Below are 72,089 nucleotides of genomic sequence, written 5' to 3' on the forward strand. Positions count from 1 at the left end.
CGAATGTCGTCAACAATGCAACACTAACAATAGAATTCAACAATATTATTCATTGTTGCGTTTCATTAAATTAAAAAAAATTAAAAATTTATATAATCTTTTATATTTGGATTAAAATTATTTTTAATATTATTTTTAGATTATATTAATATGAAATGAAATTATATTTTAAGATTATAGAGTCAAATGAATGACTTCATTAACCTTGTTAGTAAGATGGGATTTGTAATGCATTTACTTTAAATATAAACATTAGGTTTAAAAAATTTAGTTTGATCTTACATTTTAAATACATTTAATGATCTTGGAAGATAATAATAAATCGAAGATAATCACAACTCGTGAAGTTTGACCATGTGCAGATCAGAATTTGTCGGAGTGTTTAATGTCCGAGCGGATTTGGAGGCAGCTACCGCTCTTGGGGGTCCGGTATTGAATCCGGACGGGTCGACGCCTACAAGAATTTATTGGGGAATTATCTGTTTGCGTATGTCGACTCTTGTGTCGTGGTGTTACTCACTTTCATGGTCTAGCCGAAACGAGGATGGACATTTAATAAAGAAGATTGTCTTACGAGTTTGTGCCATTAATGGAGACTAAGTGGATTTTATCATGCTCTTAATTAATGAATGGTTTGGCTGGGTGATGAGGGACGGGATTTGATGCAGTTTTCTTTACACTATTTGTGGCTATTAAATTTTCAAAATTGGTAATATGGTGTATGCTCTCTCTCTCGCGCTACTTTTGCCATTCAACGATCGATGTTCAGAACAATATTTCCATGGTATTCAACAGGATACATAAATCATAAGGCTTTGTAGAGTCAAGCCGTTAAGCAATCGAACGAACCAACGATCGGCTTAACAAAGCCAACGTTCTATATTGGAATTTGAACACTTCTATATTCGAATTCACATTTTATTAAAATTACTAAAAATATACGCGTCATCCGAACAAAATATGAGTGACGTCGTCATTCGCTATTTTTTACCGACCTTAGGATCAAATTTTATTAAGTTCCGTCCATTCGTTCCCGAAATATCGATATTTCTCGTTTCGTTTAAAAATTCTTTTTTCGCCTAAAAATTAACTTTCTAAAATTAACGCCTAACACGTACTGCCATGACGCTCGTGTCTATCCGCTACAACTGTCAAGAATTAACGCGATTGGCGAAGCGTAGTGACAACGGGCCAATAGAGAGCGGAGTCCTTGCCATAATGCGGTTTGCGCGCTAATTTTCGTTACGTGCGTTAATCAAGCCAAATAGTTTGGCCGAATATTTGGTATTCGGCCCGAGGCTTAATATATTATTGGTTGCATCACTAGTCTTGACTATGAGGCTGTCAATGCTATTTACGACTGTGTGTTTGTGCCGATCATTTGCTACGCTTCGGCTGTTTGGAGTTAGGCAGCGTCTCAATCTCACAATCACTTCGGCTTAGAACAGCCCAACGTCTTGCACTTCTACGACTTAGGGCTATTTCACACTATGACCGACTGGACCGACTGGCTCGACTCCAAGTCGTGTTGCCATGGCAACAGCAGTCTGCCGACCGACTAGTCGTTCCAGTCGGACAGATTTGAAAAGTTAAATATTTGTAGTCGGGTCGGAGCAGTCGGTGAGCTACAGCCAATGAGAGCTTCGAAACTATAACCAATCAGAGTTTAGATTTATCCAATCTACGTCGAAGTTAGAAAATGGCGGAAAGTATAGATTTCTCGGAACCTTTAATAAACTAAGTCAGACCATATCCGTGGCTTTATGATATTCGGCGAGCCGATTATAAAGACAACATAAAAAAAATAATTCTTGGAACGAGATTTCCAAGAAACTAAACGTTGTAGGTACGTGATTGACTAATCTAATAATGACGCGATATATCTAAATGCACGATCGCTTTCCATAACGGCCATGTTTTCTGTTTAGTTTAAAAAACTTACCATGATTGGCTAGAGTATTGATCTATATCACGCGTTCTGATTGGTCCTTATGAGTCGGCCACCGACATTTAATCGTACTTAGTATGAATGCTTTTACTACTAGTCGGTCCGATTATAAAATCGGTCGGGTCGGACCAGTCGGTCATAGTGTGAAAGAGCCCTTACTCGTTGCTACCGCACTGTTTCGAATACTGCTCTTCCTGTTATTGCAGGGAAGCCTCACCAAACCATTACTGCACTGGACGATTTCTGCTCTCTAGGAGGAAAAACATCACTATTTCTAGTAATACGTAGGAGTAGGATGCTTCTTGCTACGAGGTCAGCAAGCCTTTTGTAGACTTGCCTCATCCAACATTTAGGAAGAGCCTTGGGTCTCGTGATTGCCCGACCGACATCGAAATTTATACTCATGGGTTACTGCAAGTGCTTTTGTTGTACATTAACACTAATGAAATTAATCATGACACTTATGTTCTTCACCCTGGATGTTCAGTGTTTCAGGCCGAGATGTTTGCTGTGTTTAAAGCAATTGACTTTGCAACATAAAATTTAGCATATAAAAATTAATTTAAAACGATAGGTTTTTATAGCATTCAAGTAATTGTATTGAAAAATACATGAAAATTTAATTTTCTGTCCGTTCCGACTTATTGAGGATAACTTGCGAGCAAAAACCAACGAAAAGATGGCTTTGCTAGCGAGATATTCAGGATGGCAAGCGTGTGTCACGGACACATCTGAACATCGATGTTTGGCTGGGTATATTCGGCGCTTTCTCCTGAGGTGACTGCGCTAAACACCAAACATCTCGCTAGCAAATGCCCCAAAAATCTCGCTTCCGTTACTCTCCAGTTGGGTGGCATTTAATCCCTCGCTGCAACGCAATGACAGTAAATAATCGCGAGCGAATGTCTCCGAAACGATAGCTTTGCTAGCGAGATATTCAGGATGGCAAGCGTGTGTCACGGACACATCTGAACATCGATGTTTGGCTGGGTATATTCGGCGCTTTCTCCTGAGGTGACTGCGCTAAACACCAAACATCTCGCTAGCAAATGCCCCAAAAATCTCGCTTCCGTTACTCTCCAGTTGGGTGGCATTTAATCCCTCGCTGCAACGCAATGACAGTAAATAATCGCGAGCGAATGTCTCCGAAACGATAGCTTTGCTAGCGAGATATTCAGGATGGCAAGCGTGTGTCACGGACACATCTGAACATCGATGTTTGGCTGGGTATATTCGGCGCTTTCTCCTCAGGTGACTGCGCTAAACACCAAACATCTCGCTAGCAAATGCACCGAAATCTTACCTGGATTATTTTTCGACTTGTTAATCGAATGTCGTCAACAATGCAACACTAACAATAGAATTCAACAATATTATTCTTTGTTGTCTTTTATTAAATTAAAAAAATTAAAAATTTATATAAGTTTATATATTTGGATTAAAATTATTTTCAATATTATTTATAGACTGTACTAGTATGAAATAAAATTATATTTTAAGGTTGTAGAATCAAATGAATGACGTTATTAGTTTAATTTCGTTAGTAAGATGGCATTTGTAATGCATTCACTTATACGCCTTATAGTATAAAAAGTAGCATTTAGAAAATTTAGTTTGGTTTTAACATTTTAAATTCATTTAATGATTTTGGAAAATAATAATAAATCGAAGTTAAACATCACTCGTAAAGTTTGACAGTACGCAGACGAGAATTTATCCAACGGTTGAATTTCCAAGCGGCATTGGAAGTAGCTACCGCTCTGGGAGACCCGGGATTGAATTCGAACGGGTCGAAAAATCCCCAAGAATTTTCGGGGGGTGATCCGTTCGGATATGTCGGGCCCCGTCCCTCATTACCCGGCTACTTCATTGTCGGCTTGGCCAAATCCGTAATGGTCTGGCTAAAATGAGGTCCTGTTAATACCCACAGGGCGGAAAGAGTTAAAGAAAAAAAATGCACGAATTCTGGACTAGAGGTGGGAAAAATCCAGTTCCTCTTCTGGAACTGGAACTGTTGGAAGTGATTCGAGTCGGAAGCGGTTCCGACCGAAATTATTCACTTCTAACTCTGAATTGTTCGAAATTAGAAGGATACCACCGCGTTTTTGTTTTTTATTGGATACGTATTTGAATTTTGATAAAAATTTGATGAGATTGATTCATTATTCCAGTGTTATTAACTTATGGATCGTTTATTTATCGAACCGTCAGTGAGACAAGAACTACTACACGTAAGGAGCTGTCCATAATTAATGTCCACTCTGTAAGAGAGGGGAGGGGTTGAGCTTTAGTGGGACTTCAGTTTATTTCGTTAAACTGTATACAGTTTGTGCATTTCATTATATTTATTTCAAAATTTTTTGTATGTTTCGTTTCTACTTATGGTATTTATCATTCATAGTGTTGAAGGTTTTAACGGGGATTGCATTATGTTGGACGTCCGAAGAGGGAAGGAGATTACGGAAACTTGGCCAAACTGGGACAAGACGGCGAGAAGTAAAAATTTCAAGAAAAATGCGGACGTAATTTATGGGCAGCCCTAATAGAAAACTAGAGGATTTTCATGTAAGTTGTTTTGCTCATATTCTACAAAACTGTACTTAATATTCGATGTTACCACCAAATTATATCGAAAATCCTGCAATTATTTTTGCTGTCGGGTCCAATATCGTTCACATGCAAATTATGCATAGCAATGATAATTGGATTTGCTCGTATTACGACACAAAACGTAGGCTATTCGTATATACCACGGATGGGCAAACCATTTTGAGTCCGCGTGCCGTATAGTAATCATTCTTATCCATAAAAAGTTTATTCAAAGTCTAAATCTTCGGCACGCATTAAGATATTTAAATAAATGGAACAAATATGCTTTAAATACAGTAAATATAAAGAAGCTTATTGAAAGAAAGGATGATCGCGTGATAAACCGAAAAGATTATTGATAAAGATAGGTGATAAACCGAGATCGTGTGATACGTTACGTCTAGATGATATCTCTAACGTGCCACTTCGTCCATGCGTGCCATAGGTTCGCCACTCCTGGTATATACGATTCTACAGTGTCCCAAAAGTTTCCGTGCATACAAAGGTACTTTATTCACAAAACATTAAAATGTCAGCATTAAAATTTGTGTCAGTGAATTGACGGAGTAAGGCAATGGAACACATGGGTGATCTGCCAATGGGGTAACTTCTAGCAGAACTTCCTATGTGGAAACTGGATTCTGTTTAGGTGTTAGTCACATGAAGAAAACTCAGAACACTGTATGGTGGCCAGCCCATTGGTCAGGCACGAACCAATGACCAATTACCAGTGTCCAATGGGTTTATTTATTAGGCCACTGTATGGAGACTTTTGGAACACACTGTACAAATTACGGTAAAATATGTACGAAATTCAAAGTATTCTCACAAAGATTGTATCCTCATATTAAAAGTGACATATGTGAACTTACCGAAATACAGCAACAATAACAACTGCGGTATATGAGGAATTGCTTTTACTTTCTTATTAGATTTGGTGTCAAATCCGATACAATTCGATACGTTCATAGATAAATGCGTCATTTGTTGAAAATATTTAATTCGTCTAAATTAGACCATTTCCCAAAGACACCATTCAAAGACGATGTTGGAAAAATGAAACCCTAGTAACTTGCTTCGAATAATAATTCCAAATATATTTAAATAATTATTTTCAAACTTATCTTTCCATTTATTTCTCCACTATGAAAAATCCATATGCAGTACGTTTTTTGTATTGGATTTTATTTAAATTTATAATTCTTTCCCGTATTAGTTCCTTCATTTCTTCAATTTTAAAAAGAAAATAACAAGATGCAAGCACAATTGATGGAAAATTGTGTTTGGATCTTATACCACTTGTAGTTTTGTGAAATTATGTAATTGTTTAATGGATTTAAGAGTAAATAAGATTAACAAAAAATGAGGACTATAAAATGCTTATATATTAAAGTCATTGTTGCAACATGGCTGCTGATTCATTTAAATTGCTTAAAATAGAGCTGTGTAAAATATTCCAATAATTCAGAGAGTATACAATATTCTTTAAAAATATTTATTTACAATATATAATTTTATTTGTGAGAATAATATTTCTTTTATAGTACATAAATATCTCACTATATCATTGTTATCCGATTACTATATTGAATATTCATATAAAATTAGTTAAATTTTTCTCATAAAATGGAAATATATTATTAAAAAAACAAAAAAGGTTTTCGACTCGATCGCCAATGTGCGTTTTCTTCTATTAAAATTCTCACAATTATTCTTTATACGAAAATAGTTTTGATTTTCTGTGGTTCTATTGCTTCGTCTCTAATACTAAAGACGGTCCTAAAAAAGGAGGGAAAATCTTTGTAATTTTACAGTAAAATTAAATTAAACATTATAAAAATTGAAAATATTTACGCTATTCCGAATTCTAAATTTGTTATTTCTACTTCTTTAATGTACACTTGAGGAGCATTAAACAATCTCCACGACAAGGGATTGAACAGTGATGAAGCCGATCTCCACTCCATATCTAGTCTCAAAAGCTTACCCAAATCGTGAGCACTGACGATGAACTCTATAGTTGAACCTGGAGCATACTGAATGTGTCTATATTAAAAAATAAATCGGTTTATGCGATCATCTTAAATAAAAACACTACATTTTTATAAAATGAAATTACTCTTTGCTGGCTTCGAGAATTCGTGTCTGCCCCTTCTTGCCTGTAATTCGAATGAAAAGTCTTCCTCTCTCTTTACCGTGTTTCTTTGCTTCTTCTGAATCCGAACAGGTTATCTTCACGTGATAATGATACCCTATAAAATATTATTACGAGTTTAAATTCTAATTTTCCACCATAGATTATAATGTAAAAGTTTAAGTCACTCACTGCAGAATGGTTCGAAGTTAGCTGTTTCCAAAAACATTTTGGTAGGTTCTGGTTTGGCGTAAGGTCTCCATTCGTGGGCTCTATAACCCATATGAGCACACAATGAATTGTCTTCCCCACACCCGTGAGAACATTTTCCATTAGTGAAATTATAATAACTGTCGCAGACGTAGCCCAAAAATGGGCAGTCCGTGTTGACTGATTCGATAAAGAATTCGTACGCCCTTATGTGACTGCAACCTAGATAACGCCTTATACCTAGAATATAGTATATAATTTTATAAATTAAATGATTATCTGATATTTATTTTTTAAAAATTACATACCATATAAAAGATCACCTTCTTTTTCTATAGATCCGATAACGCCATTGTTACATCCTGGTTGACGTTTCCCACCATTTGGATAAAAATCAACATGGCCGCAGTCTTGTATCATTCCCAGTCCTAGAGTATTTAAAATTAATTAAAATTTATTTTCGAATTATCTAGAATATCGTCATTAATTAATCTGTAGTACCTCCAATAATAATACTTCCTCCATCGGTGTGAATGACATCGACGAACTGTGCATCGGTGGGGTCAAGTCTAACCTTTGGATCAGTGTATTGAAAATATGGTTCTGCAGGATCCAATCCTACAAATTTTTGTTAAAATCTGTTAAATATGTTTTATTTATTGACTTAACATAAAAGAATTCATTACCCGTAATTCTTCCAAGACCTTGTAACCTTTCACCCGCGTATCCAGCAACATGTGCGCCTAAACTATGACCTATTAAATGTACTTCTGCGGGTGATATATCGTGTTTCTCCTTAAAAATACAGTAAAGACTATTATAAAATGAATTATTAATTAATAAAAGACAGAATTAAGAAAAATATTCATATTAATTAGAAACATATTTTTGATGACGTGAAGATCGGTTGATTGATTGAATAAGGCAACGCAACACCCTCAGTCCGCCAAGGCGGGTACTCTTGTAGGAAACTGGCTCTTATTTATGTGTTAGGCATATAAAAAACCCGGAAAACCACGTGCCAGCGTGTTGGTGAGATGCGAACCCGCGATCAACTGTTCGGTGGTCTCCATTAAAGTTTTCCTTACTTCACACCTCTATTATTTCCTTATATAATTCATTAAAAGTTCATCTAATATAAACACACGAAGTAACTTACCTCTAAAAAGTGCATAAAGTTAGCAACAATAGCTCCAACTATTCTTGCATTAGAGACTGCTTGAGTGTACGGAGGAGCGGCACCATAAACCCAATCCACAGAAATGATATTATAATCATCCTTCGTTAATAATTCTCTAATTAAATCCTGAAAAATTAAATTAATTTCTGAAATGTTTCCCCACGAATGCACACACAAATAGAACCTTAAAATCCAACAATAAAGTATTACTGATAAACTTTATAGATACATTTGTGTATCTTTGAACCGTAAAATTCGTCAAGCGTTAATTCTACTTTAATAAAAAGAAAATTGCATCGTGCTTCCTCCATCCTTAATAAATTTAACTAAATTTAAGTTTCAAGTGCATCGTAACAAACTATTTCCGGATCCTTTCTACTAATTTTATAATAATCTATATTTTTATATAATAAATTCCTCGCTAACATACTTTATTGATAAATTTTATGCATATTTTTATGGGGTTAATCAAATTTTGAATGGAATAACTCACCTGAATCCACTTCTGATGTCCATGTTCTAAGTATCCATGGATGATGAATTTAAGAGGGCGAGTAGCCACGAAATCCTTTTCAGGTAAGGAAGCATTTTCTACTATTTTTAATTCTTTAAAAACATCCGGATTATCTCTAGTTTTAAGAAAAAATTTTACATCTAAGATATCTGGATGCATAGGAAATAAATTAACAGGACGATAGATGGATAAGAAAGGTTCTCCTATGGAGAAGCATCCCCATTCCCCATAACATCTCTTTAACAGAGCATCTGAAATTAAAATTTTAATATGTTATAATTAATAATTTCTTAATACAATTAATTAACTTTTTATATTATAAAATTGAAACACTAATTAATATCAGATTAGTATCTAAGTATCAACTGGTTTTAGTGACATTGAAACCAAAGCTTTTAACGAAAGAGAAACCTGCCAACCTTGGTTAAAACTGTTCACAAATAGCCAGTTTTTTTTTTTTTTATAAAATAGTACAGAAAGGAACCAGAAAAATATCAAATTTCTTAAAAATTATTACAGTATTCATCTGCCTTCATGCATTCAAGTAGAATATACTCAATCAATTTTTAATTTAAGAGCAGCAAACACTTTTATTATTGAAAACAAGCCAAACCACAATTTCTTTTACGTATTGGGAAGTTCACAAGTTCCTTCTGAGTTAATATTAAGCATAATTTAAGGATTTAAATAAAGGAATAATAAAGGATTTAAACGACAAACTGGCAAGCTAGACTAACGCCCCATAATGATTGAAGGGAATATTGAAGAAAATAACACATTATTATTTTATAAATCCATCCACCTTTTCCCAGAATGTAAGAAGAATGGGGTGAGTTCTTACTAACCTGCCTCACTCAATTTAAACTTCATGAAGCCTATTCTTCCATTTCTATTTTCCCCAGACCTCCCCTCAACTTCTGTAAAATATGTAATTGGAAATAGGGCTAAGAACACTTCCTACTCTGGGTTATTTTCACATTAAATTTATTTAAAAATATACAAACATGAAGGCAGATTAATTCAGTTATTTAATGTTTAAAAAATTATAAAAACAATTTAATTATTATTATTATTATTAAATTGAAAATTTCTAAGAGTATTTATTGATACAATTCTTGAAAAATATTTAAAAAATGGGTCAAAATCAAGGACGGACAATCTGTGTCAAAGGTAATCTATTGACAGTCTTTTTTTTTTAATTATTTTTCCTAAGTTAGGGGATGATTTCAGATTTTTTTCCTCTGAAAACTAAAAGTTTAAATAAAATTCTCCTATTTTAATTCACATTTTTATTATTAAATTCCTTAATGACATTCTTAACGTTTTCTAAATTTAATAGAATTTATCATTCGGTTTTAAGTGAACTAAATTAGGATTTATCAGCTATGAACCGTCACGCATCAGTGAAAATAGCAACGCTCATGGTCAACATCAACATTCTTCAAATAAAAAGTCTAGAAAAATCCAATTAGGAGATTAGTAAACTGTCACTCGATAAAATTATAAAAAAAATAAATTAATTAATTAGATTAAGATAAAGGATTTTTTAAAGAGAAATTTCTAAGTTTTCCTTCCCTCTTTAGCGTTTTCACATTACTTTAGACAGCTTAGAAACTTCAAATTTAGGGCGGAATTTAATTTAATTTTAAGTGTTTTACATCACAGATTATTAAATAATATATATTATATTAAATAAAATAAAATGTATAAGAATCTCATTATATTTTATTTAAAAAAAAAGCAACTTAAAGCATCCAAATAAAATAAAATATAGAATATAAACAAACAAGTTTACGCCGACCTGAGAAAAACTAAACATTTCTTACCTTGATCCGAAGTTTTTTGACCTTTTTCTTTATCCGATTCTTCTTTTTCTTCGCAATTACATAATGAGAACGATAGCAGGAAGATCAATATTTTTCCACAGCAGATAACACGCATTATCGATCTATCTAGTGTTTAATATTGTTTCCGGTATAACCGAGTTCGGAAACTGCCAATTGTTGCACTGGCAATAAGGCGTTGCGCATGCTCCAGGTCATTTCCATCCCCTACATCTCGTTCTCTCCTTTAAGGTGGACCAAGTTGTATGTCAGGGTTATTTATGCTTCTATACCTAGATTTATCTGTTCGCATTTTGAATTATTCATTTCTTTTTATATGTAATTAATCATTGCTTCGATTTCTGATTTTATTCAAATTAAAGGTGTGTTTTCTCACTTTTTAAATCACAGATAAAAATAAATAAAAATCTTTTTTGAATATTTAAAAAAAAATTCCAGAAAAAAAGCAATAATCTCTAAGTTTTCTCTATGTAAAAATCTACTTAATAAAACCAGATTTATTACTTTTTAATCTTTATTTTTCTTAAATATTAAATTACTTAAATCAAGGTTTTTTAAAAAGTCATTAATTTGATACTGATAAATGATAAACCTTCCATTGTAATTTATAACACGTTAAGGAAAATCAGATAGGAGCGTTAACGACATTGTAAAGTGGCCAAGATTCAATTAACAATAGGATACGATTTCCGCAATTTTAACGAGAAGAATTGGGGGATTTTTTAAATCTTCCGAACAATAGTATTACTAATAGAAATCATCCCCTTCGAGAAAATACTCTTTGGGGAGTGGCATTTTAGAAATTTGGAACTCTATGACCTTGCATTGGACCAGAGCGTGCCTCAAGGTTTCCATCTGTGATTCGGTGCCATACTGTTCCTTAAACCGTTCACGGCAAACTAGATACTGAGATTTCGATTATGAACGCGATCAGGAAAAGTGCTGAAGGTCATAATCTGTATATAAATCGCCTCTAGGGTTTCGGCTTTACACTTTAATACCTGAAATCTGTCCTTGGACGTGGGTTCTTACATGTTGATTTTTTTTATTTGATTAATTTATGATTTTAGGAACATTTCAGAGTTTTAAATTACTCACTTTTGATTGAAAAGTTTATTAATACCTTTATATTTTGTTATTTTTTGAACATATAACCTTATATCAAACAGTTTTATTTAGAGTATTATAAAAAATAAATTTATAGGGAAAAAATTCTACAACTAAATTTTCATTCTCTTCTACTTACTCACAAAAATAAATTAAAAATTCAAACTGTATCTTATAAATATCCTTGATGTCCAGTTTTTAGTAGGTTGGGATTTCCACAAAAATCTTAATATAATTTTTTTTTATTTTTGTTTTTAATTAATCTAAACAAGTAGAGCGAGTTGTTTTGTTTTAATGCATTACAGTAACAAAGTTATATTTCCGGATATAATTAAAAACTGTATAAAGCAAATCAAGTTTTAATTTACACATATCCAAAGTAATATGTACAAATAGATTTTCCAGCATTTTTAAAATATCTCTATAAACTTTCCAAAAAGCATTATTTTTCTATCTCGTCTAACCTATAAAAACATTTTCCTTTTAATTCAACATATTAATAAGTGATGATAAATGTTATTCCAAAAGTTATTTAAACAACAATTTTTGTTCCTATTAAAAAATGTCCTAGGCTCATTCATTTAAAATTTTCACAATTTGGTATCACAATACATTGGAAATGATCCTACATTTCTTAAGATAACAATTTCCAATTATAATATGATTGATGTTTTCTAATTTTACAATTGTAATAAATCACATATAAAAATTTTATGCATAATCATGTGATGCGTTCTAATTTGTATTGAACGCTTCTTAACTCCGAAGTTAAGTTCTGAATGGCCGGGTCAGAATCATTCATCGATTGGACGTCCACGAGATAACACGCGACCATATCCAAACATTGTGTGGTGAGTTGGCGCCTGAAATGAAAAATCCGCAAGTAATTTAAAAGATTAAATATATATACATATAGAAAAACTGCTTACCTTTCAGACTGTGATATGGATTTTGGATTATCAACATATGTATTTAACAACTGACAAAGTACATGTAATAAATGCAGAGGTCTTTTAATATGTAATGAAGAAACTTTAGACTTGTATAATCTATGATATACATCTAATAATTGTGGTAAAGGAACTCCTATTGACAACAATGTGGTAAATGTCCATTTTACATCAAACTGTTCAGAACTTAATTTCTCTTCTAAATACCTAATTAAAAATGCTAGAAAAAAATTTTTATATATAAAACAATCAAATGTTTTTTTTTTATGTTTGACTATTATGTCTACTAATACTTATTAATAATTAACCAACTAAAGCTTAGTTGTTAACTTAAATATAACAAACAGCTAGGATGTCACCATATTACATGACATATAGAAAATATAACAAATCAAGAATATAGATCAAAAGTTATTTATACTGTGATCTCATTTCACTTTACTGATTTAGAAAATGTATCTCATGAATTATCATTACTAAAATTTTTAGATATATTTAATGGAAACTGAGTTTTGGTATTCCATTTTGAATAATGCAATCAACCTGCTAATAAATTATCTAACTTTAACTTTTACATAAAGAAAGAAAAACTCACCAAGAGGAAAATATTTCTGTGAAAGAATATAGATTTTTCCCAATGATTTCAATTTATTTGCAAGAACTTCCATTCTTGTTTGAGTAGTGTTATTAGCAGTGGCATTAATCTCTGAAATGATTTTCATTTTGTAAATAAATAGGTATTATTATATTTTTAATAAGTGAAACTTACCTCTATCTATTATCCTCTGCCATAAATTTTCGACTAGAGTAGGATCATAATGACCAGCACAGTGTATGATAGCAAGTTCACATTCGGGTAAATCAAAGGGATGAGCAAATTTTTCAAATAACTGAAATAGAAAAGTATATCCAATCAAATATCATTATAACTAAATATAATTAATTTCCATAGCTTCTGACTATTACTAAATTTATTATATATATATATTATTTATTTAAAAAACAAAAATCTTCCTGAATAGAAATTAATATATCTTCAATTATGGGAAGTGGGAAAGCTTAATCCCACATAATTCTCAATCTTTTTTTCTTGTTTGATTTGCCATGACAGCACAAAACTTTCACTATTTGTATATCATTAGGAAAGACCAAAAATAAAAATATTTTTCTACATTCTGACAATTTCTTAACATTAAATTGTTTTAGACTGCTTTAAGTCATCCTTTTTGGTAACTCCACATTGCATTCTATCTTATAGTTCCTCAATAGATAGCATTTTCTAATAAGAAAACTGCTCTAACAAGTTACATTCAGTAATACAATTTTTACATATTGCAGAGAAAGAATGTGTATATTTATTTATTTATTTATTTATATACTAAATATAAGAGAGAAAATAGTAATGAATAAAAGTTACTTTTTTTTGAGAATGCTGATATATATTTTGTCTCAAAAAAATATTTTAATACAATAAACCCACGACTTCTTGAATTTTATTAGCCTGTTTTATGTTTTTTAAGTTTATATATAAGATAATAGATGAATTTGTTACAATGAAAATATTATGAGTATAATATCTTTATTGTAATTCTCATGATTAATTATAATTTGTTTTCCCTCAAAACATAAATTTCTGTAATCCTTTTCATCTCAGTTTTCATTTATCAATATTCCAAACAGTAATAACAACATATTTTTTTTATAATTAAATCATATGTAATTCTATTATTTTAGAATTACATGATTTAGAACTTACTTCTGTTATATCTAATAAATCAGCATTCAACCTTGAAAGTGCATCTGGAACACCTCGCAAATCACTCCTTTGTTGAAGCATTTCAAATATTCTTTGTTGAATGCGAGCCACCTGAAATTTAAAATTTTATGAACATTTTTCATAAAATGAGTGCAAATGCTTTGTATAATCTATCACATTACTTCCTCAAATGGAATATAACAACAAACACTTTATGTGTTTCTATCAAAATTAAATAATATTAATTTGGCATAAAAAATCTTACTTCCATTTTTTCTTCAAGTTCATGCAAAAATTCTCCTTCACCTGATGCAGTTATTCTCATTTCTGAACTTTTAATGCACATAATTGCATGTGCAAGATATTGAATCCTTTGCTGAAGATTGATTTCAGTTCTTTTAAAAAAATTAATTAAATTGATAAATAAATATATATATGCAAAGATATGAAAATACATTAACTATTTCACAACAACATACCCATGTTTATCTGCAAGTTTTGCTAAAATTCTAGCTGCAGCAGCATAACTGTGATTCTTTTCATAATATTTCCACATTAAATCAATATAGGCTATATTATTAGGCTGTACACTATTACATCTTTTCAAATATCTTTCTAAATATGGTGATTTAATCTAAAAAAAATTTAGTATTGTAATAATTCACTTCAAACTATGTTAAGGCTTATACTTTCTAAAACAAACCTCCAATAATTTTTCCATTTGATGGCATTCAATTAACCAATCATACAATGCAACATGAAATAATTCATCACCACATTTTAATGCAATTTGAAAAGTGTGCTCCACCTATTAAAAAAATCTCATAATTTAACCCTAAACAAAATTAGCAGAGTAAATTTTATTTTTTAAATTCTTACATAAGATTTTGCTTCTTCTGGAGTCAAAAGAGAATAATCTTCACTTGCAGGAGGTCCAGGTGATTTTGGAACATTTGGAGCTTGAGGATGAGATGCTGTTATTGACAGTAATTGCCCCAAAACTTCCATGACAGATTTGTAACATTCCATTCTGTCAAAAACAAAAGAATTATGCATCTTCACATTTATTGCAACCAATTTATTGCAGTGTATGATTTGCAATATACACTACATACATAATCATATATCACAAGGGAAAATTTAGCCAAGAAATGTACATATCTCAAGTACAATTTCAAGAAAATTAAGTATTAATTATAAAAAGAAAGATTTATTATTTATTTTTAAATATTAGATATATTTGTGATTTTTATTTATTTGATTTTAAGAGTAAATTCTATATTGCAAATCAAATAGTTAAAGTAAAATTTGTTATAAATATGAAGACATTTAGAAATGAATGATCAAATATTAATTTCTTTTTAATTTTAAATCAAGTTAAGTAGTAGTAATTAATAAATAGCTATTATATTTCTATAAATAACATGTAAATAATTCTACAGGTAATTTTATTTACAAAATAATATATGTAACCTATTTCATTTTGGCAATATTAATATTTCTTTGACTGATTTACTTAAACAAAAAAAATTTTTTACAATACTTTTCCTTCAAACAATACATTCTTACATAATATAATTCAGATAAACATTATATATGATAACAACTTATATGTTTATATAACAGTAAACCCCCATATAACACTGTTGATAATTCTGTTTTATATGAATTCCATGTTGTACGAGTCACTTCACTTTTACAAATACATGAGCTGTTCACAGCCCGGCACATGTATTTGTAAAATCTAAGTGACTCGTACAACATGGAATTCATATAAAACAGAATTATCAACAGTGTTATAGGGGGGTCAACTGGTATATAATAAATAATGTATTAAGACAACACACATTTTACTTTAAATTTTATTCTTATAGAACAATATAAATACCTATTTAAATATGCCTGCAATCCTTGATTATCATCTGGTGGTTCTCCATTGTTGTAGTAATGTAAAGCTATATTTTGTGGATCTCTCTTCTGTGCTGCACTTAAACACAAATCAACTATGCCATCATAGTAATGAACTGCTTGAAATAATACACAAACAGCTCTTAAATTAAGTTGTGAACTTATTTGTTTGCATAACTGTAATTCAGATAATAATACAAACACATTTATCAATTAATATTTAGCAAAATTAAATAATTCATATTATAATTAAAGATACCTGAAGTGATTCTTTTAATATATTTTCTCTTTCTTGGTTATTTTGAATTGTCTTAGCTGAGAGAAGCTTTTCATGAGCCTAAATTAATTTAATAGTTAGCTTTTCCATATAATTAAATACATTGGAATAAACAAAAAAATATGTTTACCTTTGAAAAAAGTGCATCTTCATTCCTATATATAGAAGGACATACTTCCCTTAATCTATTACTTATTGCATCAGTTGTAGCATTATCATCCAAATATAAATTTATTAAAGCATTAACTAATGCAGTTGTAACCTTAAAAAATACATTACATAAGAATGTGATATTAAAAACTTTTTATTTATGTACTTAAATTCTAACAAAATATACATACTTCTTTTCCAGATATGATCAAATCTCTAAATATCATGGATTTAATTTGAGTTTTCAGTTCCTATATAATTATTGTTAATAAAAAATATTAAATAATTTCAATTAAAACTTTATTCTGAAATTGAGAAATTGTATTTAAATTATTACATCAGAAACTTACAGGTGTTAACAAATTTGATATTACATGGAACTGATGATCACACAAGACTTTCCAAAGGCCTAATACTTCACAAGTATAATGTATTAGCTGATGAAGATTAACAAGAGATGCTCTTTCTTGAATTTCAGCTTCAGCTTTTAAATATATCAAATTAAACAGACTTCTTAAAAAAATCAATCAACATGGCTAAAACAGATTATAGAAGCTAATAATTAACATGTTACTAAGAAAAACTAATTTTAAAACTTTATTTTACACTATCCCTTAACTTCCATGATAGATTATTTCCATGTAAATTGAGAATAACATTTATGCAGAAAATGGAGAGACAGTAAAAATATCTTGAAAAAAAACTAATAAAATATTAACAAAAATAAAATTTATTCTCTTTCTTCTTTGCTCGTTGATAAAGAAACAATTTTCCTTTTCTTTTATAGCTAAAAATCATGTCACTATCATGTCACTTTCATTACTAACATCTTTATTAAATAAATAAATAAAAACTGAAATGAAGATTTGATAGTTAATTAATCTCAATAAAATTCAGTATCAAGGTTTGTTTTTTTATTTCCACTTAATTTTTTATAAATTTCCTGAAATGAAGCTATGTTTAATGCATATGATGTAAAGTTTATATATAATACAAAATGCAGAATTCCACCTCTTTGAATAGGTAGATTGAAATAAGTGACATAATTGCAAAAATCATAATACTTAACCTTTCAGCAGTGGGTTAGTCAGGTATGGTGCTATTCCTATGCAGTGGAGAATAAACATGGGAAATTTTTAAAGTATTTTCACATGCGTTTTTTTTCTCATTACCATTTCGGAAAAAGATTTTGTAAACAGTTATGTCTAGTAAAGAAAAATCATCTTTTTTTATTGTTACATAATTCCTTTTTTATGTGAATTTTTTGCAGTAGTTTTTGGCGATAACCGCAAAAGAATTTTGCAGATATATGTCGTTCACCAGTACCACACGATTGCCCTTGACAGATATATCCGTCGGTCACTGCTGAGTGGTTAACATATGCCTAAGCTTTATTTTTTTCAATGAAATGCTTAATTTAAAAAAAAAAAAAAATACTGAATATTTTAGATGATTGTGTTAAACTTTATTGTGTAAAATGAAATTGTCATATTTTTCTGATAATGCTAAACCAAAATCATAAAGCTTGCTGAATGGTCAAGATGGTTAAGGACTCAACCTATCACTCTGGAGATCTGGGATAAAGTCTGGGTAATTGAAAAATTCCAGAAATTTTTTGGAGGTGATCTCTCCTGAAGCAGTCAGATGATAAGGGCATCATCTCTCACCACCTGGCTGTTCAATTGTGAGCTTGGCTAAATCCACGATTGGTGTGAAAAACAGCCCTCTTAGTGACCATAGGGTGAAAAAAGTAAAAACAAAAACCATGCAATTCAAGTATCATGTGAAATTAAGATTAGGTGTATATTATATATACAATGCTTAGTTATTATTAGTTCTTTCATTTTTTTTACTGTCACTTAATTTCGTTATAATTGACTTGAATTAAATTTATTGCAAAAAAAATCTAAAGATATGAAAAACTGATAAGTGCAAAGTTACTGTTAAAACTAATTGCTAACTTCTATAACTATTTTCCTGATTTGACTGTTAATATAAGAACAGAATGGTTATTGAAATATATTAAATTGGTTTTATATTAAACTTACTCACCTTGTGATTTCTTTTGTAATTGTTGTTGCATTTGATTGGCTTCTGATGGATTGAAGCAATCAGGACGAATGTAATTAAGAACACGTTGTGGTAGGTTTTGAATAGGATTGATACTTGAAAATATTAAAATATATTTATATTAACATCTTAAATCGTATTACTAAGAAATATAATTAAAAGAATAAACATAGAAAATTAAATTTAAAAACCAATAGCTATATTTTCTTAAAAACAACTCACTTTGAAGCTCCCATATTAACAGAAAATTGTGAATTATCTTGAACAAAATCTCTTAGTGCTTTTAATTTTTCTAAATAAATTGAAATATCTGTAGAATTTACATTGCTGGCAAGCTGAGGAAAAATTAAATCCAATTAAAGAATGAAATATTTTCTAATTGTTCTGTATTTCAAAAATTTACACATACAAATTCTCCAACTTCATTTTGTTCATTTTTAGAAGGAACATTAGAAACAATGTTTACATTCCAAATAGGTCTATTTAAAAATAAAAAATTTTAAATTTATTATATAATATTAATCAATAAAATTAATCATCATAAAATTTAATCTTTTATCCCATACTAACATATTTATTATTATTAATTCTATCGCATAAGACTAGTACAGTAGAACCTCGATTATCCGGATTAATTGGGGATGAAGAGAGTCCGGATAAGAAAAAATCCGGATAATCGAAACATATACTTTAATTTGTCTTTTAATGATAATACAACACGTTTTCTTTTCGATGACATATCGGTAATATTAAAAATAAATACTGTATTTAAATCGTGATCAAATTTTCAAGAAACAAACGTTCGTATTGAATTTGGACTACTACTGACCAACGCTAACAGACTACCTATTGTTTAAAAGGCCCTCTGGTGGCGCAAGAAGACGGATTTTATAAAATAAAAAGCAGTTGAAACTGCATTTTTATGAATAAAAATTTGATAAACTATTTATCGTTTTATGACGAGTAAAATTTTTTCGTCGCGTTCGCGGCTTTTAAGTAATGCATAAACCTTCGAGGCGCGAGGCCCTTCGGACCGCGAGGCATAGGCGGTGGCCCACGTCGTCCATGCCTTACGCCGCCCTTGGTCATAGAAATGATGTAATTTGAATATAAATTATTTATAAATACATATGTCAAGTTATATTTTTATTACGACATAAAACATATTTAAGAGTTCACGACCACTGTGCTGGGTGAGACGTTGTTGTAACAAAAAAAGTTATGCATTTCATCACGTACATAAACAGTATCATAATTCGCGAAGTGCAAATAAGCAAATTCGTAAAATTTTTGTTTACTTTGAACAATCCGGATAATCGAAAATCCGGATAATGGAGGTTCTACTGTACTATTATTATTCGATAATGATAGTAATAAATCATTTATTCCATAAAGTACGTCATAAACTGATATTTCTTCAGCTATACAATTCTAAGAGACTTTATTAATGCATGAATACCAAAATATTGAAGATTTTCTACCATGTTATAAATAACGTCAATAAAATTAATTGCTTCAATTTAAGAAATCAAAATTTTTGGATTAGCATTTTTAATTATTTATTGAATTATCTTCAAACAAAATGTTTATATTTGGATCAATAATTTTCAAAATTTTTAAAAACTGTTTACTTAAATTAAATATAAAATTTTGGATTATATTATAAGCAGTTTATAAGTATTACCTTAATATTCGTGAAAAATATAAAAAGAGACCATTATGTTTTCCCGAATAAACAATTTCTGGACCAGTAACTGGCATAGCACTTGTCTGTAAAGTACTCTGTGGTTGAAATGGTTGTTGTGAATGATCAAATGCTCCAACTGGCATTACTGGACTAACTGGAATAGCTGAATAATTAAATATATTTAACTATTAATACAATTATATCATTAAAAATAAAAAATAATAAATTAATTAATTATTCAACTTATGTTTTATTCATCTATTCATTCTATTGATACTTAAACAATACATAACATTTTATTTTTAAATTATGTATAAGTAATTTAAAACAAAATCTTTGCCATATATACAGAGAATTTTCTTTTCTTTTTCTCACTAACTTGTAAGTTTAAAAAGAGTATTTGTTTATCTATAAATTTCTTAAATTTCATTATTTATCTATTTAGTTGTTAAATTACATATGTAACATTTAACATTAGTTTAATAATTTTTCCAATAAATAATGTTTCTTTTGAAATTTGAAAATTTTGTATGTTAATGTTTGACATGCCATAAATTTAAGGAGCATAGTCTAGCTCAATGAAATGAGATTTTTTATGAAACATACTGGGATTGAAAACAAAAATTGACAGAGCTGTAGTTTTTGACTCAATAATTTTAATTGTAAAACAGATCTAGTAACTTCTATATTTTTCTAATCAAATATTTATCATCCTGCATAATTTGAATTACAAAACGCATTATTATATTTCATCAATAACAAAATTAAAAAGCTATTATAAAGCACAAAATTTATACATGAATTTAAATTAATATATATTAATTGGTTAGAATATTTGATATATTATCAAAAAGTGCAAGTTCAGATCTCATCTGAATAAAACAAGTTTTCTGTCTTAATTTCTTCTTTGGGTGAACACGTGATTTATGCAACAGTGTTTATTCTTTGAATGTTATTTTATTTTTACTATTATTATTATTAACAATTTCAGCTACTTAGCATACAGATTTTCCATTATAGATTCAATATTATATCAATCAACTCAAAGAATAAATTTAAATAATATTGTGAAGGCCTGACTGTCGTGTGGGGGTTTTGATTGGATGCGTAACATGTTATATTGTGGAAATAATGATGAAAGACATATGGCTTGTTGCGTGTTTGGTTGGGGTTCTCATGCGATAGTCGGATTTTCATCATATTTCTCCCGTTCTCACCCCATTACCCGAGGAATAGTCCCCGGATAATGAACTGCGTAATTCGTCCGTCAAGAAGGTCATCCCTAGGACGACGTCGTCCGAGGCGACCGCGGAAGAACTCCCCTCTCCCCGGGGCGTTTGTTTGTTTTTGCTAATTGGTCACACCGCAGACACCTTGTAAAAGAGTAGTCTCCTGCGGGTGTCCGGTTGACTGAGACGGACGGGTGTTCCTGTATTGAGAGTAGACAAGAGGTCACCTACAAGGGTCACCCGTACAGCGAGAACATTACCAAAAATGGTCAGTCATCTCCCCAGGTGATGACGAATTTAACATTAATTGGTCAAGCGATGTCTGCATTGTCGTCACCCATGACAGGGGAGACTGTCATAAATCAGGAGAAGTGACAGATTGCGTCAGAAGAGTCCCCGAGATTTCCCACGCTAAAAAAGTATAAAAGGGGAATGATCGGAGGTCTCGAGGCGATCATCGAAGAAAGAAGACTACAAGCGTCTACTCTGGAAGGACTTCAAGGTTTCTGATCGCCGACCTAAAGAGGTAAATACTTAGTTTGTTTTTACTTCACTCTCTCTCGGTATACTCGGGACTTAGAAATTATTGTCTCTCAACTTACTCGAGACTTAGAAAATTGTCGTTTACCGATATGCTCGAGACTTAGAATTTATTTATCTGTTCCTTTTGATAGGACTTAGTCATATTTTGTGTCGAGGACCTTCGATGGTCCCACTTATGGGATAGACAACATCGGTTGTCCGATATTGTCGCGACTCGGAATTATCGCTTACATATTGTTTAGAATTAATGTGAAATTTTAATGTATTTGTATTATTTTTAAGTTTATATTAAATATGTTATTAATAATTTAATGACTCTTGTTAAGTACTACCGACATCTCATCATGACTTCATTACGCCTCCCACTCCTTTAGCCCTCCTATAGCCATTTCCTGACAGCCAAGCTGGTAAGTGGGGAGAAGCTCGCCGCTTCAGCCCCCTCGGTTAGCACAATATAGATATGAACACAACAGAAAAGAGATATCAGCACATCATCTATTATCTCAAAAGTATACTTAAATTTAATTAATTAGAAAATTTTTATAAAATATTTTCAAAATTATCTGCAATTAACAATCAGTTAATGATGACTTTTCTTCTTATAAATGTATTAATATTAAAAACAATTACATACTGTATTAATATAAATAGAAACAAAATGATTGTTGTAGTACATTCTAAGTAAAAGTAAAACCCACTACTTTTCAAAATGATTTTAAAATATGTTTTAAGTTCATTAAAAAATTAATTTTGTTAATTATTAAAAATTAACTTAATCAAATGTAAACTAGAAAATTATGAAAATATTTCATAAGTGTCTTTTTTTTTTACCTGGTGAAGTAACCGGATTTCCAACAGCTGGTGTACTAGACCAAACTTGGGGAAAAATAAACAATTTAATATTTAATCAGAACTTTCAACAATGTTTTAAGATAAGGAAATATACCTTGTCCTGCTGTTCTACTACCTAAGCCATATAATGGACTATGTGGAGTCATTACTGGATTCTGGGGACCCGTTGCTGCAGGAAAAGTGATGTGTGGTTCTCCTCCGTATCGAAAAAAAGCAAGTGTAGCCCAATTTGCAACCTAAAAATCAATTTACTTTTAATGTTAGAATCTAAAACTAAAAATTTTTATACAAATTAAAATTATTAATTACCTGTTTATCTTGTGGTAAATTTGAACATGCAAGAATTAAACAAGTAGCACAGGCTTGAGTTTCCTAAATATTTATTCATTTAAAGTTATATACACATATTAAATAAAATTAGAAAAAATTATATAGTTATTTTAAAGTATCAATTACCCATTCTGTAATGTAACAAAGTGTATAAATAGAAAAACAATATATCTGATAAGTTCAAAGACAACTATTCTTGATCATAAAGCAATTATGTATTTAAAGAAATAAAACTTTGAAATTAATATAAATTCAAACACAAATTTGAATTTGTGTTTGAATTTATATTAAAATTAATTAAGATAAAATTAAGATAAAATTAATGATGTGTAATGACAAACAAACCAATAATAGACAAAATTAGTAAAACAAGTACATTCTTTATTTGAAAAGGAGAAGCTAGACATGTCTTGGCCATTATTGGTACAAGGGGATAAATGCAATACCAAAAATAAAAAATGTGTACATTAACAATCATATAAACACAAGTAAATATCTGCAGAAAAAAAATTAATTCTCTGCAGATATTTACTTGTGTTTATATGATTGTTAATGTACACATTTTTTATTTTTGGTATTGCATTTATCCCCTTGTACCAATAATGGCCAAGACATGTCTAGCTTCTCCTTTTCAAATAAAGAATGTACTTGTTTTACTAATTTTGTCTATTATTGGTTTGTTTGTCATTACACATCATTAATTTTATCTGTCAATTTGACTATTACATGAGCTTAGAAATAATTTCTCAGTCATTTCAACCATCATGCAATCAATTTTGTTTTTCTATGAAATATTTGTTATTTTATATCATATAACTGCATTAATATTATACATGCTAAAAATAACATGTACAGTATATGCTTATTAATTTGGGGTTGTGTGACAAAGTTTATTTATAACATTGCTTTAGATAAAAAAATAATAATGGATCTGAAAGAATAGATGTATATAAAAGAAATACTGAAAGAAGAAATCAGTGAATCTGACAATGAAAGTGAATTAAAGGATGACTACATAGTGGAAAATGAGTATAATTCAGATAACAATGAATTCAAATAAACTTTCAGAGGCAAATAAGAAAATTTGAAAAGTCATGCAACACATAAGTAAAAATTTGACTGCTATACAAAAAATATATATTCCACAATAAAAAATGGAGTGTATAATTAGCTTTAAATAAAGGGACATATCATAAGTTATTGTGCATATAGTTCTCCAAAAACCAAACATCTGGCTACAGTTGACTGCAATATCTGCATACCCTTGCTTGTATGTAGCCAAGCCATATTCTGAACTATAGTGCTATGTCAATTATGTTTTGTTCTCAAAAGTATATATCAATCTTTCCATTCCAATAGAGTAAGGATAATCTCCCTGTAAGCATAACATTTTTAGAGATTCCATTCAAATATTTGAATGAATTTATCAGTGTGCTATTTTTTTTTACAGAATTCAAAGTTTTGAGATTCCAAACTCTGGAGGTAGCAAGCTTCATCTCAGATGCTTTGTTATATAACAGAATAAGTGACTAGTATATAAACTAATATTTATACTATCATATTAGGAATCTAGTTATGTATACTAAGCAATAAAAACCAATAGCTATTAAACAGTAAAACAATCAAAGAATTTGTCAATTCCAATTCTTTTATTGTTTATTATTTTCTTATTACTGTAAACATATTTTCTCTTCAAAAATATTTTTCAAAAATAAAATAGCAAATAAACAATCAGATAATATCAAAATTGTATACAGTATGTCGTTTTGGTTATTCCTAAAAATGTTTTACAATATAATAACACCTACTTTTGCTGTAATTTATCATTATGAAAACAAAAGTGTTTCAAGTTCAATACAATCACAAAATACAAAAAAATGTATTTCAAATCACTCAAGTTTATATTTTAATATTAATTAATGCAAATATTAAAACGTTTTAAATTATTATTTTACTTCATAATTTTTCTTTCTTATTTTCTCATTAACAAATGTCTCAAATGAATCTAATAAAAACACTTTATTAATGAAACTGTTTTAATTTTAAATGTATTTTATTAAAGGTTAACTAATGATTTTTGATAATCATTTAATTTTTCTTATTTTAAATTTAATAAACAAGATATATATAAAACATACTTTNAAATGCAGATATTTAGCCTTAAAATTCAAAAAGAATCCATGACGTCAATCGCATTCGAATTCGTTACGCGCTTTCTAATCTCCATAGAAACGGCAACAATTGCTGTTTCTATGGAAACGCGTATTGTTGCAACACGATTTTGCGTCACTTTGCACGTTTTTCGCTTGCCGAACGGACGTGTGCGCTCTTTGCTCTGGTTTTTGCTGTGTTTTTTTGTCTTTTTCAGTGTTTTCTGCTACCCGAACGTGGTTTTAAGAAGACTTGTGGACGCCGACGTTACACCAAGTAAGATTTTAATTAGAATTTTGCTAGCGTTAAGATTTTATCTTCGTTTCGTTTAGTCCAACTTTCGGAGACGACATCGGCCGACTCGAACTTTGCATACTTGCGTTTAAATCTGCCGTCGCTTGTGTTTTTCGTTTGAATTACCATCCGAAACGCACCTCTTTCGACTTTTAAACCAGACGTCACATTGGAAAGCGACCGAAGTGTCGAAAACGACGGACGCAAAGGATTAAGTATTTGCTCATTGGTTTAATTTCGTAATTAATTAATTTAAATACTAGAGCTGAAAGCAAAACAAATTGTCTAGGATATTCCATATGCTGTGTTACCAAAAGTGGTGGTTCAGTATAAACATTTATGTTATTAAAAACCATTGGACAAAATGGTTTCGGTGGCTGCAAAATAGGAACTTCAGCCATTGCCCATGTTCTGCCAGTAATGGGAAGAATAGTCTGTAAATTTCAAAAACAATAATTATTCTAGTGAAGAATTATCAAGGTATTTTTTTAAATTTTGAAAGTAAGAAATTTTACATGAATTTCCATTAAAATTGGTTGAAATGGAAATGTATCATTGCTCATTGCCCAAAGAATATCACTGTCATCATTTCTTGCTGATGCTAATAATGCTGTACCTATTTAAATTAAATTCCATCAGCAATTTTAATGCAATATCAAATTTTTAAAATACATTAATTAGAAATATTAAAATTAAAAAGATAAATTCTACCTTTTCTATAATGTGCAAGATGAACATTTGATGGTCGATCAGGAGGAGCATTGGCAGAAAATCCCGGAGGAAGCCTTACGTGAAGAAGAGAAAGTGTAACAGGTCGAATTTCTGGATGAATAAGTGATGTTGTAGTGAAATAGAGCCGAACACCTAAATTTATATCAAAGATTATTAATATATGCTTATGAAGTAAAACAAGTAAAAATTCCAATTCAATAATTAAATAAAAATAAAACCTGTTTGGGTAATGGCAACTAGATGAACTAAAAATGATTCTGGTAGCTCTACAGAACTAATATGAACAATTGGATGAAAGTGTGATCTGTCTATAGTCCTGTAAATTAATGAATGATCAAAATAATTCCCTTAAACTTTGTTATTTAAATTAATTTTTACTTTAAATTTTTAGATAATTCATTAATTGATAAATTATATATGTTCAAACAAATATATCTCAAGAAATTCAAAGTGAATTACGATAAAGCATTTCTAAGTAAAAAGTGCTTGATTTTTGTTTGATGAACATGGTCACATAATAACAAAGTATATTTTGTCTTTATTAAAAATGTTTTGATAATATCATAAGTTATCTAATTTACTAAAACACCAAATTATAAAAGTATGTCAATCAAATTTCTTGTTGAATATTGTATTCATTCAAGAAGAATTAAACATCATTCTTAAATCAGAATATATATATATATTCTGATTTAAGAATGATGTTTATATATATATATATATATAAACATCATTCTTATATAATACATCACCATATATATACATATCATATATATATATATGGTGATGTATTTACAAACTAATTTGTAAACAAATTTATTTACAACTAAAGTTTGTTTTTAAAATCAATATATTTTCAGATTATTTTAATTTATCAATATTTAATACTTTGACAATTATAAAAAGATTTTAATTAAATTAAGTGTTTTATAAAAAATGCATAGTCAATAATTTATGTTTGATAAATAAAATTATTATTCACTTTTGCCAAAACTATCTTTAACAAATCTAGTACAAATGTTTGCTTTCTACTTTCATTAAACCAATAACCAGATTATTTAGGGACTCTTTCAAAACATACAATTAATTAAATTCTCTAAAAAATGAAAATTCCATAATCCAACAATGAGAAACAGATTCAAATTTAATACTTTTCATTTATCAGAAGCATTTTCAAATAATTTTGGTCCCTCATCTGCATTCTGTTGTTTTAAAACAACAAAATATATCAACTGATTTGTTTAAATCAAAAATTTATCTACACAAAAATACTTTAACAGAACCAAATCCAAAAAGTAATTTTGTGGTTATTTGTATCCTATTAAGTGGAATCTTAAGAGCATAGTAGTAAATACAGTATTTTTTGGAAACTGTAATTCTATTTGATCCTATATTTTAATCTGTTTTTATTATAATAACTTAGCCTTATAGGTATATGGTGATATCATCTTGCAATAAATTTAATACTTATATTAAATTTAAACTTTTAAAAGATTTTATAAATAGTCCATAAATAATCCTAAGTTTAGTTTAATATATAATTATGACTATAATTTTTATTTGTTTTCTATACAATTAGACAAAAATAAATAATTTGGATACTAAACCAATGTTATATAAAATTCTATTACTATTAATGTAATTTAAGATGGAACTTATATGTAACTTTGTAATAATTCATTTTATCTTAAAAATATGAAAACCAATTTACTTTGCAATATGTACAGCTTGTTCAACTATTGCATTCTGAGAAAGGCCAGTAACTCTGCTTGTTTGTTTGCCATCATTTCCCAAGTCAAACACCTTAAAAAACATTATATATTTAAACACATGTAAACATTCATTTTACAATAATAATTATTGATGTTTCAATTTTAATGACAATATAAATTGCCAAATTTTAATTATAAATATATAATTATAATTTACCTGAATTCCTCCTTTCTCAGATCTAGTATATAAAATATATCTGCTATTATCTATTTCAATTTGTACAATGGGATCTAAAATTTAAATCTTTCATTTATTACACTATGAAATATAAATATTTTTTTTTTATTCAGTAATTTCATTTATAACAAGTAAAATTTGTTTATTTGTAATATTGAAACGGAAATCATCTTAATAGAATCCTAAGGTAATAATATTCATAAAAATATTTTAAATTACATAAATTTTTATTTTATCATTTTATTTTTAACATTGCATTTACATAAATATTTATATACAGACCAGATTGTATCAAGATTTTAATACAGACCGTACCAAAGGCATATATTTTGTATGCTAATTTTATAATTTTTTGCTTAGTAATAACAATATAAAAAAATATATATTTTTTTTACATGTTTTGAATGTGGTTATTAATATTGTTACACACATATATATATATATATATATATATTAGATTAGCTTAATCTTGAAATTTGTCTTTCGTTATAAATTGTACTAATAAGTAATAAACATGGATACGAATATACAAGAGAATATCTGCATGAGTTGTTTCTTAAGACCTTGCTGGATGATGTCGCGCATCTTCGGATTAGAGCCATTCTACATATGTAACTGTAAAACAGATATTGCCATTTTGTATAACGAACAATTGAAAAATACTTATATTAAGTGTATAAAAGTTATTTTATGGATATATTCTTATTTCCTGTTGTTGCATTCAATACCGGGTTTCAGAGATTATACGATTTGTAAAGGCTGGTTTGATGATGTCGGTACTGAAAATACAACAATGAATGCTGCCTTCGGGTTACTATTTGCAGGTTATTCAATGTGTTTTAGTTTTCTCCGAAACAATAAATTCAGATTACTACAAAATGGATTAAAAACGAATATTTCCGACAAAAAATGATAGACGAAGATAATTCCACAATGAGAAAAATATCCCTAATCATTGCTTTCATTGTGATGACGACTGTATCTGGTTTTCAATTGCTTAATGTATTTCTGTATTATCCCGCTATGTAGAGAAGACAGTATTTCGAAGGAGAAGCTATTCTGTGTTGCGTTGAAATTGCTTTGAGTGTAATATTTTGCATCGGAGGATTTGGATATGGAATGCTGTCAGGTGTATCAGTATTGTTCGTCGCTCAGAAAGAATTCGAACGTCTTCAGAATGAACTATTTGAAATAAAGAATAATAAATTTCTGCCAAATAAATTAAATAAATTTATGTAACATCACGAAGAACTGTGGATATTTGTTAACCAGTTAAATACAAAGTTCGATTACGTGTTATGCTTCGTTTATTTTGGTTGTCTCTTCTTCACAAGCTTTTGCTTTTATGAATATTTATTTATAGAAATGAAGGAATCAATGCAATATATATTTTTAGCAATGTCCTTAGTTTGTACATTAATCTGTGCATATTGTGGATGTTTAATGTGCTGTATTGCATTCACGGTAAATGTTATTCATGCTTTATCCTTTCTAGTGATTTAATTATAATTTATACTACTTTTTTGGTTTTCCGCCATTCTGGCACTTAGAGGGCTTCATGTTAGTAAACCCTTTATGGATTCGGCCCGAGCTCACAATGGGGTTTCTCCCTAACCGCTCGGCCATTTGGCCGTCATAATTCCTACTGCTGTCGTTAGATGCTTTTGATTATAAATATTATGTATTATGTACTGTTAGAATGATATTGCATTGTATTCATTTTGTTACTCTTATTGTCTAGATGGAGAATGATTTTCAAGATATTCGTCAATTTGCTGTAAGCAAGTTAAAACTGGAGCAGAAACTAAAGGTACAGTTTATGTTATTTATGAATTTTTTTCAAATAAATTGAACTTTTGCGATATTTCTTAAGTTTGAAAAATAATACTCATTTATTTATGATATCTGGAAAAATATATTATGTTCAGTTGAATAATTACTTTGTTTCCAAAATTTTATCCATGTTATAGCATGGCACCTGTTAGTTTACGTAACGAACTGACAAATATGCCATGTATAGAGATGATTTTACTTTTCCACGGATATGTGCATGATGATTGAATTTAAAGACAAAGATGGATTTTCCTACTATGTTTCTATTAAGTTAATTCTTACTAAGTGCTAATTAAAATACAATCAGTGCCTAAAACATTCTTTGCTTTTCTATGTCTTTAAAGTACAAACATTTCAATGGACAGAAAATTAGAGAAGACAAATTACGCCATTTACTGGTTCATCCGTGTCTCGTTTAAAACTGGTTTTACCGAATATTTTTTACTTTACATATTTATTTATAGAACTAAATTGTGTTAGTATTTCTTTTATAATATTTTCTTCAATTTGATTTTTTGTTATCTTCTGTTCTTTCTCGTGTTTTTCCAGATTCTTAACTTCATGAAAAGATTCGGAAATGTTTCGTTGTGTATTACGATGGGTGGATTCTTCGTCGTCATCAAAAAATTCCTTCTAAAGGTTGTCATTCTTGTGGTTTTGTAAATAATCTTTAAATTTCATTCAATAAAGATAAAAATTTTGCATATAATTACATATAATTGCATATAATTATATTATTTTTCAGATGTCGAAAACCATGCAATCTATTTTTCCTGGTCTTTTCAAGTTAAAAAACGCATCGAAGTTGAAGAAAGAATGCGACAACAACTTTTTTCGCAATTATTCTTCTTATAATTGAAAGTATAAAATGAAGGAAGTGCGAAATTTTATAAATGGAATGCTCGAACGTTTATAATCGAAGTAATAAAATGAAGAGACGAGTAAATTTTTCACGATTCTGTTGTCAAGGTGTGCCTATTCTTCACATTTAAATTCAGACGTGAAGAATATGTTTTCAAAATAAATATTGAAAAAACAAAATAATGTTAACTTGTATAAAACCTCGTGAAACATCATAGTTTATTCATATAATCAGAGAAAGCAATATAAATTATTACAAAAAGGCATAATGGNGGATTAGTCGTATTTTTCCCGCCATTTTCATTCTAAACTGTATTATCATTATATATTTTGACAGCTAGCATTTTAAGGCTTATTTGTAAAAAATTTTGTTTGATTTTGTGCAATTGTTTATTTTTTGCGTCCTATCAAATATGGAAGATCAAAAGCAGCATTTTCGGCATATTTTGCTCTTTTATTACCGAAAAGGTAAGAATGCTGTTCAAGCGAGAAAAAAATTGTGAGACATGTATGGAGAACATGTATTGACAGTGCCAAAACTGGTTTACAAAATTTCGTTCTGGCAATTTCAATACTGAAAACGCACCATGTTCTGTATGGCCAGTTGAAGCCAATGAAAACAAAATAAAGGTACTGATTGAAGCAAACTGCCGAATAACAACACGTGAAATCACTAAGAGATTAAATTTGTCAAATTGAACTGTTTATGATTACTTGAAACAAATTGGTTTCGTTTCAAAGCTTGATATATGGGTTCCATATGTTCTTAAAGAGAGATGCTCTCTTTGGTGGAATTTTAAGAAAATTTTTTTGGAGCTTTTAACAGACAATTTAACAATTGATTCGAAAGTGTACTGCCATCAAGTAAACAAATTGACAAAAACAAATCATCAAACAAAAAAGACGGCCAGAATTGATCAACAAAACAGGTGTAGTGTTTTACCACGATAATGTCAAATTTCACACAAGTTTGGTAACTCGTCAGAAACTGTTATAACTTAGATGGGACATGCTTCACATCAACCATATTCGCCAGATCGAGCACACTCAGATTATTACTTGTTCTGGTCTCTACAAATTTTTTTAACTGTAAGACATTTACTTGAAATGACAATGTCAAAAATCACTTGGATCAGTTTTTTGTAAGCAAAGATCAAAACTTTTATGAATGTGAAATCATGCTACTACCAGAAATGATTACAACAGCTATTTGACCAAAATGATCAATATATAATTCAATAAAATATTTATTTATTATAAAAAAATATTGTGTTTTTTTCCACAGAAAAAAAATGAAATTACTTTCTGAACAACCCAATACTTTCAAAAATCGCATTGATAAACTAGTTCAATGGTTCCCAATTAGTGGTACACGTACCCGTGGGGGTACGTGAATTTGCATGAAGGGGTACACGTGGTAATCTAAAATTGGTCAATTTGAAATTTAAATGCATGAGATGAAGCAATAAAAAAAATAATGGGTGGACCATCAAAAATTTGGCAATTTACAACATGATGTGGAATGCAAAAATTCATTTATTTATAACTAAAAATATTTTCGAAATTTCATCAAAAAAATTCATTGATGACAATACCTAAATGAAATTCTTGTGCAAGAAACAAAAATTGTACAATTAACACAAATTGTGTTAATTGTACAATTATCATTATCATCATGTCAGCGAAGTGGCAATAAAATATTTTCTACCATTTTGCACTACATACCTCTGCAAGAGTGGATTTTCATCCATGACAAACATGAAAACTAAACATTGTCACTGACTTCAACTTGAAGATGACTTGAGACTGAAGCTGACCAAAAAGCTACCAGATTTTATTGTGCACATTTGTCACATTAAAATTAAATAATCTTATGTTATTTTCATTATTATTAGAATTGTATTTTAAAGGTAATAAATGTAAAAAAAACTTATTCTATTTATCACTTGCTGGCTACCCACAGCTTCGCCCGCATTATATTAAATTTTCTCGTGGGAATAAGATATTTTCTCGCAGTAAAATGTAGCCTATGTCCATCTCCAACGTGTAAGCTATCTCTGTGCTAAATTTTATTAAAACCTGTTCAGCGGTTTAGATGTGAAAAGATGACAGACAGAATTACCTTTGAATTTATAATATTAGTATGGATTAATATGAATTTCTGCTATAAGGGGTACGCGAGTTTGAGCTCTTTCTCGAAGTGGTACGCAGGAAGAACCACTTAACTAGTTAAATCCCTATCAGACATGGAATTTTATGGCAATTCTGTAAGCCCATCTTTAATAAAAAAGTATTGCAGATCATTTTTTTTATGCCAATTTTCAATCTTGCATTATGGATTGTCCATCTGGTCAATGGGTGATCCTTTCCTTTTACACAAGATTACTTCTGCTATTAATAAGATATACCTCATGTTTAACAAAATGTGTAATCTGCCTTTCATTATTGACTCTAATATTGCTAAAATTCACCTGGGCTTCTCATCTTTCTTTGAGAGAATTAAATATTTTGAATATATTACAAGTATTTTAACGACCTTATTTATCAAAATTGATATTCACTTCAAATTCCATCAAGAAAACTTCACTCATTTACTTATGTTTCTACTCCTTTTTATTGTCTAAATCAGTAATTTCCAAAGTAGGCACTACTGCCCCCCTGTGGGTGGTGTGTAAATCTAGGGAGACAAAAAAAAGTGGGTGGCAGGGGGCATTGGAGGCAGGGTATTGAATGGTGACCATAGGCAAAGGTTGAGGTACCTGACAACCTTTCCTCTGTTAAACAGGTAAGAAGAAACACTGCATTTAATGGTTTTCAGATGTTGAGAACAATGTGTGGTAGGGACACAAAGTGTGAGGTTCATGGAAAAGTTTCCTTAAAAATACTTCCAAGCCTTTCTCACAAAAAGGAAAATGGGTTAGAGGGCACTGGGATACAGTTGGGGTGAGAGATTGATAAAGTTTGGGAATCACTGGTCTAAATCTATCCCAGCAATCTTTCTTCTACTGTATATTGCAAAATCTTAATAATTTTGATGAATTTTTACATCTTGATCTTAATTTTAAATTTAAAAAAGTGCTTTATCTCTTTTAAGATTTGTTCCCTGTTTTTAATTTATTTTATATTTTGTTTTGTTTGTTTTTGTTTTAAAGGGTGTTATTTGTTTTTATCATATTGATTTTGTAGGGGAGCAGAAATCAAATGTCTATCCAGACTTTTCCTGTAAATTTAATGAAAATAAATTCGAAAAAATTCATATTTTTATTCCAGAATGTAAAAAGAAATAAATAAAGATATAACAATTATAATGACTTGATCTTTAACAGAGAAACTGCAATACTTAACTACAAATATAAATTTTAATTAAATAGAAAAAAAATAGNAATTTGTCAAATTGAACTGTTTATGATTACTTGAAACAAATTGGTTTCGTTTCAAAGCTTGATATATGGGTTCCATATGTTCTTAAAGAGAGATGCTCTCTTTGGTGGAATTTTAAGAAAATTTTTTTGGAGCTTTTAACAGACAATTTAACAATTGATTCGAAAGTGTACTGCCATCAAGTAAACAAATTGACAAAAACAAATCATCAAACAAAAAAGACGGCCAGAATTGATCAACAAAACAGGTGTAGTGTTTTACCACGATAATGTCAAATTTCACACAAGTTTGGTAACTCGTCAGAAACTGTTATAACTTAGATGGGACATGCTTCACATCAACCATATTCGCCAGATCGAGCACACTCAGATTATTACTTGTTCTGGTCTCTACAAATTTTTTTAACTGTAAGACATTTACTTGAAATGACAATGTCAAAAATCACTTGGATCAGTTTTTTGTAAGCAACGATCAAAACTTTTATGAATGTGAAATCATGCTACTACCAGAAATGATTACAACAGCTATTTGACCAAAATGATCAATATATAATTCAATAAAATATTTATTTATTATAAAAAAATATTGTGTTTTTTTCCACAGAAAAAAAATGAAATTACTTTCTGAACAACCCAATACTTTCAAAAATCGCATTGATAAACTAGTTCAATGGTTCCCAATTAGTGGTACACGTACCCGTGGGGGTACGTGAATTTGCATGAAGGGGTACACGTGGTAATCTAAAATTGGTCAATTTGAAATTTAAATGCATGAGATGAAGCAATAAAAAAAATAATGGGTGGACCATCAAAAATTTGGCAATTTACAACATGATGTGGAATGCAAAAATTCATTTATTTATAACTAAAAATATTTTCGAAATTTCATCAAAAAAATTCATTGATGACAATACCTAAATGAAATTCTTGTGCAAGAAACAAAAATTGTACAATTAACACAAATTGTGTTAATTGTACAATTATCATTATCATCATGTCAGCGAAGTGGCAATAAAATATTTTCTACCATTTTGCACTACATACCTCTGCAAGAGTGGATTTTCATCCATGACAAACATGAAAACTAAACATTGTCACTGACTTCAACTTGAAGATGACTTGAGACTGAAGCTGACCAAAAAGCTACCAGATTTTATTGTGCACATTTGTCACATTAAAATTAAATAATCTTATGTTATTTTCATTATTATTAGAATTGTATTTTAAAGGTAATAAATGTAAAAAAATCTTATTCTATTTATCACTTGCTGGCTACCCACAGCTTCGCCCGCATTATATTAAATTTTCTCGTGGGAATAAGATATTTTCTCGCAGTAAAATGTAGCCTATGTCCATCTCCAACGTGTAAGCTATCTCTGTGCTAAATTTTATTAAAACCTGTTCAGCGGTTTAGATGTGAAAAGATGACAGACAGAATTACCTTTGAATTTATAATATTAGTATGGATTAATATGAATTTCTGCTATAAGGGGTACGCGAGTTTGAGCTCTTTCTCGAAGTGGTACGCAGGAAGAACCACTTAACTAGTTAAATCCCTATCAGACATGGAATTTTATGGCAATTCTGTAAGCCCATCTTTAATAAAAAAGTATTGCAGATCATTTTTTTTATGCCAATTTTCAATCTTGCATTATGGATTGTCCATCTGGTCAATGGGTGATCCTTTCCTTTTACACAAGATTACTTCTGCTATTAATAAGATATACCTCATGTTTAACAAAATGTGTAATCTGCCTTTCATTATTGACTCTAATATTGCTAAAATTCACCTGGGCTTCTCATCTTTCTTTGAGAGAATTAAATATTTTGAATATATTACAAGTATTTTAACGACCTTATTTATCAAAATTGATATTCACTTCAAATTCCATCAAGAAAACTTCACTCATTTACTTATGTTTCTACTCCTTTTTATTGTCTAAATCAGTAATTTCCAAAGTAGGCACTACTGCCCCCCTGTGGGTGGTGTGTAAATCTAGGGAGACAAAAAAAAGTGGGTGGCAGGGGGCATTGGAGGCAGGGTATTGAATGGTGACCATAGGCAAAGGTTGAGGTACCTGACAACCTTTCCTCTGTTAAACAGGTAAGAAGAAACACTGCATTTAATGGTTTTCAGATGTTGAGAACAATGTGTGGTAGGGACACAAAGTGTGAGGTTCATGGAAAAGTTTCCTTAAAAATACTTCCAAGCCTTTCTCACAAAAAGGAAAATGGGTTAGAGGGCACTGGGATACAGTTGGGGTGAGAGATTGATAAAGTTTGGGAATCACTGGTCTAAATCTATCCCAGCAATCTTTCTTCTACTGTATATTGCAAAATCTTAATAATTTTGATGAATTTTTACATCTTGATCTTAATTTTAAATTTAAAAAAGTGCTTTATCTCTTTTAAGATTTGTTCCCTGTTTTTAATTTATTTTATATTTTGTTTTGTTTGTTTTTGTTTTAAAGGGTGTTATTTGTTTTTATCATATTGATTTTGTAGGGGAGCAGAAATCAAATGTCTATCCAGACTTTTCCTGTAAATTTAATGAAAATAAATTCGAAAAAATTCATATTTTTATTCCAGAATGTAAAAAGAAATAAATAAAGATATAACAATTATAATGACTTGATCTTTAACAGAGAAACTGCAATACTTAACTACAAATATAAATTTTAATTAAATAGAAAAAAAATAGTTAAAATTATTAATAATTTTCAAAATAATTAGTTATTTATTAAAAATCTAAGTTATTACAAAGATTCAAAATCTAGTGGAAAAAATTTAATCTGTTAATAAACAAATGAAGGCAAAGTATTGAATTAAATTGCTTTATAACATATTAATATTTATTTGGAATCTAGCTTTGTTGTACAAATTAATAGTAGTTTAAAATTAAGACTATGCATGCAATTCAATTATTATATCATAGTAAAACTTCTAGTTTGTAGCAAAGCTAAATTATTAATAATATCCATAAAATTATATAATAGTGCCACATGACATTGCATAAAAATTCAAATCTAATGATGAAATTTTAAAAACATATTTATCATCATCTAATGAATACAGAATTATCATTTTATTTAAAAGAATAAAAATTTTGTCATTAATTTATATAGATTTTTAGACAATTTAATATTTTAAATTACAATAACAGTGAAAAATTCAATTTATTTTATAAATTGAATTTTACACATAATAAGAAAATTAAAACTAAAGTGTGAACCATAATAATAAATTTTGATCATTTCATGTAAAGAGTGTCACTCCAGAAAATTAAATGTATTGCCATTTTCATACATATGCAACTAAATTAAAAATGATTCAGCATTTCATGGTTATAATTGCAAATAAGCAAATTTTAACTTCCAAATATAAAAGTTCATGGCTACTTTTAGTAACCATATATTCAATATTTGAATAAATGTAAATAAATTAATATGAACAAATAGAATCTGTAAATTTGGAAAGTTATTGTAATTAAACTGTAATATTTATGCCTGTAGAAAGCTTCCTTGGTTATAATTATAATAAATTTTATATTACAATATTTAGTTAATAAAAAGTATAGTGGAAACATACAAAAGATAAGTGAAAATGTAAAAATTCATTATATCTTACCTTCTTCACTAAATGCGAAATTTAGAAAAGATGGAACAAGAAAAGATAAATAGCTACTTGAGTGATTGATTTTCTGACATTTTCTGCTAAACCAACCATCTCTGGCCTACAAAATTAATTCATTAACTACATGAATATAAAATATTATAAAAAAACATATTTCACATTTTAAAATGTTTCTATTTACATAACTATAAAAATATCAAATATATTTAACTTATTTTTCTATTTTTTCATTAAATACATAAAATATACTGACATGTCTCTTTTCTGAATATATATTGTTTAAAATTTAAATTAACTGAAGAAAAATTATTTTTGTAATCACTTTTCATCAATTGATTTTTCAAGGAAAAAAAATTAATAACCATGACTTTCTTCTCAGGAAAAATATAAAAATAATTCACTCAAGATACTGAATTTTACATTAAAAATATTTATTACAGTTCTAAACATTAATAGATAAACATTAAATATTACAAATAAAATCTATACCTGATATGCCAATTCATATAAACATCCATCTTTTCCTCCCATAAATATTCGACCATTATGAATTCCAGATATTGTCAACATGTATGAATTATCTGTAGGTATTGAGAAGAGAGGTTCTGCCAATAGATGCATTTCTTCATAAACAGGAGCATCTTTAAAAATAATGTTTGAAAAAAAATAAATGCAGCCATAAATGATTATTATATAAAATATTTTTTAACATTATGAAATTATCATATACCCTTTTTTTTATTATTGTTCTTCAGCTAATTTAAAGTTAAGAACATAACTCAAAATTATTTTTGTTATTAAAGTATCAGTTTTATTGCTCATTTTTAATTTTAATCTTAAAAGATATTAATTTGATTTTAATTTTTACTAACATTAACAGTTTTCAAATAAAGAAAAATATTTTAATCAACAGAATCAAATATGTAACATAATAAAATAACTCACTTTCTTGCTGCCTGTTAAAACTGACTCCTAACAAAACAATTTCTACTGGTGTTGTTAGACAAAGTAAAAATGATACATGATTAAGAAATATTCCTAAATAACAAAAAGCAACAGAAATTAGATCATATTAGTTTAAAAAATTTCATTAATTACTATTATTTCAAATAAAATAGATCAATTATATTTACCAGGTTTAGGTCTAACAAGGTTGACACTGAGAATAGTTTCACTCAAACCATCAAAATATGCAAGATCACCTCTAAATAAATAGTTACAATAATATTAATGTTTAATATATAACTCATAAATTTTGTTTATTCATAAATATAATGTAATTTTCTTTACTCCATTATCTTTAACTTTATGCTATAATCCATAATAACCCCAATTATTTTTAATTTCAGATTACTTGATTTTTATTATTTTTTACAATTACTTTATTACTTTTTGTCTTCAGTTTGATCAGCAACCTGATTGTGTGATTAATAAAATGATGTATTATTGTATATCATAATCTATTATAGTTTTCTTTGGACAACACTAATTCACACATCGTTGTCAGAAAATGTTACATAGTCCACAATGAAGTTTTTTTAGTAAATGAAATAATTCAAGTTAAAAAAATTTTTTTACAACTTCAAAATATAGTAAAATATTAATTTTCAGAAAAGATGACAAAACATTCTTATGTTAACAGTTTTCTTTGTATGCTACTGGTTAAAATCTGAAATTGTTTGCTATTTTGGATTCTGACATTGACCTTGGTTTCACCCTAATTTACAATGGGCTGTAAAACATTGTAGATGGAAAACATGTTCAATCTAAACTACACACAAAAAGTAAAATATCGGTCTACATTAACTTTCAAGATGTTATCATCATAAATAATACTTGTATGTCTATCTACCAACTTATAGTCTTTGCAGAACTTCTTTACAAATTTTAAAAATCACTTTAGTAAAGCATTATAACATCATTGATGATGACATAATACTTTACCAAATTCTTTTCATAAAATACTTGGTACTTGAAGAACCTAAAATACATTGAAAAATTGTTAAATACTACAAAGTAGGTTTATACATAATTTTGGAAAATTATTGTTTAATCTATTTGGAAATTATTATTTAGCTTATTTTCGTATACTCAAAACACAATTGCCTTAAATTGATTTATGTTATTCATACTTATAAGTTGTTATAATAATACCATCTTCTTGTAACAGGCATAAGCCTATTATAAATAAAGTTTATTGATGATGATATACTCAAAACACAATACAATTATTTATAGGCAAATAGCTTCTTACAAGATGCTATTTATAATTTATATAAGTATAATGCAATGTAAAGCTAAATAACAACAATTTATCAAACAAAAAATTTATATATTTAAAAAATCATACCCATCTTCATATCTCCAAATAAAAATATCACTGTCAATAGTAAGCCATGCTCTTTCAATATCTGTGAACAGTCCCATTTGACAATTACTTTGCATGTCTTCACAAGGTTAAGAATTCATAAAAGTATTCTTATATTTTCAACTAACAAAAAATAATTATTGAATTCTCTGGAATATAAATTGTACTTTATAACATATATTAAATTTTGAAAGACATTATTGCTTACATTTAAAATAATAATCTATTAGTACTTAATAAAAAAATTATTTCACAAAAGAAGAAAAATGAGAATTAGATATAAAGATTTTTAAATATAGTTCTAAAGCAGTGAGTGACCTGCAAGTTGCAGTTTGCCATCATTTTACTTAAAATCTTTACAAAAATCTGAATGTGGGCCACTTAATGATCTATGCAATAATTTTAAGGTACACATATTTGCTGAATTCCAAAGTTTTGTGTATGTAATGTGAAAGCAGTATCCTGCAGTTGTTGTGAAAAAGCTACTATTATGACCCTCAGATAGATAATCACATTATTTTCTTTTCACTTACATAAAGTTTGTTGTTATTTTTGTGATACAGATTAAAAGATTAAATATAGTAAAATTTGTATTTTTTTTTGTTATTTTTTAATTATTCAAATTAAATTTTGACCTATCTTCAGAAAAAGGTCTGCCATCTTGATTCTAAAGCAACATTATTTACAGCTGAATTAGTCATGCAAAGCAAAAAGTAAATTTAATATTTGATTTATTAGATTTAAATGTGTTTGTATTTTACCATATGAGTTATTGTTAAGTTCAATCAAAACAAAATAAAACTTACTAGAAATACACATCATACTTATAATATTTTAATGAATGCAAATTAACATTCTTAACATAATTTTCATCTTATGTATAACATTTTTCTAATAAAGTTTAATGAAAAATTACAAATTATAAAACTTAAAATTAATAATGCAAATATATTATTACTTTAATTTTTAAATCTATTTTCAAGTAAATTCAGTTATCTTATCACTCAGTATTCTATCAATTGGCATTTTAATTCAGTTTTTTATTTTTAATAAGATGTTTTTTATGATACTATTTTTATTGATATTTTCTATTTATTTAATTAAAAAAAAATCAATAAAAAGCATCTTAAGAATGAACATATATGTATGTTCATATGATGCATTCTATTGATTTTGTATATATAATGTATTATTCCAATTATTCTGAAATTTCACATTTTATGTTAAATTACTTTGCTATCTATTAACTTTCAATTCATATTCAATAATTTTAAATTTACAGATATGTTTTAATTAAATCTGACTGTTCAGGCTTAGTTAGCTAAATATGATAGTGTGAGAATTCAAAAGTGATGACCTTTTAAACTTTTCTAATGGGAGAAGAAAAACAAAACCCACACACTTCCGATGTCATACAATTTGGCAAACGATAAAGCCAATATAGATGGCCATATAAGGAACAATTATTATTAAGGTGCAAGACAAACGCTGACCTTAGTCACCTCTAGCAATTACTTCAGTTGGTTTGACAGCTGCTATCAAATGTATGAGGTGGAAAGAGTAACAATACCAGATAGAAATAGTAATAAATCTAAAGAAATGTTCAATTTCTGATAATTAACATAAACAAATCCCGGACGCAAGTCAACTTTAGATGAGATTGCATCAGACTTAGTATTTGCCAGTCCCTCCAGGACATGTATAAAAAGGGCTGAGGCACAGTCCTCCGGGCGGACATCCACTTTGGACATCAGGGAGCACCAGACCCATACCACCATTCCGTCCATCGCCACCCTTGCCTTCCCACCATAATCGCCGTCTGTCTGATGATCCTGACCTGAAGAGAAGGAAGACTACAAGTAAACTTCACCAATCCAGAATGTTTTGGCCAATGACCATACAACGAGACTGGGAACCAGAGGTAAACACACACAAAGAATTTAACCCTCTCTCTCTGGCCTTAGTTATAAGCTAGACTTAGGTTAGTTTGACTTAAAGGATACTGGGACCTATAAAGGCCCAGAACTTGGACGATTTATTGATGACCGTCTATCATTGTCGTGACTTAAAAGTATTTTTGATTATTCCCTTTTTGTAGCCTTTCGATTTGTACTCACTTTGTATCATTTTATAGTTTATTAAATGTGTTATTTGTTGAACCTGTGGACCTGTCTATAATTCTTTGCAGACATCTTGTTGACTTACTCATGCCTCCCCACTCGATAACGCCCTCCTAGCCATCACCTGACAACATAGCCAGTAAGTGGGGACAAGCTCGATGCTCTATGCCCTCAGTTCACATAGAGCAATAAAATATGAATCTTTTACTTAAATTAAGTAATCATTGTTCACTAGATAATAGATAATTTAAATGGAGCTTGTGGACATTATTTGATATCCTTCCAATTTTAGGGGTATCTGCAAAGCAGACGTGCACCAATGGGCAACCCTCTATCGAGCACTCTGTGTGAACTAGTTCATCATCATCTTGAAAAAGAGGTGCTCCCATTTTTTAATGATCAAATTGTTCCATACACCTGATATGTCAATGATGTTCTCATAATCTGGCAACAGAAATATGATTTAATCCACTACTTAAAAGCAGTCAACAATAATCCCTATAGCCTTTATCTCTGTATTGAGCAAGAAAGCAACCACAAAGTTCATTTTGTAGACATCCTTCTTACACTCAAAGATATCAACATTTCAACTAAGGTTTGTATAAAACTGGAGTTTAAACCACTATTCATTCCAACAGAATCTAGAGACCATATATATTTAAAACGTCAGCCTACAGAGCCCTAGTCAAAAGAGCATTCACTCACTGCACTATCATCATTGACAGAAAAATCAAACTAAACTACATCGCAAGCATAACAAAACAACATGAGTATTCTTCTAGCCTTGTCTAAAATCTCATGTGTAAATATCAAACTGGGTACACATCTAAAGACAAATCTAAAAGCCACAAAATCATCAGGTTTAACCAACATCTTCCTTGGGTATACAAACAAATTATGAGAACAAACCAACTTAGTATCTCTTACATGATATCAAATATCCAAATATCTTCACTTCATTACAGAATGCCAAGGACCCTATCAACACACACAGAATTCATCTGGGGTACATTCTATTCCCCATTGCAGACAACAGATTCAATAAAACAATGGAAAAACATCATGAAGGGCTTCTCACCATTTCCATCATCCCGATACTCCAAGATAGCTACCATACCATCAGGATTGGAACTTTCACCTAAGAAGAACTGGACCTCGCTCAATTTTGGTAAAATTTTTTTCACCGCTTCTGTAATTTTGGCTTTAGCATGATTGATTTCATCATCAGTTTTTCCAACTTCTTTCCATTTATCTTGAAGCATTTTGGTGTAACTTTTCAGATAATTTTTATAATCATTTTTGGAGAATCCAGTTTCTACAAGTCTTTGATTGAGCACCAAATCTAATCCACTTTCTACATATTCATCTGTTCCCTCATCAACTTCTTCAGCGGATGGATTTGCTCCATCTAACTGAATATCTCCTTGTTTTCTGGAGATGTGCCGACATTCGACTTCGAACAAACAATCGTCGACAAGCCTGCACTTGGAAGAATCGGTGAACATTTCATCGCAATTGATACTTCTGAAGGATCGACTGAAACATTACACAAAGCAAAAAGAAAAACAATATACTTTTACAATCAAATTCCAAGGAAGTAGTCTATATAGGAGCAATGGCTTGATCTCTTTACAAGCTTATCAAGAAGCACCATTATTCTATCCAAAATGGCCTTTCCACCACAATGTTAGAGACATTTGCAAATGAAAACAATATAACGGTACTTCTCAATGAAACAAGATTAATACACACTAGTAGGAACTGAACTATCTAAAAAATCTAAGGATTCTTGAAATATACAAAGCTAATTTTTAAGACATGGCCATAAATTACAGGGATGTAGATACATTCTCCAAAACATGGAGGTCTATTTTTGAAGTACAGTAGAGCATTGATTATCCGACTCCTGATCAACCGTCACATTGGTTAACCGACCGCGTTCTAGTCGGCAAATTCATTTGGCTAGTTTAATATTATTTTTGTTAAATTTTTTATGTTTTAGCTGGCAACACTGGCTTGACCATGAAAGGGATGCCAGTATTTAAACGAGGCTTAATTTTCTAATTACGAGTGGTTGTTTGTTTTGTGAGCAATAAAATAATTTAAAAATAATTTTTAACGATACAATAGCAATGATTATTATTTTAAAAAAATTTTGTTAGGCTTAACATCGATGAAAATTCAACACAAAGTAGGTTAATAGCAATATACTAATATACTAATTACATGGAATATACTAATATACTATACTAATAATGTATTTTTTCATACTTTTCGGTTATCAGTTTTTTCAGTTATCCGACCAACCCCAGTCCCCAATTGAGTCGGATAATTGATGCTCTACTGTATGACTATAAATTAAATTTTATTGCTTAAAAAAGAATCGTAAAGATCGCATTTTCCAATCAATGAAATGATTGCTCCATCTGTTTTTTAAGTGACATTCAAATTTTCATATTGATGTTTGACTGAAGATGACAATTTAAAAATTATCAAAAATGTTTGTTTATCATTATTTTTAGTAAGTATAATTTGTGCTGGATATTTCTGATATAATTACATGCATTGTATAAAAAAAATAATGAATTATAAAAAATATTATACATTCTAATTAATTAAAAACTATACTTGATATTAACTTAAATACAAATTTTAAAAAGATACGTCCAAACTGTTCAACCAATTCTACTGGAAGTGGAACACGATTCACAATTTTAACTTGAGAAAGTGATTTTAAACTGCTACCAAGACCTGTAACTCCAGGATAATCTTGATCTGTTAAGCCACTGACACTCGGAATACCTGTCAAATTGATTTTCACAATCAGAATTAAAGCTTTCAATATAAAATCACAAACTATAAAAGGATACATGTAAAATATATTCATTACCAGATGTTCCTTTTAGAAGATCAATTAGTTGTGTGTAAGAGCTATCCATTTGTAGATGTGCATCAACCATTCGAGCAGCAATTTCTAACGCTTCTTTTTGTTGGCTGCTTATATTAAATGCAGAACTTGGATTTGGTGCAAATTCAACAGCCATTTTTTATTTCTAGAAAATTTTAAATATTTTAATAACTTTCTTTTATAGAGAGATTCAATGTTTCTTAATAAGTTTATAAATGAAAATATTAATTATATTATTTTTAACATAATAAAATAATTTAAAACAGTTCTTAACTAGAAATATATTTTGATAAATAGAAACGCAATGTCAAAATTTAACTGATATGTAAATGAAAAATAAAATTATTAACTACTAATAATTTATTTAAGGCTAAGCTAAAGTTCTATACTTGCAATGTTGAAAACTTTATGGCAAAAGTTTTCAGAAACTAAAACTTTAATAATGAAATTTTTCACATTCATAAAGAATATTTTGAACTTATTACTCATCTTGGTCTAATAAATTAAAATTAGCTCCGATTATTTTAAAGCTCAATTTTTCACTTTAGCATTTGGTATTTATATTTATCACTATATGGCACTATGTGATTATATAATTTCTCAAAATGTTTACTTTCTTTGGTTTTAATAAATAATATAAATTTCCAGAAGAGTTATGAAAAATCAAATAGAGTGAGAAGCAAGAATGGAATGTTGACAATATTTTTAAATAGTTAATTAAATTAATTAATTTAATTTTTCTCACCGTTTCAAATGAGCATCTACATCACAAACTAAATGAAAATGCAAATTTTTCACCATGATAGCTATGAAGGTTTTGTCTTGTGGCATTGAAGTTGAGTGTTTTCATGACAACCCATTAATGACTGTAATGTTAATTTTGTTATTTTCCTTATCGACCCACATCTTCATAATTTTCAATTAAAATGAATGTTTATAGACAAGAATATAAAAAAAATAAAGAATAAAAAGCATGTAATATTCTAGACATTTATGAAAAAATGTTTTGCCAACTGAAAAAAAATGCAGTTGCTGACTTCAATGTGATGAAATGCAAAAATGGATAAATTAGTAAATGTCCTAAATGCAAAAAGATTAGGATTATATCTACTTTAAATTTTAAGGTGTATGCAAATCAACAACTATAGATAATGAAACTTTGATACATTTTGCATAATTTTCAATATAAGTTGTGATATGCTGTTGGATTCAAATAAAACTGGAATTCTTCCTTTGTGCTATGTGCAACAATCAATGTTTTGGTAAGTTTTGAAAGAAATACCACTTATAATGTGTCAAATGTAATTCTATTCTAATGTACTTCTAAGAATTATTCCATAATGACTAAAGTTTTCTAATCAATGCATTAATTTAATGTTTTATTTTTATTTTGCATAGAGATTCACAAACATATCACATATTAAAACAGAAAAAATGCTGTAGAATTAATACATATATATTAAGCAATATTATGTATGTTTTACTGTTATTTCACAAAATTGTAATAAAAGTATGATTTAATACTACTCACTTAAAATTTATAAGATATTTAAAAATTAAAATTTTATGTTTTAGAATATAAAATTCAAAATGTATAAAGTTTCAGCCCAATTCCACATCAAAACGTTCCATATGGCCCTTTACTATAGAAAGTTTGTTTGTTAAGTTATGGTAACGCAACACTTGGCGATCTGCCTAGGAGGGGATGCCTTCTGGGAGTTCCGGGAGGTCTTTTTAAGGGAAATTGGCCCCTATTTAGGGGTTACAGATGTGGAGAAAACCTGGAAAACTCCACATGGCCAGCCCATCCAAGCAAGGTGCAAACCCATGACTGAACTCCCAGTGTTCAGAGTACAAAGACCGATTGACTACTGGTGGGCTCTTACTATAGAAAGATTGCCCATCCTTGCATACTACAATTGCATATTATAGTAAAGGTTAAAGTTGTACCAGTATCTTCATTAGTAGAGATGTTTGAAAATGTTATTTTCTTTTTTTAAAGATTTTTTTTGTATATGAAATTTGGTGTTTTGTGTTACCATTACATAAAAATATTTGATTTGCTAAATAATTTTAAACATTTTACTGAAATTAAATTATAATGATAGTTAATCTCTATATTAGCTGCTATCAATCTTAGTCTCCTGTTAGTAACAACTTGACTATAAAGTATCTTGCATGTGTTGTCTGCCTATCTCTACAATTAAGCATGAAAACCACATTTCTCTGAACAGATCTTTATGTGAAAGTTTTAATCCAGCAGGGAGCTCACAATATTCACTTTCAAACAATCATTCAAACTGTTCCTTCAATGCAACCAGATAAATTGAATGCATTTCAAAAAAGAAAAAATAAAAGTGCATCATCGGTAAGAAAATATTTTGTTTTTCCATTAGCTTGTTTTTCATAAACAAACAAACTATAGATCAATCCTACAGTCCAAATGTCAACCAGAATTTATAGCTTGCAACTAGCTATAATTTAAATCAATTAATAAGCAATTATTTATTGTGACATCATCACAATGACTGGCTGCAATTTTTATATTTTTAATTTAACTTAAAATATATGCTCTCCATCTTAAATTAGTAGTGACTTGCCCCTGTACATAATACTTTTCCTTTAACAATAGAGTCATGCCAATTATCTATCTAAAACCTTACAGGGGAAACATTTTGAATTAAAATAACACGACTTCTGGTTTGCATCAGAAATTCATATATAGTTAATTGGGGCCTCCCGCCTCTAAAGTTTCCATATCCAATCTAAGGTTTCATCTAACTCTGTTCTCGAGATTAAGGAAAGAGAGATGGACACAGGTGGCAACAGTGGAAATTTATAGGTCTACAATTTTTTCATATTGCAACCCAATGAATTTATACTTATGTAGGCTTATTAACAAAAATATTTTTACCATAATCAGGTAGCAGTCTGCATTGAAACATTTAGTGCATTGAAACAATATACAGACTGTACACTGCATTAAAACATGCAGTGTACAGTCTGTATATTGTACACCTGTTTCATATTATCTCTAACAGCCTATCATGTTCAGGTAAATATTCTGCATATATATTTTACCTACAAATATGCAGAATAAATATCTTTAAATTATGTTAAATTGTTTAATTTAGTTTCCATCATAACAATGACTGTCAGATTTTAAAATTGGAACCAGTATATAATGTAAATAATAACTATTTTTGATTCATTCTAATTATAATAAGCTCATTATCATAATATGTTTAACTTGTTTAATACAAATATTTACTTATTTGTTTTTGTACTGAAGCTATTTTTATTTTTTCATCTACAGATGTTTTGTTTTGATATTAGAAACAAATTCTAATCATTTCAATAATAAATGAGATTAGTTAAGGACTCTTGATATAATAAATTCTCATTCATTATATTCTAAAACATTCATTACATCATTTTGAATTTTAGTTTAAAATTAAATTCCTGATGATGATCAGGTCACTCTAAAAATTTTTTTTTTTTAAATTGGCAACCATTTTGCCAGTTTAAAACGTTTTTTGCCACTTCAAATTATTTATCATCACCAGTTTTACTTACTAATTAATGCTGGTGCTGGTAACCTTATCAGTTTGGAGTCTAGAAAGCAAAATAACATGTTAAGCTGTCACTTAACAATAGGAATCTTTTTTGAACAAATTTTTTAATGAATAATTCCAAATAGCACATTTGATCACAATATGTAAGCAGAATTTCACAAGTTCTATTATGTCAAAATTTTTATGCTTTAGTCTACTGAAAAAAGATCAAAGTGAAAAAATGCCACCCCAAAAAGTCCACACAAGTCAATCCACATAGATACTTGGGAGAACAGAATACTGCCGCAAAAGAGTATGACTGACTTTGTAATATATGATAAAAGGTTAAAATGGATGACGAAAGATACAAAAGTGATGAGAGGGTGTGAAATACTGATCATTACCTAGTCAGGTTGAGGATACAATTGCTGAATTGTTGGCAATATAGAAGACAAAACAGTGAAAGAAAAATTTTAGAACATGTGAAAGTAGAGTGCCTGAAGGAGCAAAAATTACAGTATAGAGAAAGTGTATCTGCTAAGCTAAATGAGGTGAGTGTGGATGTTAAACAAAATCTTGAGAATCTGCAAAATTTTGTAAAAAAGAGTGTGGTAGAGTGTGCAAGAGAAGTGTGTGGTACTGTGAATATGGGCAAATGAATGAGAGGTACTGAACAGTGGAATGAAGAGATTGCTGAAGTTGTAAAGAGAAAGAAAAAAGCCTGCCTAAGATATTTGAATGGAGGAAATAAGAATGAGTACATACAGCATAACCGTAAATACAGAAATTGTAAAAAAGAGCAAAGATGATGATGGAAATGAAAGAGCAGAGAAATTATAAGTAGCATTTAAGGATGACCAGAAAGCTTTCCGGCAGTATATGAAAAAAGGTGAAAGGTAGTGATGCATATGTGGGTACAAAAGTGTGAATGATGAGAATGATGATCTGCTGTAGAGGAGTAAGAATGTATTGGAAAGAAGAGAGAGTATTTGATTGAGCTTTTAGGATGTGAAGATGTCAATGTCTAGGCATGAGGTTAGGATGTCTGTGAATGAGAATATCATGGATGTGAGGAGATCAGCATACAAGAGATGAGAAAAGCAATTGACAATTTAAAAATGAAAAATACTGCAGGTGTGGATGGAGGGAGTGTGCTGAAATGTTAAAATATGGTGGTGATTGTTGTTGACATGTCTGACAAACCTCTTTTGTGTGTGCTGGGAGAAAGAATGGGTGCCAAATGATTGGAGAGATGCTATTATCATTGTTCTATATAAAAGAAAAGGTGACAGTGCAGAATGTAAGAATTATAGAGGTATAAATTTGCTAAGCTTGCCAAAAGATATTTGTACAAGTTTTAGTGGAGAGGGTGATGAGAATTACTAGAGAACATCTGGAATGCTCAGTGTGGGTTTATGGCAGGAAAATTATATGGATCAAATCTTTGGATTGTGAAGGATTGTTGAGAAGTATCTGAGTGTGAACAAGAGAATTTGTGCTGCATTTGTGGATTTGGGGAAGGCAAATGTGGGATGATCTCGGTGAGTATGGGGTTAGTGGGAAGTTGCATGAGGTGATAAAAGCATTGTATAAGAACAGAAGAGAATGTGTTAGAGTGGCTGGTGAAATGTCAGAGTTGTTCAATGTGACTGAGTGTGTGTCGAGATTGTACTAAGTTTCCCTGGTTATTCAACTTGTAATTTGGACAAATGTGTGAGGCAGTTGAAAGAAGAGCAAATGGGTGTGAAAGTGGGTAATGAGCTGTTCAACTGCTTGTTATATGCTGATGATACTATTCACTTTGGCTTTCAGCCAGCAGAACTACAGTATCTTATGTTGAAGTTGAATGCAAGCTGAAAAACAAAATGGCATTGAGAATAAATGGAGAGAAAATGACAGTTTTAGTATCTAAAAGAAACAAGCAAATGAATGAGTACAAAATACAGCTGAATGGTGTGATGATAGAACAAGTCAAAGAGTTTGTTTACTTGGAGAGCACCTTTGAGAGAAATGGCAGAATAGATAGGGAGATTGGAAGATGAGTGAATGCTTGTATGAATGTTGTTAGGTTTACAGGGCAATTGGTTCATAAGAGTATGTTTCCAAAGAAGATAAGTATGGCTGTGTACAAGAGTCCTTCCAACTCTGTTGTATGAGTGTGGGGAACGAAGCATAAAAGCAGAGTGATTGCAACTGAGATAAGATATCTGAGAGTGTATTTGCGGTGTGACAAGGACAGATCTGGTAAGAAAGAAAGATATGTTGGTGCAGTGCAATGCAAAACAGAATGCAATTGAATGAGTGCATTCTCTTTCACAGGAGGTCTGCATTGGTTTGGTCACAGAGAGAAAGTCGAAAGATAAGGTGTGTAAAAAATTGTATGTGGAGAATGTGGAGGGAAGGAGAAGGCGAGGAAAAGATGGGCTGAGCAAGTGGAAGAGTGCCTGAAAGAGATACAGATTTTGAATGAAAGAAGGTGCTGAAAGTGTGTGAAGAGAGTTATGAATGTGGAAGAAGCAAAAGAGGTATGTATGAATAGATAGAAATGGTACAAATTGTCAGGTATGGATGCAATGCATGATTTCAGCAGGTCCCAGTGTGAAAGTTTGGATGAGTGTTCCTGGTATGCTATGCTCTGTCCATACGATGTTCTTCAGAGAACTAAAGCTTGCAGGGTGCTGTGCACAAGAAAGCCACTTTTTTCTTGGCCACCCCTTTAGGGAATGCTGTGATAGTGTAGATAGATAGCCTTTATAGCCTAAATAATTCTTTTGACATATAAAGATTAAAATTTAAGTTCCATCAAACCTACCCTAATAAATTACTAACAATAATAACAAGAAAATGAATTATTAAATCCATAATACCTGTACACTCATATGTAGTTGATTAAATTTAAATATAAAAATAATTTTATTATGTAGATGGTTTTGTAATCATAGACAGCATACCAAATATATATATACTGTACATCCAACAGAGATCATAAATTTAACATTATTGCAAGAATTAGCAAAAATTGTAGAGTTAAAATTAAAATTTCAATTGCTTTAATTTATTACTTAGAGCTTTTGATGTATATCATCATTAATTACAATAAATGAATAAATTTATTATTATTTCATTCATGCATTCATGTGATATAATTGTTATGATAATATTAACATAAAAAGACAAATTATATATATTTATTATTTATAAATAGTAATTTAAATATAATAATTTATACATTCAAATAGATTGATAACTTTACACTAGACAGATCAATGCATAGTTCAATGACCTTTCATTTTCTATTCTTAATGATAAAAGTTTTTCAAATGCTTAAAGTATCATGATATATTAAATTTATTATCAGAATTGTGTATAGAAGCATGCTTCTAAGCAAAACCATGACAATCTAATATACAAATTTACTTAAAAATATTCTAAAAAAAATGTAAGAATTATTTTTGAATATTTAGAAGACATTAAAACAATCTCTAATTTTTGAATTAAAAAAATATATTTCTTTTTAAAGTCATTTATATAACATAGCAAGTCTAAATACATTTTATAAAAAATATACTTAATGGATGAAGTTTGTCAACCATAACAACAAAATTATAAAACATCATTTATAAATAGCTAGGAATTAAAGAAATAATTATCATTCTTATTTTGGAAATAAGATATATTTGCAAAAACATTAAATAGATTAAAATTAAGAATTTTTAAATCGATAATTATCAAGTTTTCCAATTTCAAAAAATATTTACTGTAATTTTGACTAAGTTATTTAATTTTGATATTTCAAAACAAGTTTATTAAATTATAGATATTTTTAATATAAAAATATTACTCAAATAATTCAAACAACATTAAATAAATTAACATCAACAACATAATATATGATAAAAAAAATTTTTTTAAATATTATTATTATGACAAAATGAAGATCTGTAATCTTAAATCATTTATCATCAATGGTATAACTGAAACTGATATTAAAGGGAGCCCAAATTAGAACGTGCAAACCCACATTTACCCCCTTACCAGGATGAACATAGTTACTAGCACCACGGATGAAAAATACACTCTCACGTATATAACAATACCTGAAAGTTTACAAGCATTTTTCACATTCAAAATGTTTTTCTTATACTTATTTGTTTTGTTTTTCTAAATTTATAAAAGCAGCAGGTGCAAGAAAAGTGGTAAAGGTATTTATAACATTAATTTTCCTTATAAAGAGGAGCCTGGGAGTCCAAAACCACCTTTAATTTGCCTCATTCTTCCTTGATTACGCTACTGTTTATCATTTCAAATTGTTTATATATAAGTTTTCAATTTTAAAAAAAACTTATTAAAACATTTTATACATAATCTACAATAAAAAACTTATGTTGAAGTTGAATGCAAGCTGAAAAACAAAATGGCATTGAGAATAAATGGAGAGAAAATGACAGTTTTAGTATCTAAAAGAAACAAGCAAATGAATGAGTACAAAATACAGCTGAATGGTGTGATGATAGAACAAGTCAAAGAGTTTGTTTACTTGGAGAGCACCTTTGAGAGAAATGGCAGAATAGATAGGGAGATTGGAAGATGAGTGAATGCTTGTATGAATGTTGTTAGGTTTACAGGGCAATTGGTTCATAAGAGTATGTTTCCAAAGAAGATAAGTATGGCTGTGTACAAGAGTCCTTCCAACTCTGTTGTATGAGTGTGGGGAACGAAGCATAAAAGCAGAGTGATTGCAACTGAGATAAGATATCTGAGAGTGTATTTGCGGTGTGACAAGGACAGATCTGGTAAGAAAGAAAGATATGTTGGTGCAGTGCAATGCAAAACAGAATGCAATTGAATGAGTGCATTCTCTTTCACAGGAGGTCTGCATTGGTTTGGTCACAGAGAGAAAGTCGAAAGATAAGGTGTGTAAAAAATTGTATGTGGAGAATGTGGAGGGAAGGAGAAGGCGAGGAAAAGATGGGCTGAGCAAGTGGAAGAGTGCCTGAAAGAGATACAGATTTTGAATGAAAGAAGGTGCTGAAAGTGTGTGAAGAGAGTTATGAATGTGGAAGAAGCAAAAGAGGTATGTATGAATAGATAGAAATGGTACAAATTGTCAGGTATGGATGCAATGCATGATTTCAGCAGGTCCCAGTGTGAAAGTTTGGATGAGTGTTCCTGGTATGCTATGCTCTGTCCATACGATGTTCTTCAGAGAACTAAAGCTTGCAGGGTGCTGTGCACAAGAAAGCCACTTTTTTCTTGGCCACCCCTTTAGGGAATGCTGTGATAGTGTAGATAGATAGCCTTTATAGCCTAAATAATTCTTTTGACATATAAAGATTAAAATTTAAGTTCCATCAAACCTACCCTAATAAATTACTAACAATAATAACAAGAAAATGAATTATTAAATCCATAATACCTGTACACTCATATGTAGTTGATTAAATTTAAATATAAAAATAATTTTATTATGTAGATGGTTTTGTAATCATAGACAGCATACCAAATATATATATACTGTACATCCAACAGAGATCATAAATTTAACATTATTGCAAGAATTAGCAAAAATTGTAGAGTTAAAATTAAAATTTCAATTGCTTTAATTTATTACTTAGAGCTTTTGATGTATATCATCATTAATTACAATAAATGAATAAATTTATTATTATTTCATTCATGCATTCATGTGATATAATTGTTATGATAATATTAACATAAAAAGACAAATTATATATATTTATTATTTATAAATAGTAATTTAAATATAATAATTTATACATTCAAATAGATTGATAACTTTACACTAGACAGATCAATGCATAGTTCAATGACCTTTCATTTTCTATTCTTAATGATAAAAGTTTTTCAAATGCTTAAAGTATCATGATATATTAAATTTATTATCAGAATTGTGTATAGAAGCATGCTTCTAAGCAAAACCATGACAATCTAATATACAAATTTACTTAAAAATATTCTAAAAAAAATGTAAGAATTATTTTTGAATATTTAGAAGACATTAAAACAATCTCTAATTTTTGAATTAAAAAAATATATTTCTTTTTAAAGTCATTTATATAACATAGCAAGTCTAAATACATTTTATAAAAAATATACTTAATGGATGAAGTTTGTCAACCATAACAACAAAATTATAAAACATCATTTATAAATAGCTAGGAATTAAAGAAATAATTATCATTCTTATTTTGGAAATAAGATATATTTGCAAAAACATTAAATAGATTAAAATTAAGAATTTTTAAATCGATAATTATCAAGTTTTCCAATTTCAAAAAATATTTACTGTAATTTTGACTAAGTTATTTAATTTTGATATTTCAAAACAAGTTTATTAAATTATAGATATTTTTAATATAAAAATATTACTCAAATAATTCAAACAACATTAAATAAATTAACATCAACAACATAATATATGATAAAAAAAATTTTTTTAAATATTATTATTATGACAAAATGAAGATCTGTAATCTTAAATCATTTATCATCAATGGTATAACTGAAACTGATATTAAAGGGAGCCCAAATTAGAACGTGCAAACCCACATTTACCCCCTTACCAGGATGAACATAGTTACTAGCACCACGGATGAAAAATACACTCTCACGTATATAACAATACCTGAAAGTTTACAAGCATTTTTCACATTCAAAATGTTTTTCTTATACTTATTTGTTTTGTTTTTCTAAATTTATAAAAGCAGCAGGTGCAAGAAAAGTGGTAAAGGTATTTATAACATTAATTTTCCTTATAAAGAGGAGCCTGGGAGTCCAAAACCACCTTTAATTTGCCTCATTCTTCCTTGATTACGCTACTGTTTATCATTTCAAATTGTTTATATATAAGTTTTCAATTTTAAAAAAAACTTATTAAAACANTTTAATTTATAAACTCATTAATAAAGAAATTATATAATTTTAGTTTTTCTTAATAACATCTCATATAAGAATCGTCAATAAAATAGTGTAATACTTTAAAAAATCTAGCAACGAGTTGCTTAACTTTCCCGGCAACACTTAGTATATAATAAAAATGGAGATTTTATAAATTTAAATTCATTAAATGGACATTAAACCGTAAGCCTGAACATCCTGAATAAACAGGATGTATCAGATGAATTTATTAACATTAACAAAAATACAGTGACATGAATGTTTCACAATTTGATATACCAAACAGTCCGTTGCACATGATCCACGACAGGATGGAGTGGTGATATCAGAGAAGGTTTTCCAGGTGCCATCTTTAGCTGTAATAAACAGTGTATACTTTTTCGATTTGTCCATATTCTGTTTGGTAACTGCATTTCCTTATCCGGACAATAAGTTGACCACGGAAATCTACGTTCTACTGCACCCCATCCTTCATCCAGCTCCATATACAGTAGTGTAGCAGAAATCATTCAATTCCGGTATAGACTCTCACGAACGTTTTACTCCTGTTTTGGGGAGCCGAGAAGTGGCAAGTGGATAAAATCACTAATCACGAGTTCCAGACTAACAAATGGAATTCCACGTGGAGTTTTCCAGGTTTTTTTTCACATGTCTAATACCTAAATTGGGGCTAGGGTCTTATATAAAGTCTTCCCTGGAGGTACTCTTCTGGCAAATCTCCCAAGTGTTGCGTTGCCTTACTCTATTAATCAAATCTAATCTAATTCAATGTTTGTGAGGAATCATCTCCTAATCAAATATTCTGTATAGGAAATAATTTATTCCATTTATCCTTAAACATTTTCTGCATTTGATAATTCGAAGAAATTAAACAGGTTTTCAACTTGCACTTGAAATTATCAACATCAAACAATACCCTTACGACACGTCGTTTATTAAATTAAATTTTAATTAAAATTGTTATCTTCCTGGAGCTTAAAATCCAGTTTTTAAAATGGTTAAAGGTAAAATAACATATATTTTCACATATTTATTTTATTTTTTTATGTAACTCTTGTAAACAGTTCCTTCCTCGTATAACAAATTGAGGAAATTTTCTACATTCTTCTATTTAATTGTTCAGTAAAACATACTGAAAATTAAGTCAAAGTTTTTAATTTAATTGAAAAAAGGAGTAATTTTCTAGAAAAAAATTATATTTATTAATGGAATTAATAAATTGGATTATGTAAGCCAATTTTTCCGCAATTCCTTACATGTTTTCGAGCGTTATAAATAAACAATCATGCTAAACATGATCCATTCTTAATCTTCCTACTATATATAGGGTGGAAAATTGACTTCACCTTACAGAAATGTCATAGGTCTTCAAAGGGGGAGGCTTTCTATTTAGTGTAGTTCGGTCAGAACTGGTCAGGAAGGTCGTTGACTTTCAGAGTGAAAGTTGATACTAACTGTACTTCTTCAGTAGATATCAAGGTTGCTAACAAGATAGGTAAGATATGTTTCAATCATCAATTAATTTAGTCAATATGCATTCGTTTGTATTAATTTAAATATTAATTATTTTAATATTTATATACCAATCTGCACTTTTATGAATAATTTATATAGAAAGATAATTTCNTTGTATATTATTTGAAAATTCGTAATTTTAATGTAAATATTTAGTGATTTCGTGTTTGAAAAAATAATTTTGTTTATTTAGAAAGCAGAAAAATAAATGAGATTATTTTAGAATATCTTTTTACTCTGCGGGCAATAAGATTGGATTGAATTGATGGAATGGGCCCTCGCAACAAGGCGATCTGTTAAGGGGCGTGCCTCTTGAAAGGACGTTTTAAAGGACGTCATATAACGTTATAAGGACGTTATATGGAAGGTTGGATCCCATTTAGGTGTTAGACACGTGAATAAAACCAGGAAAATTTCATGTGACCAGCCAGTTGGTTAGCCGCAAATCCACTATCTATCAGTTTCCACTCGGCCATGGTCGATCGGAGGTAATAAAAGGTCTTTTTCTTCATGTTCATCATGAAGTCTCCAAGGCATACAGCGGATTATGTAGAACGAGACTCAGCATACTTGGTTTCCTGTGTTTATGACATGTGTATTCGCACAAGATCCTACGCTTGGTTAATAATGCTCGGCTAGGGCGTCTTGAAGAGGTTCGAAAGACATAAAAACGGTTCTAGGCATCTAGAACCCTATTTAGGTCGCCATTATTAAAATTTTATGATTAAGAGATTCTGATTCATACTTAATTATTTGTGAATAGAACGCGTAAACAACTTTTCTGAAATAAGCACGCGTTGCTATGAAAATTAGTAAAATGTTCAGTATCTCACGTTGAAAGCTTTAAAATGAAGCACAAGGCATTTATTAGATCCATATTAAAATTTTACAAAAAACTGGAATTTTCTGACTTCGTACTGTAAACTTATATCAAAATTCTAAAAACAGACATATCTAAAAAAAACAACAAAAAATAATTTTGACATATTTATGCATGAAATGTAATCCTAGATATCTTCTTCAACAGTCGATTTGTACAATCACAAGCCGAAAAGCCTGCAATACCTATATCGTGTAAATATCTTTTCACTGAAAGTTACACAGGTCAATTTCGTAACACGAAAATTTTGATACATCTAAGATGGCGCCCTCCACGACGAAACGACTTCACTAATATCCACTTAACAATAACTCATCATAAATAAAAAATGACTCCGCCGTCTAAGGTTCCGAGTCTCAAGATCATTATATGTATTTAAAATGTAAGATCAAACTAAATTTTCTAAACCTAATATTTATATTTAAAGTAAATGCATTACAAATCCCATCTTACTAACAAGGTTAACGGATTCATTCATTTGATTCTATAATCTTAAAATATAATTTCATTTCATATTAACATAGTCTAAAAATAATATTAAAAATAATTTTAGTCCAAATATAAAAAGTTATATAAATTTTTAATTTTTTTTAATTTAATGAAACGCAACAATGAATAATATTGTTGAATTCTATTGTTAGTGTTGCATTGTTGACGACATTCGATTAACAAGTCGAAAAAAAATCCAGGTAANAAACTAATGTTATTTTGTTCTTAATATAATAAAATATTCGAAAATTAAATTCGGAATTTCTACTATTAATTTATATTAATTTATAATAAATTAAACTAGAATTTTTAATTAAAAATAATCAATAAATTAAAGCGATTTAAATATTTCAGAACGAAATTTTGATGAATGTAAATTAAAGTATATATTTTATTTCTATATAATAAAATATTTGAGAAATTTTAGATCCATTTGTCTATTAGATTATCCGAATTGAAAACCCGTTTCTTCACTGACACCATTACAATAAGCTTTTGTCATTGACAATAGATGGTTCAGGAGATGTTTTGCATCTTAAGCCATTGTATGATATTATCCTATTTATAAGAATAAACCGAGGATAGAAAATCTCCAGCCTTTAGTGACCTTCAATACTTTTTTTTACATACGGTAACCTACTCATTTGAGCAAACAAACTGAAGATTGAATGCAGTGATTTTAGTGGCATTGTTTAGAGGAATTGGCAAATCCCTCTATAAGCCGTGCGGACTTATAAGATTGTTATGGACTTGTGGTCCTTCCTTTCCACTATATAATAATACATGTAAATATGTGAGGCCCTAAGCTGTAGACTCGTAATGCAAGGCCCTAAGTTACAGCTTGTTTAGCTTATATGCAAATATGCGAGTAATTTAATTTTTCCCCATTAAGAAAGTTGAAACATGACACATTTATTTATTATAATAAAGGCCACCTGCTTCAGAGTAATTCAGAAAGAAACAATATACTTTATAAAAGTTTTACTACATGTAGTACTATCGTTACTCGGAAAAAAACCCCTAAAAATGGGGTGCAGCTGGACCCTGCTCATCCCTAAATCCGCCCCGAAAGATAATAAACAAATAAAGAATATAAAAAATTCAAGATTAAGTTATCAATAGCGGTTATCAAGTGACAAGATTTCAGTTACTGAACCGAAACATAACTATATTAAATATAATCAAGTATAATGTTATAATCTGTAATACACATTTTCTTGTTTATGGTTATATCAACGATAAGAACTTAAGCCCTATAAATCGAAGACATTATAAGAATAATAATGACCCTATTCTTGTAAAAAAGAAGAGGATCATTAAAGATAAAATCCAATATTCTTCTTCATGCAAACAAGTCTAGTTAATCCCCTTGAAAATTATGATTTATAAACACGTTCCCATGCGTAAAATTTAATAATAATGAATATAAATGTCCACTTAATCATTCATTCAGTAACGTAACGAAGTATTCTCATTAAGAACTATTATTACTTTTCCTTTTTATTATTATTTTTTTTAATGTGTTGTGCGATTGACCAACCGTATGACGTTTTCCATATTGTGAAAATCGAGGTGTTGTCCGGAATCGAGTTTAAAGCGGAACGGGTCAAATATGATCTTGCACGGCTATTGACCTTGCACATCTTGAAAGCGAAAAAGCAACAACTTTCTTCCCCCCTTTACGTCACTCGATAGGTTTGTGTAAGAACGGTCGCCAGTTATACGAACGTACGCTATACGAAGGGAAGCCATAAACTTCCTCTCTCTCTATCTCTGTCTCCGTCCTTGCATACCGTTTTATCGTTCGTTTTGTGATGTAAATATAATTATTTATTTATTATTTTTAATTATAGCTTCTTTGCAGGAATTATTTAACATGGCTACACGACATTTACAAAGGATACATTACATTTATTTCTTATCGATAGAATTAGCTACAACTTCTGTAATTTTATTAATATTTTATATTAAACAATATTCACATATAAAATACCATAAATTTTATATAATTAAAGAGTTTAAAGCGTTAAAACGTTTTAGATTTAATCTACGATTTACAAATCGTTATATACGTAGATATAAGCTACCGAATGATAAATCACGTCTTTAATTTAATATACAATTATAAATAATTATCATTTCATTATCATTACAATTATCTGCCTTAGTAATTAGTAGGACCATTTGAAACCTCTTTTAAAAAAAAGGTACGAAATGATGTCAAGCGGTTAGGATGAACTTAATCATAAAAAATGCCAGACAATGCGATGAAGACACAACATTCAAACAATACACTATTGTAATGGTGTGAAGATCCTTTCTTTTGTTAATGGGACAGTGTGATGATAATTATAAATGAGTAATCAAGGTTCCTTTCGAAAGAGAAAAACGTTTAGAACACCGAAAAAATTACAATATGCAAGAAAAAAATGAGTGAAAATTATTACTTTTGTAATATTTCTTGCAATTTATTTTTTGCAAAGAGATATATTGCTAAAATAAATTGGGATTTTAAGGCTTATTTTCTTTTTTTAATTGTAGATTTTTATTTAATAAACCGACTAAGATATAATAAACTACTAGATAAGAACATAATTTAAATACGTTTGTTAATAAAATCATTTAAAATATCCAAAATTTTATTAATTACTTTATAATTGGAAATATCATTTTATACGTTTAATATTCTTCGTATGAAGCACANGTGTAATAACGTGGCAAAAATTTTAATTTAAAAAAAATAATATTTATTTACACAGAATTATCATAATCTCTGTATTACTTTGGTCGCCAAGCAATTCATGCTTGTTATTCCAAACATATGGAAATAACAACTACTGCATTTCATGCATAATTTATTTACAGATTTAAGTTCGAAACTTTACAGAAACTCCTAAATATCGCTCACAACTAACCATAATCTAGACCTAAGAAGAAGTGAAATGGTCTTCAGGCTTTCATCTACGCGAAATTTTTATTTACATATAAGAATTCTTGTAATAACTAGCAATGTTAATTTCGGAAATTCGTAATAAAAATATCAATTTTATTTAATATTAATGTTTTAAATTCCTGTTCCTGTTCTTGATTTTCATCTATCTCCGTTTTCAAGATTAAAGAAGGACGGACAGACGGACGACAGTGGGAATTTATAGAAATTCGCTTATAACGATTCAAATTTAGAAAAATAAAAGAAGAACCAAATAATAAAATTGATTCAAGGAGATCACACGCTTGCCATCATGAATATGCCGCTAGCAAAGCTATCATTTCGGAGACATTCGCTCGCGATTATTTACTATCATTGCGTTGTAGCGAGGTATTAAATGTCACCCAACTGGAGAGTAACGGAAGCGAGATTTCGGTGCATTTGCTAGCGAGATGTTTGGTGTTTAGCGCAGTCACCTGAGGAGAAAGCGCCGAATATACCCAGCCAAACATCGATGTTGAGATGTGTCTGTGGCACACGCTTGCCTTTGATTATAATGACTTAGCATTTGGTGACAAATTATGCAACTCTGTAAATAAGCAGGAATCTTTAAAGACCAATAGTGCTTGCCACCCTAAACCATCTTCCTCCTACTCTGCGCTATTTCACTTTGATAATTACACAAAAATTGAAATTTTTGCATAAAATAAACTATCAAGTTGTCAAATCAATTTCCGTTTATAATGTCACCGCTTTAGACAAAGTGCTACGTGTTTTTACGAAAAAAAAAACCTAACCAATTTCTCATCTCCCCAGTAAAAAGTAAAAAATATTTTAACCAATCACATGCAATAAATTAACTAAATTTATTTTTCAAAATTCCATTACTATCAAAGCACCTTCGGCAGTCAATTTAAAGTTTTACAATCTTTGAATTGAACGTTTTCACTTCCATAAGCGATGACATAGGAGATGGATTTATGGGAAGCAGTTTATTAGTTATTTCATTTTGATGAGTTATCGGCCTACCTGTCAAATGAGAAGTGACTGATATGTTACTGCATTGATCCGATGATCCAGTAATAATTAAACGGTGGATATCTTCGTGTAAAATGATGTTATGTCCGTGTATAAACAGTTCTTCAGAGGTACGAGTTGTTAGCGAGATAAAAAAGTGGAGCTGTTTTTTTTTTGTTTTTTTTTTCGAAATACTTACGTTGTAGTCTGTAAGGTCCTAAGAATTGTTGAGTTTGATATGAATAGCAGATCTCTTCTCACTTACTATTCATTGTAAACTAAACTGAACCTAAGAATGACAAAATTAAAAGTCTTCTTAATACAATCAACAATTAAAATACCATTCATAAATTAAAGTATATAGTGTAATAACGTGGCAAAAATTTTAATTTAAAAAAAATAAATAAATTTAAATTCATATTTAATAAATAACAAAATTAAATGGATAATACAATAATTATTTTAAAAAATATACAATTAATCAATGTAAATTTTTTTAGAAATATTCTTATGTAAATAATTAATAAATTTACAACAATAAAGACTGTATGTACAGTACTTTTATATACATTCATCATCTTAATTTACATATACGACGGCCACCTCCGAACTGATCCATATTTTATTGTCCCGTCAATGGCCGTTGTTCACAGGTTTGACTGTATTTTTTTAATGTATTTACAAAATTTAATTAATTAAATTACATTTTCTGGGCTTTACACGTTCTAGAATAATGGTAAAGTCTATAAACATTAAAATTGTTCTAGATAAAGTAGGTAATTTCGTGATTCCGTACACCAAAATCCGTAACGTATGCGAGAGAAGCGGTCCTTTTTTAAACTGTATTTACTTAACCGAAGCTTTCCGTTCACATAAATTTAATTAAAAGGGTAAATAATGTTTAATTCTTTGAGAAAACTCATAAGAAATGATGGATAGACTGTAATTCCTTCGTTTCTTTTCCTTTACTTGCTTATCGAGCGAGACGACACTTCACTTATCGTGATAATTGCCTATCTCCACTAAGTGTAGGTTCCAATAGGAAAGGTCAAGTAATGCTGTTTTATTTATTTATTTATTTATTTTTTCTTTCTCTTCTTCATTCATTATCGAGTCAACACTATAGTTAATACATTCTTTTATGAATTACTAGTTAGCGTGATGATCTTTCTTTTATCACTTGCCTTTTCTTTCTATGTTATTCCTTATGTAGGACAAATGATTTTAGTTTTTTCAACAAGTTTTCACTTAAAAAGTTTAATTTCCACTTTGAAATTCTCATTTTTTTATACGAAAATTACATTTTTTTGAGCGTTTTATGTGTATACAATATTAAAAAATGTCTGTAAATTTATTTTAAATTGCCTTTGAATACAGATTTTTATGCTTATTTTTTTAAGGATACGAATGTAAATTTTTGATGTTTCTATTGTAATAAATTTAAAATTTTATTAATAAATAAATTCTACGTTACAGACAGACAAACAGACGTATTTATATTTAAAATTTTTACTTTTTTCCCCTGTTAAATACGGTTTATAAATCGTAAAAAAAATTATTTCAAGAGTTGTTTTTTCAGTTTATAACTCGTAAGTCTAACTTATTATTATTGAAACTGAAACTTCACACTTTATATTATTAATTATTTGTCATGGCTTAACAATAAATTGTTTTCTTGAAGAAACAATAAGTAGCCCCTTTAAGTGTCAACCTGGATGTGAGCCCGAGGCAAAAATATAACAAACTCTCACGATCTTCGAGATACAAGGTCTTGTCATTTTAATTAAAGCTATAAATAAAGATTGATTTGTATATAAATACGAATAGAATTCCTATTATAGACGATAGGAAATTATCTTGTTGAGATTAAAATAGTGCAAACATTTTCTCGTTATCTGTTTATAGTATGAAAGGTTTTATATAAACAATAGATTATAAATTCTTTGTATTCTTGCTACCATTCAAAACTCTGGGTAATTAAGGCTATACCTTCCGATCTGTAGCCCTTCTTCCATTGAAAAATCTTGTTTCTTATTTTATTTTTTCTAATATTTAAGCCCGTAATGTTGTTTTTTTTTTTTTTAACTCTTTTTACCCTGTGGGGAGGACCACTTTAGCAAGCACATTATGGATTCGGACGGGCCCACAATGCTTTAGCAAACCCATTATGGGTTGAAACAGGCCACAATGGGGAAGGAGAGGCGATGGATGGACCATCCCCGAAAAATTCCTGGGTGCTTCGACCCATCCCGGGGTCCCCCGGAGTAGTAATCTGCCACCATAACCACTCGAGCCATTAACTCCTAGTGTTTAATTTGTTCCGTTTCTAACATAAAAATTGATTCTAATTTATATATTTTGGTATTTAAAATCATTTTTTTTTAAATTCCGTATTGAAAAATCTCGTTTTTAGTTCGCGTGTTCTGGCATTTAAGAACCCGATTCTTAATCAGATATTTGGTGACTTTTTTGCATCGATATAACGATGAACCTTCTCTATTTGTCCATGAAATCGTTCGATAATTACTTTAAAAAATAAAATAAAATAATCGCATATAACAAATTGTTTTTAAATTAGTGATTCGTGACTTAAGTTTCACATATTCCAGCAAAAGAATTATTTGTCAGATTGGACTCATTGTAAAATAGAGTTGAACGACTTTGATGTGCATTGAATGTAACCTTGACATTGAAAAGAAAAACTTTTCACATCGATGAACTTGTATAGGAAAGTATCCATCCATTTTCGAATACTTAACTGACGTTATCTCTAAACCAAGAGTCGAATCATTCTCGTAATAAGGCGTAAAATTTTAGGTATTGATTTACATTCCAGTATACAGCAACAAGCCATTATATATTTTAACTGTGTAAAGTTTACGTTTATCTGAACGTGTTCGAGATGAGGACCAATTAACCCTTCAAAAATCATGAAATTTTGGAAACGCCAATTAAAAAACTTCTATTGTTTCTTATTAAATATAATTAAGTTGTTATAAATATTCAATTGAATTATTCGATATTTAAGGTCGATTTTGTTGATATATTATTCTTTTTCCGCTATTTTTCAGTATTTTTTTCTTATTAAAGAAAAGATTTTAACATTAAACTTTGAGTATTCTCTATAAAATAAGTAATAAGTAAGCGCTTACATTTTCGCATATTTTTATATGAAAAAATGTAAACTAGCGTATTAAAATCATTTTATTTTATTAAGTTTTCTATATTTTATTAAAAGCAATTCGGATATTTTATATAATACAAAATATCATTGACACATTAACGTTCTTCTCATCATTTACATCATTAAGTAATTCTTTACATTACGTGTTAGGAACGTAAAGTCTTCATTTAAATAGCAGTATTTTACTGTTACTTTACTTTAGCTTAAAAATACACAATGTATAACAGTAAAATACATTATTGCAACATGCCATAAAACTTTTCTTACAGAAAATCTTCAGTTTATCATAAGTTAAGTGATAAAAGCTATTCCTAATTGAAAATCTAGATGCACTTTCCAAGCAAAGAAGAAGAAAGTATAAAAAAGTAAGAAAGAAAGTTCAAGAGGTGTCGTTTTTATTACGGAGATAGATTTATAAAAATGCCGTTAGGTAGTTATGATGTTGCGGTTATAAATTACACGAGGAGTGTAACATGTGATTTGAACTAGCGGTATTTCTGTTTAAGGTCAAGGAGGACGTTCACCTGATCTAAGTGGAACTAGTTTGGATGGGGTCAGAAGGAAAACGAAATTTAGCTAATATCTATTCTTCCGGGAAGAGTTGAAACAAGATTTTTCTTGGTTCAAGGTCGCACAGCGGTAACACTCGTCAGTCAGGAAATTCACTGTTTTTGGAGTAGCGGAACGAATAGTAAAGATTCCAAGCATAAAATACGATTTAAACAGTATATTTGTAGTATTAAAATCCAATTGCTCTAATATTATAAAGAACTAATTTAACGCAATCTTGATTTTTCTTTCTTCTTTTTCGTTTTTAATCGTTCATTTTACAGCACGGATCTTAAATAAAAATTAAAATATAATTTACTCTGAATTATAAATATAGGAAATTAGGAATTTTTCTCGTGTTTAATTTTATTTTTTACAGTAATTTGACTTATTATATAATTTTCGGTTGTAGATACAGTGGCGAGTTAAGAGCTTCGTAAGATCCAGCAAATTTGAATTAGGGGTTCCATTGACTTCAGAACTTCAGACGTTTTTCTTTCAGGAAGTTTTTAAGGGAAATATTTTCTTATAAAAGATTGGTTTGGAGGATTCTTGTTGGTAGGGGCCCCCAGACAATTGCCCTTTTAGCCCATAGGCTAATGAGCATGTATCTCTTAAATAATTTATATTGTTTCTAGTATACAATCCATGCTTTTCACATCTACTTGAATCATCAATGGAAACATGGCTTGATTTAGATTTATTGTGTCCTAAACTATAACATTACACGCCCTTCCTCTCCGTCAAATAATGATATAAAAATGTGAGGCCCTAAGCTGAAGCTTATTTAGCTATATGCAGATCAGATCCTGAAAGAAAATAATAATAATTTATTTAATTATCAATAAATCTCGATATTAAAATAATCAATCTGCATTTAAAAAGCTATTTTATTAAGTTTTTCCAAACAGAAAACATTCGAAGTAAATGAATTCGCTGCAACATACAACTTATAACAATGTATTTAAACTTTATTTATATTTTATAATACAATTACAAGTACTTTTACAATATACAGCATTTACATAAGCCATGAAGTGCGGTGGCGTATTATATATTTTCACGAGGTCCAGTCAAAATTTGAATTAGAGGTCCCCACGTAGTGTTGACTTCAGACATTTTTCTTGGGGGAATTTTTGGGGGAAAATGTTTTCTCATAAAAGACAGTTTTGCCCACAAGATGAAGTACAGTAGTATATAGTATTTACGTAATTACAGATGTACTGTAATTACTTCTTGATAATTTAAGTATTGTAAGTAACATAATGTTGATAAATAACTAAAATAATAATAAATCATAACAGCTTAATGATTTATCTACCGTATTATTTTGTACGTGACATGTTTAAACATTTAAACCGCTCCCAAGGCATCTTTCTACCTCGTTTGTGCTATAAGCACAAACGAGGTAGAAAGAAACGTATGAATGAATGTTGCCACTGTATGGTTTGCGATAATAAGATATTGAACTAATTAATGCAAATATTTTCACGTGTTGTAAGAAAGTCGAATCATTTCCGCATTTGTAAATACCTTTTTGGAACAAGTATATTTTCAGTCGTGAGATTCTATTATGATTGCAATCAAAGTCATAAATAGCTCCTTAACAATCGTTAACAATTGTTTATGTATATAAACAATAATTGACTAAATTCAACGGTTCTAATATAGTTTGATAGTTTTGTTCCTGAGGAACGTCACAGAATCTCCGTTAACCCGAAACGAAGTACATTGTAATGCATGATCGATGCCGAAAATTGAAATGTCCTCGATATAACGATTTTATCCTTACAAGGCTACAGATATAATTAAATTAGAAAAATACACAATGTTATTAAGATTGCCTCATTATTCTATATTAATTATATTCGAGAATAATATCGTTATATGACTTAATATTCTAATTTTCGATGTTGGATCGGTGCTGATCCTATATCCTGTATCTTTCAGGGTGGTTTTTGAATGATGTGATTTTAGATACAATGAACTGTACATAATAATAATAAATAATAAATTAATGTAAATTATGAGAAACAGAATGATTATTTTCTTTAAATTTAGAATAGTGAGCAATATAGCTTAATGGAGTCCAGGCGAACTTGAATTAGGGGCCCCATGCACAGTATTGACTTAGAATGTTTTGGGGCAAATTTTTTGTTATAGAAGATTGGTTGGGGACCCCAACGAATTGCCATTTTTGCCTTTAGGATAACGTGCCACTGATTTAGAAAAGTATTTTTAATAATCAGAATGTTCATTAACAATTTGTTAATCTTTGTAATGTTTAAACATAAAGTTTCCCTATTAAATGATATTAAATTCCATTAATTTAATATATTAAAATCGTGATTTTAAACTTATAACCATACCCTAATATGCCTACTTTTCTTATACTCCTATTAGCAAATCTTCACATTTTGTAACCGTAATTTCGATTCCAAAGCTTACAAAATCATCAAAGTCTGTTTTATTAGATGTATAATCTAACTGCAATTGCTAGAAGACAGTAAAATTACATATGTTCTCATGCCCTTATATAACCTAGACATTATTATCGAGTCGAGACTACCTTGCAGCATTCAGCCATTACAATCTCTTTCCATTTTTCTCTATTCATGGTTAGTTTTCGTGAAATATCTCGGTTAGCATCTCCCATTTTAAGATCTTCATTCATTGCATTTTCCCATCTGTTAACGTGGCATACCTCTCCCTCTTTTCTTTTGTTATGTAGACCATTATGCTATTCAAATTGCAGATATTTCAGCATCGCTTATCACATGTAGTTACTGTAGCGTACACGTCGTTCATCTATTCATGCGAAGATATATCGGGCCATTTGCTGATAAACAGTTGAGACGTCAAGTACAGCTATAAGTCACGACTTAAAAAATAAATAAATAAAGCCAGAAAGGATAAAATTTACTTCGATTTAACACGTGGAAAAGTGATGAAAAAACTGGCACCTTTACGTGTGAATTATACGTTATATTCAGCTTATTTTAAAGACAAAATAAAGTCAAAAAAACTAAAAATATAATTTAGAAATCATTAAAGGAAAGAATATGTATAGGCCTATATATATATATTTTTTTTTTACTAAAAATTCGATGCAGTTACCGAACACATTCCTTTATAATATGTCTGAAAGACACTTCCTGCACATCCGGATTTTATATAGAAGCAATGAGTTTCGTAGAAAAATATCGCATATAAAATAATATATAATAAGAATAGAATTTATATAAAACAATTTTGAAAGTTCAAAATATTTTGAAGTATTAAAAAATAAATAGAAATAACACGAACGTGACGTGACTGATTGCAAGTTTTATTCGCCATGAAACGAGCGCAGTAGACGGAAAAAGTATTAATAACTTCCGTTTCTGATGCTGAAATGTATAGAAGATAAGAAGGTATCATCACATGAATATAGTAAATTTTTCGATGTCAAAATTTTCATCATTTAATAAGCCGTAAAACCATATTATAAATATAAAAAATACGTTAATTTGCTAGTTAAATATTTAATAATTTATATGTATTAAAAAGGAATAAATCTATATCTTGACGTAGATTTATTCCTTAAAAAAATCGTATATATAGGCTATACAGTAATATCACGTGATTTCAATTAAGTAAAGTTAGGTAACTACAGTAATTCTAAAACAATTGAGAAATATTCTCTGAAAAATTACAAGGGCACCCCCGAATCTGCCTTGAGCAGCACTCATTAACTCTCAAAATCCTGGATACGCCATTAACATCCTACGAATTTATTCTTTGTATAAGTTGTATTTTAAAAATTTTAGAAGGAATTAACTCTGTTCCTTCTTTACACAGAATATTTTAAATTCACAGTATAATAAACATATCTTCATATTTATTTTCTACGAAATATATTTTAAAAACTGTTATTTTATATCTCTTTAAAATAAAATTTGGTTAAACATTATAAATATATCCAAAAAAAGGGCAAAAGATAAGGAAGGATAAAGTTGAAATATTATAACACTATTTTTATCCTCATCACATAATAGTTTATAAGGAACAGGAAATAGATTTAGAGAAGAAGAACTTAACTTATATGTAAGAATTTTAACAATATTTCTCATTAATAATGTCAAAACTTCATATAACGTGTGTATTTCATAAAAGAACATTTTTCTATCGATGTTTTCACAACGAAAATGTATTTTTACTCCAATACAATAGTTTTAACAAAACTATGCGAAGAAAAGCTGTCGAGTTTCATTTCAAAATGCATCGGAATATCGTGCAGACATTTTGAAAAACATACCGAATATCAACATACAAGATTTGCATCTCGAATATCGTTGATACTGTAACATGCATGTAGCATCAGTCAATATATCCTATATCAGAAAGCCTAAACACGCTTTGTGACATCATTAAAAGTAGTCAACAGTACTACAATTTACAGAAATATCAGAAAAACTTTACTGTTATTTACTGCGCCGTATTTTTAAATATAACGTTTGTGGTATGGCAAATTGTATACACTTAAGTTACTGTACATAAAACAGCTGTTTGTAAACAACTATTTTTATTTGGTGATCAGAAAGCGGTTTGTATTGTAACCTAGTTTAAAATAATGGAAAATAGGCTCCCGGTTAACGTTTTCGTTGATATTTTGGAACGGATTACTGACGTTAAGCCGAGAATATCCGTATAATAATAATACCATTACGTAATTAATGTGACTATAAACCAAGTACAACGAAACAGTTACAGACAATAGATATATTTATTATACTCGCCCTGTAAATCTGTAATTAATTGACTACATTTTATTGCTAATTTATTAAACTTAATCGGCAATAAAATATAGCTAAAAATTAATTTTAATGATAAAAATTATGTAGTATCTACTGTATTTTAATCTGTAACAGAATGCTGATTTTTTACTTAAATGGTATTAATTATGGCAACATTACATAGAATAATTAGATATATTTAATAGAATAGCATGGTTTAAATGAAGTAATGAAATAACCTTTATAAACAATATTTTCTATTTAACACACACACATTAATTCTTTATTTATAGTTTTTAGAGATGTTTTTAATTGAAATTTTTTGAAGATTTACTTTTCACTTGGTTAATTTGATTAATTATAACACATTTAAACATTAAAATTCAACCAGCATCACATGTTTGCTAGATTAATATTAATTATAAAAAGTAGATGTAAGAAACATAAAAAAACTATAACACATAAATGAGAAAATCTCTTCCTGTTAAACTTTATTTCAAAAAAACATTTACTCAAGAATAATTCTGTTATTTTTCATTAGAAAGTAATCATTGTGTAAGACAATCTGTTACAAGTGAATTAAGAAACAAAAAACAAAGAAAAAACCTGCTAAGTTAATAAAGCATGATTTCCTCTATTTTCTTCATTGACCTTGCCGCTACGGAAGCAAATAATATTAAATAACTCGAGCGTATCGAAATTTTAAACGAATTAATGCATTTTACATGAAATTATTTATAATAAAACATTTAATTTAAAATATTTCAGGCT

At 29.3% G+C, this 72,089-nt stretch overlaps 4 protein-coding genes across 5 annotated transcripts in view; 1 reads left to right on the plus strand and 3 right to left on the minus strand.

Moving 5' to 3' along the window:
• Positions 1 to 6,117: 6,117 nt before the first annotated feature.
• Positions 6,118 to 10,706, minus strand: LOC111618251 (inactive pancreatic lipase-related protein 1-like). Its single transcript, XM_023359736.1, has 10 exons — positions 10,402 to 10,706; positions 8,555 to 8,826; positions 8,041 to 8,187; positions 7,568 to 7,676; positions 7,383 to 7,499; positions 7,190 to 7,309; positions 6,864 to 7,121; positions 6,657 to 6,789; positions 6,392 to 6,583; positions 6,118 to 6,316 (listed from the first exon to the last, which is right to left on the minus strand). The coding sequence occupies exons 1-10, from the start codon at positions 10,514 to 10,516 to the stop codon at positions 6,253 to 6,255; spliced, it is 1,527 nt and encodes a 508-aa protein (XP_023215504.1). The 5' UTR covers positions 10,517 to 10,706; the 3' UTR covers positions 6,118 to 6,252.
• Positions 10,707 to 11,038: 332 nt separating this feature from the next.
• Positions 11,039 to 45,653, minus strand: LOC111618246 (nuclear pore complex protein Nup155-like). The gene is made up of 34 exons (XM_023359732.1): positions 45,491 to 45,653; positions 45,265 to 45,402; positions 40,463 to 40,559; positions 39,246 to 39,316; positions 39,058 to 39,150; positions 38,602 to 38,753; positions 38,107 to 38,212; positions 28,385 to 28,458; positions 28,167 to 28,258; positions 26,674 to 26,771; positions 26,435 to 26,587; positions 26,239 to 26,339; positions 25,990 to 26,157; positions 23,258 to 23,320; positions 23,043 to 23,184; positions 22,928 to 22,972; positions 20,322 to 20,487; positions 19,047 to 19,116; positions 18,860 to 18,972; positions 18,620 to 18,732; positions 16,918 to 17,051; positions 16,759 to 16,818; positions 16,548 to 16,679; positions 16,400 to 16,477; positions 16,121 to 16,317; positions 15,112 to 15,262; positions 14,936 to 15,040; positions 14,712 to 14,866; positions 14,498 to 14,627; positions 14,233 to 14,343; positions 13,246 to 13,366; positions 13,072 to 13,182; positions 12,456 to 12,696; positions 11,039 to 12,389 (listed from the first exon to the last, which is right to left on the minus strand). Exons 1-34 carry the CDS (start codon positions 45,642 to 45,644, stop codon positions 12,248 to 12,250), a joined length of 4,077 nt encoding a protein of 1,358 aa, XP_023215500.1. The 5' UTR covers positions 45,645 to 45,653; the 3' UTR covers positions 11,039 to 12,247.
• Positions 43,599 to 44,137, minus strand: LOC111618256 (translationally-controlled tumor protein homolog). The gene has a single exon (XM_023359745.1). It carries the CDS (start codon positions 44,103 to 44,105, stop codon positions 43,614 to 43,616), a length of 492 nt encoding a protein of 163 aa, XP_023215513.1. The 5' UTR covers positions 44,106 to 44,137; the 3' UTR covers positions 43,599 to 43,613.
• Positions 45,654 to 63,348: 17,695 nt separating the features above from the next.
• The window catches only part of LOC111618252, a 15,002-nt gene continuing 6,261 nt past the window's right edge, over positions 63,349 to 72,089 (plus strand). For both annotated transcript variants that reach the window (XM_023359737.1, XM_023359739.1), the window contains exons 1-2: positions 63,349 to 63,463; positions 72,087 to 72,089. The exon at positions 72,087 to 72,089 is cut by the window's right edge and continues 261 nt beyond it. The gene's annotated coding sequence lies outside the window, so the exon portion shown is untranslated. The remainder of the gene's footprint in view (positions 63,464 to 72,086) is intronic.

The sequence above is a fragment of the Centruroides sculpturatus genome, unplaced genomic scaffold (genome assembly GCF_000671375.1).
Source record: "Centruroides sculpturatus isolate CEXI.00-Female unplaced genomic scaffold, Cexi_2.0 scaffold154, whole genome shotgun sequence".
In the NCBI taxonomy this organism is placed as follows: domain Eukaryota; kingdom Metazoa; phylum Arthropoda; class Arachnida; order Scorpiones; family Buthidae; genus Centruroides; species Centruroides sculpturatus.

Bases quoted from the DNA above. Each gene is read 5' to 3' on its own strand.
- LOC111618246 (XM_023359732.1), bottom strand. From the start codon at position 45,644: ATGGCTGTTGAATTTGCACCAAATCCAAGTTCTGCATTTAATATAAGC. The intron at 22,973-23,042 runs GTATATTTCCTT...TTTTTCCCCAAG, and splicing joins TAGTAGAACAGCAGGACAAG to TTTGGTCTAGTACACCAGCT. The intron at 14,867-14,935 runs GTTTGTTTTAGA...AATTTTTTTTAG, and splicing joins AAATGGAAAAATTATTGGAG to ATTAAATCACCATATTTAGA.
- LOC111618256 (XM_023359745.1), bottom strand. From the start codon at position 44,105: ATGTTCACCGATTCTTCCAAGTGCAGGCTTGTCGACGATTGTTTGTTC.
- LOC111618251 (XM_023359736.1), bottom strand. From the start codon at position 10,516: ATGCGTGTTATCTGCTGTGGAAAAATATTGATCTTCCTGCTATCGTTC. The intron at 7,310-7,382 runs GTACTACAGATT...TAAATACTCTAG, and splicing joins AGGAAGTATTATTATTGGAG to GACTGGGAATGATACAAGAC. The intron at 6,790-6,863 runs GTGAGTGACTTA...AATATTTTATAG, and splicing joins TAACTTCGAACCATTCTGCA to GGTATCATTATCACGTGAAG.